General features: G+C 30.8%; 4 protein-coding genes across 24 annotated transcripts; 2 read left to right on the top strand and 2 right to left on the bottom strand.

Annotated features, from left to right (window-relative positions):
* Window positions 1-23,284: 23,284 nt before the first annotated feature.
* LOC112744282 (uncharacterized) lies at window positions 23,285-27,420 on the bottom strand. Of its 21 annotated transcripts, none has more exons than XR_011871409.1 (5): window positions 27,126-27,420; window positions 26,882-26,994; window positions 26,707-26,800; window positions 24,220-24,316; window positions 23,285-23,639 (listed from the first exon to the last, which is right to left on the bottom strand). XR_011871409.1 is itself a non-coding variant. In XM_025793855.3 (5 exons), the coding sequence occupies exons 1-5, from the start codon at window positions 27,180-27,182 to the stop codon at window positions 23,630-23,632; spliced, it is 297 nt and encodes a 98-aa protein (XP_025649640.1). In that variant the 5' UTR covers window positions 27,183-27,400; the 3' UTR covers window positions 23,285-23,629. The 21 variants fall into 21 exon arrangements, 1 of the variants encoding a protein (XP_025649640.1); XR_011871415.1 differs by having other exon boundaries at window positions 24,215-24,312; window positions 26,707-26,787; window positions 27,126-27,412; XR_003172738.3 differs by having other exon boundaries at window positions 24,215-24,316; window positions 26,882-26,937; window positions 27,126-27,412.
* Window positions 27,421-33,959: 6,539 nt separating this feature from the next.
* LOC112743247 (F-box protein SKIP23-like) lies at window positions 33,960-35,201 on the top strand. Its single transcript, XM_025792466.1, has one exon. The coding sequence runs from the start codon at window positions 33,960-33,962 to the stop codon at window positions 35,199-35,201; it is 1,242 nt and encodes a 413-aa protein (XP_025648251.1).
* A 2,942-nt stretch (window positions 35,202-38,143) lies between these two features.
* On the top strand, window positions 38,144-47,820 carry LOC112743246 (F-box protein SKIP23-like). Its single transcript, XM_025792465.1, has 3 exons — window positions 38,144-39,340; window positions 47,522-47,704; window positions 47,812-47,820. Exons 1-3 carry the CDS (start codon window positions 38,144-38,146, stop codon window positions 47,818-47,820), a joined length of 1,389 nt encoding a protein of 462 aa, XP_025648250.1.
* A 3,581-nt stretch (window positions 47,821-51,401) lies between these two features.
* LOC112740659 (transcription initiation factor TFIID subunit 2-like) lies at window positions 51,402-52,419 on the bottom strand. Its single transcript, XM_025789258.3, is given in 2 exon segments — window positions 51,402-51,902; window positions 52,088-52,419. Coding segments are annotated over 2 exon segments (531 nt in total). The 5' UTR covers window positions 52,204-52,419; the 3' UTR covers window positions 51,402-51,487.
* Between the last annotated feature and the right edge of the window lie 348 nt (window positions 52,420-52,767).

Genomic DNA, 52,767 nt, shown 5'->3' with positions numbered 1-52,767 from the left:
AAGTGATAAACCCGTTATTCTATTACCAACCTGCCTTATAACCTTTCTGCATCTAGTTTATCTTGTACCTTTTGTTTTGCGTAGACTTTCAAGCCATAAGAATATTCTGGATTTACAAACAAAGCATGTCAAATTTTTCTGTTTTTCTTTGACATGTTTAAGAAGGGAAGTTACGTTAGTATGAATCTTTTCCATCTTATATCAATTTTCGAGGGCAAAAATTTTTGTAAGGTGGGTAGAATGTAGCGACCTCAGTTTTAAAAATATAAATATAAATAAATTATAATTTATTTCATAAATTGAAGCTTTTTACTTTTAGAAATTATTTTTATTATCAGTAATGAACTAATTTTATAATAATTTAAATTTAATCAAATTATTATTATTATTATTATTATTATTATTATTATTATTAACATTGTATATAATTACAGTAAGTATTAAATTGCATTATAAGTTTATATATATTATATTCATTACATTACTATTATTATTACTATTATTATGTTTATTATTATTATTATTACATGATTATCATTACTATTTCTAGTATGATCGTTACTATTATTAATTATGAAGCATGGAGATCAAAGGCGGTTTATATTTCTCATTAAGTTAGATATATATTATCATTATCATTGTGAATATATATATATATATATATATATATAAAATAATAAAAAAGAAAGCCAAAGGCGGCTTAACAGCTTACTAATTAAGCATGCATATATATGTACATGATGAGCATATGCGAGAGAAAAAAAAAAAAGAAAAAGAAAACGAGAGAGAGAAGAACGTAACAAACCGTAAATTCCACTAAACTTCTAGTTTCAATTTCTTGCAATTCGTAACTCCAACAAAAAATCTAATCCGATAAAAGTATTCGTATCCTCTTCCTCTACACGTTGGCACCACTTTTGATCGGTAGAAGTTGACGGTGACGTAACTCCTATACTCTTTGAGTTTGGCTAACGAAAGATTTAGGAGGCACAGACGATTCTGGACGTTTTCTTCTTCGATAGCTCGGTCAGAAAGTTTCTCCAGAGCTTTGAATATTTTGATTCCGTACGAAGGTATGGTTTTGGTTTCTCGTAGTTAATGTTTAATGTCTCGTGAAAACATAGGCTAGAAGACCTTAAGATAGGAGTGAAATGAATGAATAATTGATGGATTGTGTATATGGTATAAAATGTGAGGTTTAGCTGTTGTCAATAATTTGCTGTTGAAGTTGGTCGGTTTGGAAAAAGATTTAATATTGGTATTTGTTTGATTATGAAATAATTTGTTACTGAAAATGATTTGAGTGACTGAGAGGTGTTTGGTTTGATAGTTGGGACCCTTGAAGGGTGGCATAAATTTGAGTCGTAGAGGAGATATCGCCAAAGTTTCTTTAAGAATTGGAGTTTTGATTGGAGGTAATATTTTAAAAGGGAAAGAGATTATTATGTGGCTTGTGTATTTGAGACTATTTGTTGACCCTCTGTCGCAAGATGTGACCGGGCACTTTAACTCTCCGGATTCCCCCATGGGCATGCATATAAATATGAATATTGAATATTATTTGAGCTTGGAGTTTAACTCCATGGAATATTATATTTGAGCTTGGAGTTTGACTCCATGGAATATTATTGAGCTTGGGGATGCGCGCACAGAGGGACTATCCAATGGTTAACTACCAGGACTTGTTGAGTTGGCTGTATAACCGACAGATGAGACTCATCAGCCATAGGACAGGCATACATCATATGCATTTGTTTGTTTGCTTGAGTGTGCATTGTTTTGGTTTGCTTAACTGTTTAATTCTGCTTATCCGCTACTTGTTCTACTTGCTGTAAATGCTTCTCTATTTGTGTTTTTCTTGTTTGAACTGTATGTGTATGTTTTCTTAGAAATTCCTCTTGACGAAGGTGTGAGGAGAGAGGGTTGTTCCACCAATGTCTCGGAGGATTGGAGGAGTCAGAAAGTGAAGTATTAAGTTAAAGTTAGATTCAGAACTGGAATACCTTAGATAGCTTACCTAACTTTTCGTTTAGTTTATTTTCCTTAAGAATGATTCTGAGTGTCAGAGTTCTAGGAATGCCTCTGGCTCTCCCGGGGCCTTTTATATTAACCATGCGGGCACCTTTACCATACTTAGAACCTCCGGTTCTCATTCCATACTATGTTGTTGTTTTTCAGATGCAGGTCGAAAGGTATCTCATTAGGCGTCTGGACACCTGAAGCGAAGTGGTTACTGGGTTATTTTGGTGTGTAGTGATGTATATACACGTACTTAGCTTTCTCTTCGCATAACTTATTCTTTTTGATCCTCCTAGAGATTTATGGAGAGGCAGGGTTTTGTTTATGTACATTTTGGGTTTTGGATATATATATATATATATATTATTCTCCAGCCAGCCTTGACTTCGCGGACTGAGTGAGGAGCTTGTTATTTTGTACCTTTGGCTTTCTATTCATACTTTTATTATCTTACGTTTGATAGTTATAGTTTGACTCACACGCAAGTTATTCCGCTTCCGGAGCGTGGCGCTTTTCATTTTGCGGTTTTGTTTTACCCATTTTTCAAGGCTCTTAGTCTATTATCTTAAGCGTAATACCTCGCCACCTCTGCTTTACAACTTAAGCGTAAGGCTCTGTGTGGTAGGGTGTTACACATTTATTTAAAAGGCAATGAGAAATGATGCTAGGATAGTTAATTTTGTTTATATTTCTATTATTTAAAAATTTTAATTTTGATGCTCTGTTAATATAAAGTAGTTTTATATATGCATCTAATCACGTAATATTATATCACTAAAAATAACTATTATTTTTATTAGCGGTGTGAATGGTCATTCAAAAAAATTTGATGTGATTGTATGATTGTGTAAAATATTTTATACTATTACAATATCAAAAATTAAACTCTTAAAAAATAAAATAATGCTATATTTTGTAAAAGAATAAAAAGTTAATTAATTTGTTAAGAGTTTTAAATCTTCGGAAAAGGGAGAATAACGCAAGTTACTAGAATTTATAACAAGTACTTTATTTAAAATAAGTGTAATATGGATAAATATAATCACTGAATCCAAAATCAAACTTTTTTTTAACCTTTTATGTTTATGAGTCACATTTTTTCTATTTGGCTTATGTTAAAAGTAGTATTAAATTGATATTTAGTTAAATATAGTTTTATTCAAGAGTATGTTGTTGGTTAATAAATTATTACATATATAAGATAAAATATTTTGATTAAGTTTTAATAAAAAAAAAATTGGAAAAACAGTTTTTAACAACAATAATTATAACAACAACAATAAATTAGTTTTTAATCTTTTAGAATACTATATAAATTAGAATTTTTTGTTTAAATAAAAAAAACTAATTTTTAATTTGTGTTGGAAACAACTAATTATTTACTTTTAGGTGTATTATTTATTATTTTACAGGTAGTGTTATTTTTGCAAATAGCTTTATTTTGTAGGTGTATACTGTAAAATTAAAAAAAAATATATTTTACAAATACTGATTTTAAAATAAAAAAAATTAAATTATTTTTCACAAGCTATACATATAAAATAGGATAAAAGAGATTTTTACTGACATTGATATTTTTTATGTTTAAATTAATTATTTATTTTACTTTTCATAAATTTTAAAATATAAATGTTAATAAAAAGTATTTCTATTTAAATTTAAATAAAATATAAAAAATAAATTAATAAGAATTTAAATTTTGTGCTTTAATTCAAATTTAGTAAAGTTGTATTTTACCACATTTATGAATATAAAACAAAATGATTAACATCTTATACAATTTATTAAAATTTATCATTTAATTTATTATCAGCTAAGAAACTATTATCAAGACTTTTGATTTAAAAAGAAAAATACACTTAAGATATAACCTTCCATATGACATAGGACAAAACAACTCAAACTTAGAATTTTTTAGAGTTTGAATTTGAATTACCAGATAGTCATATCAAAATATTTGTTATATTATATTTATTTTAAAAATTAAATAATAGTAATAATTTGACTAATGTTATTTTTTAACATTTTATAATCATATATGGTATAAATCTAGTTGATCTTTTTAAGTTGTTTTATTATGATTATTTGTTATTTCAAATTTTAAAATATCTAAAGTTTAAGTTCATGTACTACTATAGATGGTTATATATTAGGTCTATTTTTTTTTAAATCAAAATTCATAATTTAAATTTATAGATTTTTAAGAACGTAATTTTTTTATTTTGAATTTAAATTTTTATTAGTTTTTAAATTTTTATTAATTTTTAAATTTTTTGATATTTTATTTGAATACAAACTAAAATATTTTTTATTGATATTTATGATTAAAATTAAATATTTGTTACCATAATTCTACCTAATAGCCTGTGAAAATAAGAGTGATTTTTTTGTTTTATTATTTCGTATTTTTGTGCCTGTAAATATTCATTTCTTTCTTAATTTTATAACTTATGTTGTTAAATTAACAAATAATATGTATAAATATAAATATTTTTTAATACAAATTGAAAATAAATATTTTTTATTTAAATAAAAAATAACAAATTAATATCTTATAAATAAAGTAAAAATTAATTCTCATTTTTTTAAAAAATTATTGAGGTATTAAATAATTTAAAATTTTAAAAATAAAAACAATTTTTTATTTATTAGAAATAATTTGTTATTTTTATGATATAGAAAAATTTATAATTATTTTAATAAAGTATTATTTTTGATTTAGCTATTTTAACACACAAAAATTTGTAAAAATTGACTATTTTAACCATATTAAAAGTTCATGAACATATAAAATTTAACAATCTTAAGTTCTTAACTATGATTATCTTAACATTTAAAGAAAAAAAAAACCATGATATTTAAAATTATTTCACATACAAAACTATTTATGTGTTAATCTTTTTTTTTTCTTTTATAAAAGTATTATATTATATAATTTGTTGCATAAGTTACTAATACCCCTATGTAATTATTTTTATAATTTAATCAAAGTCCATCATTTCAAAGAAGGAATAAGAACATCACAAGCCAATGAGTTATAATTTAAATGGTATAGTCTCTCCATACTCAATTAAGAGATTACGTGTTCGAATCTCTTATTTTGGTAAAAAAAAATAAAATAAATAACATCACAATCATGCCGTGCCACATAACACTAAGGTTGCGTTTGTTTTTAGAGACAGGACAGAACATGACACTGAAATGGAGAAAATAGGACGGAGACACTAAAAATTATCTTTTGTGTATTGTGTTTGGATACGATGGACAAGACACTAATGTAATGTCTAGTATTATGTTTGGATACACATGGACAAGACTAAAATATTATATGAAATGACTAAAATAGCTCTGTGATTCCAAATTTTCTACATCAATACAAATTAATTTAATAAAAAATGAGAGTACGTAGGAGTACTTGAAAAAAATATTTGAAGAGGCAAAAAATTTTAATAAAAAAATATATTAGTATTTATATTAAAATAAAATTTATAAATATAATTATTTTATTTTAAAATTTATTATTAATATGTAGGAATACATATAGTTAAGATTAACAAAAAAAATAAATTTGAGTTTGATTAATAAAAAATTTTGTTTAAGTTAATAAGCCAAATTAATTTTAAATAAAAAATTAATTTTAAAAAAAATCCATTTTTACATGAAAAACAATTAGTTTTTGCATATAAAAATCTATTTTTATTAAAAAAAAACTAATTTTTTTTATCTAAAAACTGATTTTTCTTTATAAAAAATTGATTTTTCTTTAAATTATATAAAATCAATTACAATTTATAAATTATTTTTTAGCATTTTAAAAGATCAATTTACTTTTACTAATATTTATCTTTCAAAAGTTTTAAGATTAATTATTTTTGTTATTATTTTTATTACAAATCAAATAATATAATATAAGGTTAAAATGGTATTGAAGTAAAACGATAAAAAGAAAAGAATTATCTACCCCCAATAAAAAAATTCTACATAAAAGAGAGAGTACCTGAAAAAGAAAGAGATAGAGGAAGAATAGGAAGAAAAATGTATCTCTGAACAACGTAATAGAAAAAATAAGAAGAGGTAATAGTGGAAAAAAAGAAAAACAAAATTTATAAAATTGTCGGTGTCCACTCTTCCAAATCCCGTGTCCATCATTGTCTTTCGTGAAAGAGTGGACACAAAAGTATAAAAAACTGTCTTGGAGACAATATGTCCACTGTCCATGTCTCTGCTTCCAAACTCTTTTTAAACAATATGTCTCTGTGTCCTGTCCCCGAAAACAAACGCTACCTAAATGTCCGATTTTGTCTTTTTCTCTCTCATAATAAGGTTAGTCTTGTACATTACAACAAAGTTACAAGATAAATAAATTACAAATAATCGGACCCCACTTGAAATTTAATCTTCCAAAATAGTAGCTGGTATACATACTGAACAGTCTATATATACTTCATAACATTGTATACATATCTTCTTCTATCTAATTTTCTACCAAAAGAAAAATATCTGCCCAATTACTGAATTTTTTTTTGTTGGAGGCTCCTCTAAAGGAGGACAAGGAGAAAAGAAAGGAAGAAAACAAGGAGGATGTACCTGCAGCAGTGCCTGTATGTAAAAAATATATCCATGCAAAGCTAACAAAACAAACTGCCATGATGGTTGCATGTGCAAGAGTAGTATTTGTCAAAATCGTCTAAAGGCTCGGTAGCCGAGCCGGAAACATCTTGCTACTGTTTCCATGCTCCCTGCAATGACGGCGTTTGCCAATATTTTGTTGCCCGCGTTGTTTGCAATCCAACTTGTCTCTATGATGAGAATATGTGCGCTAACAAGCATGTCTTTGTATTAGAATATCATAATTAGAGAACAAAATCAGGAAAATATCAAAGAAAATTAGAAAAAAAAATCAATGTAATTTATTAGGATATTATTCCATAACGAGTGTACTCTTAGCGTACTCTTGATCTATATATTTGTAAGAACCTTGTAATCACATATGAAAAATATGAATAATAAAAATAATACCTTGTAACCGGATCCCACTTGGAATTTGATCCTCCAAAATAGTAGCTGGTATACATACTGAACCGTCTATATATACTTCATAACATCAAATATTTGGTTGTATACATATCTTCTTCTATCTAATTTTCTACCAAAAGAAAAATGTCTGTCCAATTACTGGATATTTTTTTGTTAGAGGCTCCTCTGAAGAAGGACAAAGAAAAAGGTAAGGAAGAAAATAAGGAGGATGTACCTGCAGCGGTGCCTGTATGGAGAAAACATGTCCATGCAAAGCTAACAAAACAAGCTGCCATGATGGTTGTATGTGCAAGAGTAGTATTTGTCGAAATCGTTTAAAGGCTCCGGTAGCCGAGCCGGAGACATCTTGCTACTGTCTCCACGCTCCCTGCAATGACGGCGTTTGCAAATGTTTTGTTGCCCGCCTTGTTTACAATCCAACTTGTTTCTGTGATGATGAGAATATGTGCGCTAACAAGCATGCCTTTGTATTAGAATATCATAATTAGGAAACAATATCAGGAAAATATCAAAGAGTATTAGAATAAAATCAATGTAATTTATTAGGATATTATTTCATAATGAGTGTACTCTTAGCGTACTCTTGGTTTATATATTGGTAAGAACCTTGGAATCACAGATAAGAAATATGAATAATAAAAATAATACTTTTCTAAATAATTCTTCAATTCTTCCTAAACTCTTTGTACCATTATAACATGGTATCAGAGTCTAGTTCTGATATACGGACCTGTGGGTTATGGGCCCACCACGCTATGACGTAAAACTTACCAGATTACTTATGGCAAAAGTTGAGTTCAACTTTTTCTCATTTGCGGATGCATACTTTCTTTTTGTAGGTTTTCTATTTTTTTTTCCTTTGTGGTCAAATTCATAATTAATTGTATTCATCTATTTTATAGCTGACATTGCTGTGTAGAAAAATTTTGAATATTATTCTTAGAAGAGGTAATATTGGTTATTGGGAGTTTTTGGTTAAAAAAAAAAATCATGTTACTATGGTACAAAGAGTTTAGGAAGAAACGAAGAATTATTTAAAAAAATATTATTTTTATTATTCATATTTCTCATATGTGATTACAAGGTTCTTACTAATACATAGACTAAGAGTACACTCGTTATGAAATAATATCCTAATAAATTATATTGATTTTTTTTAATTCTCTTTGACATTTTCCAGATTTTGTTTCCTGATTTTGATATTTTAATACTTTGATCTCCTACCCAAATGAGATTTTTGAGATGGTATAATTTTATTGTTTATTATTTTATCTTTAAAAGTAGATTTTCATATTTACCTGAGATATTTATCGAATCATTTTTTTTCTTTTGTTTTGTTCAGACGAATGATGCATTGAAAAAGGAAGTAGTTGAAGTTCTAGAAAAATTTAACTAGTATGTGTTTTGAGTTCTGATCCTGTAGTATAATGTTACTCTATTGAGAGATTCGGAAGTTCTATTTTTAGGTAATAGTGGAAATTTATGTTTCGATCTATCTTTAATTTTGAGTACTTCAGTAGTTGAAAATTGTTTCGATTTATCTTTTCTAATTTTAATAGAAAAACTTATGTTTCGATCTATCTTTAGCAGTAGTTGAAAATTGTGTTTGGATCTATTGTTAATTTACAATGTTTGGTTCTGCTTTAATAATTATTTTGGCTACGACTTTCAGATATTGTCAAGACAGTTGAAATGTGACAATAAAATCGCAATAAGCATTTTAGAGAACCCCGTACAACATGAATCGACACTTTATCAAAGAAAAAATTGAGAATAGCGTTATTGAGCTTTCACTTTTGAGATCAGAAGATTAGTTGACTGATATTCTTACTAAAGCAGTTTTAAGATAAGTCATTGCTAAAGTTCTAACCAAGCTGAGTATTGGTGATCCTACTACTCACCTTGAGGAGGAGTATTAGAATATCATAATTAGAAAACAAAATAAGGAAAATATCAAAGAGAATTAAAAAAAATCAATGTAATTATTAGGATATTATTCCATAACGAGGATACTCTTAACGTACTTTTAGTCTATATATTGGTAAGAATCTTGTAATCATAGATGAAATATATGAATAATAAAAATAATATTTTTTTAAATAATACTTTTCATCCGAATCGTCAATTTGGTTTGTCTATGTATTGTTTATATGACTTTGTCTTAGGTGGAGAAAGGTATATATCTTAGTGGTCCAAATAAAAAAAACTAAAAAATAACATAGTAAATTATTTAAGTACCATCATCTTCTTCCTCTTGTTTTTCTTCATAATAATAATCACCATCATGCACTTGCTGTATCTTTGTTTTTCTTTCTAACAATAGCAATCACCACAGTACTTACAAGTTACAACCAACATTATTAACTATATTATTACTAATTATTGTTTTTTCTGTTTTATATTGTTAGGACAAGGTTTCTTAGCTCAATTCCAATGCTCCACAATCATAGATTTCATAAATTGGTTTGAGATAAAAACAGTGGTAAAAAGTAATAATTAATTTCTATACAATTTTTAACACTAAACTGAACTTATCTTTGATGACTGGGTTGTGCCTTGTTAAATGGTAACTGTTCATACCCTGACCCAACGATTAAGGCCCAGGATCCAAGTAAAAAGGCCCAACCCAAAGGGTTGACCTCACCTTTCACCAGATCAACCACTACGAAGTCGGTACTCGTCACAACTTGCTCTAAAGAAGTCGGTAACAAGGGTTAGCTGGCAGATAAGCACTCATTTGAATGAGTAACTGCCCCTAGAATCTCTCTAACCACTTCCACGAGCCATATCTTAACACCCTAGAAAAGTGGCACTACTCCAACGGTGGTTATTGGTTCACCACTATAAATACACTGACACCCCTCAGGTATCTTTAAGTTCCAATACTCTCTAAACCTGCTCACACCCTTGCTAACTTAGGCATCGGAGTGTCTTTGCAGGTACCACCCCCCATTCTTCCACACACACAAGTCGGACGGAGGGCACCGAGTTGCAGATCCACTCGAAAGCTTCCTCCTTCATACGTTTGGGCCAACCAACGCCATCCAGCCCATTAATCTCCGGTTACCCATCGTAACATTGGCGCCGTTGCCGGAGACCCGAGAGATCAACCAGAGATGGTGGATAGATCCCCTGAAGAGGGTCATGTAGAGACAGATTCTGAACAAGAGAATCTGAACACCGGAAACAATGAGGCAGACCTGACCCTTCACCAGGAAGCCAATGACCAACACAGGGAAGGCACCTCCGGAATAAAAAATCCGAAGGTGAATTCTTCAGAAGGGCGCGAATCAGAGAAAGAGGGACCATCCCATGTAACTGAGCTCATGGGATTAGTCCACAGTCGCCTCGAGCAGTTAGAACAGGAACGGGAGCGACAAAAAGAAACTGAAAAGAACCTAAAAGAGGAGATGGAGCGACGAAAAGAGTTAGAAAGAAAACTCTTAAAGTTAGAATCCTCCCTCAAAGGTCAGAACTCCCGTGACGGTAGAGAAGAGTCGCCCCTAGGGGGGAAGATCCTTTTAGTGAGGACATAATGAGGGCAAAAGTTCTGAGGAACTTTAGAAGCCCCGATATGGACCTCTACGACGGAACCACTGATCCGAAGCATCATCTGAGCAGTTTTAAAAGTCGGATGTATCTGGCTGATGCTTCTGATGCTACGCGATGCAAAGCTTTCCCGACAACCTTGTCGAAAGCGGCGATGAAGTGGTTCGATCGCCTCCCCCCGAGGTCGGTTACCAGTTTTGAAGACCTCTCAAAGAAGTTCTTGATGAGGTTCTCTATCCAGAAAGACAAAGTAAAACATGCACCAAGCCTCCTGGGAATAAAGCAGGAGGTCGGAGAATCCTTACGAGCCTACATGGAAAGGTTCAACAAAGCATGCTTAGAGATCCAAGACCTGCCCACAGAGGCAGTCATAATGGGGTTAGTCAATGGGTTTAGAGAAGGCCCCTTCTTACAGTCCATGTCCAAAAGACACCCCATCTCTTTAAGCGATGTGCAGGAAAGAGCTGAAAAGTACATCAACATGGAGGAAAATGCTAAGTTGAGAGACCTGAGCTGGCGACCTGGGCACCCTCCCTCAACAAAAGAGAGGGAGAGGGAAACCAAGAAGAAGGAAGAACTCGGTCTCGATAGACCAAGAAAATATCACTCTTATACTCCTCTAAAAGTCTCTATAGTGGATGTATACAGAGAGATTTGTAATACGGAAAGGGTGCCACCCCCCAGACCCATTAAAAATAAAAAAGGGGGGAGCCGCAACGACTACTGTGAGTACCATAAGATATATGGTCACTCCACAAACGACTGCTACGACCTTAAAAATGTGATAAAAAAGCTGGCTAGGGAAGGTCGGCTCGACAGATATCTCATAGAAAGGTCGGATAGTCATGGGAAGAGAAAGCGAGATGATACGGATAGAAGAGACCCACCACTGCAGACTCCGGAGAGACATATCCACATGATCTCAGGAGGGTTCGCGGGAGGGGGACTCACCAAATCCTCTCGCAAAAGGCATCTCAAGAGAGTCTACCAGGTCGGAGGAGAGTCGTCCGACCTCCCCACCATTTCCTTCACAAAAGAAGATGGGCAAGGAATAATCCCTGGACATGATGATCCAGCGGTAATAACTATGATCCTAGCAAATGCTCATCTCCACAGAACCCTAGTAGACCAAGGAAGCTCAGCGGACATCCTTTTTAAGCCCGCTTTCGACAAACTAGGGTTGGATGAGAAAGAATTAAGAGCCTACCCCGACACCTTTTACGGACTAGGCGACACGCCAATAAAGCCACTAGGATTTTTGCCCCTCCACACCACTTTTGGAAAAGGGAAAAAATCAAAAACTCTAAGCATAGACTTCATAGTCATCGATGTAGGGTCAGCATATAATGCTTTAATTGGCAGAGCTACCCTTAATCGACTCGGAGCGGTGGTATCCACTCCTCACCTTTGTATGAAATTTCCGACCTCAGCGGGGATAGCAACGGTAAGGGGAGATCAGAAATTGGCAAGGAAATGATACAATGAAAGCCTAAACCTGAGAGGAAAAGGCAGAGAAGTTCACACAGTAGAGCTCGGAGGCGCAAGGGCTAAAGAGGAGCTGCGTCCACAACCGGGAGGAAAAACCGAGGAGATACAGGTCGGCGAAGAGGAGGGAAAAAATACTCACATAGGGGCCAACCTAGGAGAAACCCTAAAACAAGGGTTAACTAAGCTCCTAAGAGATAATTCCGATCTCTTCGCCTGGAAGGCCTCCGACATGCCTGGGATAGACCCCGAGCTCATGTCCCATAAGCTCTCGGTTTACCCGGGGTCTCGCCCTGTACAACAAAGAAGACGCAAGCTCGGTCCAGAACGAGCCCTAATAGTAGAAGAGCAAGTACAAGCGCTCCTAGAAGCCGGCTTCATTAGAGAAGTCAAGTACCCAACATGGCTAGCCAATGTAGTGCTAGTCAAAAAACAAAATGGTAAATGGAGAATGTGTGTCGACTATACCGAATTAAATAAGGCCTGTCCCAAGAACCCTTATCCACTGCCAAGTATTGACACCCTGGTAGACTCCAGCTCAGGGTATCAATACTTGTCATTCATGGACGCCTACTCGGGGTATAACCAAATCCCGATGTACGAGCCAGACCAGGAGAAAACATCATTCATCACGCCCAGAGCTAATTTTTGCTACGTGGTCATGCCGTTTGGATTGAAAAACGCAGGAGCCACATACCAGAGGCTGATGAATAGGGTGTTTGCCTCTCACCTTGGGAGCCTAATGGAAGTATACGTCGACGACATGCTGGTAAAGACCAAGAAAGAAGTCAACCTCTTGGCAGACCTCTCACAAGTCTTCGACACCATAAGGTTACACGGGATGAGACTAAATCCCGCAAAGTGTGCCTTCGCGGTAGAGGCAGAAAAATTCCTAGGGTTTATGCTAACACAAAGAGGGATTGAAGCTAACCCCGACAAGTGTAGAGCTATCCTGGAGATGAAAAGCTCGACTTGCTTAAGAGAGGTCCAGCAGCTGAATGGCCGACTTGCAGCCCTCTCCAGATTCTTGGCAGGATCAGCACTAAAATCCCTTCCACTGTTCTCCTTATTGAGAAAGGGATGTCAATTCGAATGAACTCCTGAAAGCGAGGAGGCGTTCCAGGAGTTCAAAAGATTCTTGAGCCAACCTCCTATTCTGACCCGACCTACAGCTGGGGAAGACCTCGTCCTATACTTATCTGTAGCAGACAAGGCCGTCTCGTCGGCCCTGATAAGAGAGGACGAGGTCGGACAGCACCCAGTATATTTCATCAGTAAAGTTCTACAAGGCCCTGAGCTAAGGTACCACAAACTAGAGAAGTTCGCCTACTCCTTAGTGGTAGCCTCACGAAGGCTACGACCTTACTTTCAAGCTCACACAATAAGAGTCCGCACGAACCAACCCATGAAGCAAATCCTCCAAAAGACGGATGTTGCAGGGAGAATGGTTCAATGGGCAATAGAGCTCTCCGAGTTCGACTTGAAGTATGAAACTCGGACGGCGATTAAAGCCCAGTGCCTCACCGACTTCATCGCAGAATACGCAGGAGACCAAGAGGAGAAACCAACTACATGAGAACTCTATGTAGATGGATCCTCAAATAAAACAGGAAGCGGTGCAGGCATAATACTGGTGGATGAAAGAGTAACCCAGATAGAGGTCTCCCTCAAATTTGAATTCCCAGCTTCAAATAATCAGGCAGAGTATGAAGCCTTGATTGCTGGATTGAAGCTGGCGGAAGAAGTCGGTGCTACAAAAGTGATGATATACAACGACTCGCAAGTGGTGACCTCCCAGATAAGTGGAGAGTATCAGGCAAAGGACCCAAATATGAAAAGGTACTTGGAAAAAACTCTGGAACATCTTGGGCGCTTTGCAGAAACCGAGGTCAAACACATAACTCGGGATCTAAATAGCAGAGCAGACGCCCTATCCAAGTTGGCAAGTACCAAGCCAGGAGGGAATAACAGAAGCTTGATCCAGGAAACTCTCCAGAAACCCTCCGTAGTAAAAGAAAAAGACAAACAAGAGGTCCTTGAGGTAGTCGGATTAAACCTCGGTTGGATGAACCCCTTGGTCGAATACATGAAATTCGACATCCTCCCCAAGGAGGAGAAAGTGGCTAAGAAGATCCGAAGGGAAGCACAACATTACACTTTGGTGAGAAATATCCTCTACAGAAGGGGGATATCAACACCATTATTAAAGTGTGTACCGACCTCAAGAACCACCGAAGTGTTGGAAGAAGTCCACAGTGGGATCTGCGAAAATCATCTCGGAACAAGGTCACTAGCCAGGAAAGTGATCCGAGCCGAATTCTACTGGCCGACCTTGCAGAAAGATGCCACGAAATTTGTGAAAAAGTGCCAACCATGCCAGATGCATGCAAATTTCCATGTGGCTCCCCCGGAGGAGCTCATCAGTATCACTTCTCCATGGCCTTTTGCAAAATGGGGAATGGATTTGTTAGGACCTTTTCCCTAGGCGCCAGGACAAGTCAGATACCTGATCGTGGGAATAGATTATTTCACAAAATGGATAGAAGCAGAACCATTGGCCACCATCACCGCACAAAGAAGTCGGAGGTTCCTCTACAAAAATATCATCACAAGGTATGGGATACCTCATTCCATTACTACAGATAATGGAACCCAATTCACCGACTCTACCTTTAGAAGCCTAGTAGCCAGTATGAAAATCAAACACCAGTTCACCTCGGTGGAGCACCCGCAAGCCAATGGGCAAGCCGAGGCAGCCAACAAAGTCATACTGGCAGGGCTGAAGAAAAGATTACAAGAGGCAAAAGGAGCCTGGGCTGAAGAGCTCCCACAAGTGCTATGGGCCTATAGGACAACCCCCCAATCCGCCACTGGAGAAACACCCTTTCGACTGGTCTATGGCATAGAAGCCATGATACCAATAGAAATCAATGAGCAAAGCCCAAGGGTGACTCTCCACGACAAGATCGGGAACATACAGGGGCACAAAGAAGAGCTCGACCTGCTCCCCGAAGTACGAGAACAAGCCCAGATAAGAGAAGCAGCGTTGAAACAAAGGATGGCTACAAGATACAACAAAAAAGTCATTCGAAGAGCATTCACCCCGAACGACTTGGTATTGATCAGATACGACATTGGAGTCAACAAATCAGGGGAAGGAAAACTCTCTGCAAATTGGAAGGGACCATATAAGGTCAATGAAGTCTTAGGAAAAGGTTATTATAAAGTAACCGACCTGAACGGAACCGAGTTACCGAGGTCATGGCATGCTTGTAATATGAAAAGGTACTACAGTTAAAAGCGAACTCTACTCCCTGATTTTCCCCCAAAATCAAAGGGTTTTTTCTGGAGAAGGATTTTTAACGAGGCATCATAGTAGGGGCTAAGGGAAATAGATTGTCAAAAACCCTTAGTAGCAATGAAGTACCTCCCCAATTAATAAAGATCATTTTTCATCTTACAAATATCTCTTATAAATTCCTTTTGTTGTGGTTTTCTCTTTCTTTCTACGAAACGCGCCAACTTAAGCTCGACAAAGCGTGAAAATCCCATGAACCGACCTAGATGGTCGTCAGGATAAAACGACGAGGTACAAGTCGGTGTAAAGAGGTTATAAAAGTCGATCGTAATAAACTCGGCAATTATCTGACTTACAAGTCAGATAAACCGAGAAACAAGGAAACGCATCGCAAAAATAACCTAAGTCATAAAAGCTCAATGAAATGAAATTGAGCACTAGGAATAACAATAGAGAGATAGGAAAAAACCCAAGAAAAGATTAAAGGGCTGTCCTAAAGATCCTTAAAACAAAAAAGGCTCAGAAAGGCAGACAAGCAAAGGAAAAAGGTTTTTTCAGAAAAGATCAAGGGGAATTCGAAAAAATCGCAATCAGAAAAGCATGCACGCATAAGGTAACTTAAAACCCTTATCCAAAAAGGGTACTTATTTTTTAACTTAAACCCTTATTAAAAAGGGTATTATAAAGTGTTTTGTTTACGGCCTTAAAAGGCCAAAAAATTGTTCAAACACTACCAAAAAACAAATAAAGAGTTTAAAAAAGAGGGGACCCACAGGCCGGGCCCCCAAATAGCCAACAAATTACTTTTTTGCAAGAGGAGTAGACAGATCACCACCACCAGAGGCAGGAGGAGTGCCACTAGGACCAGGAAGAGAGGCATCCATAGGAGATGAAGAGGAGGTCGGAGGAACTGTAGAAGAACTCGGGGCGTCCTTAGGGCGAGGAGGGGACTCTATAATTCTCTGCCCCCGAGTCTTCAATTCTGACTCGAAAATAACCTCGGAGACAGGGGGATCCACAATGGCACCATCGATGACAACTTTATCAGGATCTAAAGGAGAAAGGTCCAAGTCAGGAGCAATAACTCCGACCTGCTCCTTAAAGATCCTCCAAGCCTCCTCAGCGCCATCAGCAATAGAGTCCTCCAACTCAGCATATGCCTTCCGAGAATTCAGCAGATCATTTTTCACAGACACAAGATCGTTAAATAAACTTTGATAGCTGTCCTGTGCTGTCTTCCTCAAGACCACCTCCATGTTACATTGGGCTTGCAATTTCCTCTCCTTCTCCCGGAGGTTATCTCTCTCCTCCTTCAGCTTGGCGACTTCCTCCTTCAACTTCCCCTCATTCTCTTGATATATAAGAAGCCTTCCTTCCAGCTCCTCGACCCTCGACGTCATCCCTAAAGAGCTGAGAGGAGCCTTCTCAAAAATATCTAAGAGTTTGCCACAAACCCCCGCCGCCTTGAGGCTCTCCTCAACCAGAGTAGTAAGGTGGCGCCGAACAGAAGCGTCATCCATGCTTATACGAGCATGGGGATAGATGTTCTTTCGGACGAATGCAAGAGCATCCGCCTTAACCTCACCAGAGGAGCCAGACTCTAAAGTCTTGCGCTTCTTCTTCTCTGGCTCAGGAGAAGATCGGGCGGAGGGGGGCGGCTGAGAGAAAGCTGAAGAAGAAATCACAATGGGCTGAGAGGGGGTTCCAACGTTCCGAGGAGGAGGAGGAGGAGAGATAACCGCCCTAGCACCGCCAGTTCTGGCGCGAGACCTTGCTTTAGCCTCCTGGACCCTCTGGTAAGACTCCTGCGCGTTTGTCTTCGCCATCTCTGAAAAAACAAAAGATAATAGGTTAAGACAAGTCGGAAAGGTCAAGCAAGTCGGTAACCTAACAAACAAATAAAAGCTACCTAGCTGTGCCTGGACAAAGGTCGGAGACCCCTGGAGAAACTTTTTAGTGTCTAAGTATGGGGCCCTCCCCCATACTTCTCGGAGGAACCCCACAATGGCCGCTTCTACCTCATCCAGGTCATCGAGACCATATTTCTCGCAAGGGGAGGCCTCCAGCCAGTACAAAGGGAAGCGGGGAGAAGAATTATCATCCAGAAAAAAGGGGTGGTGACCCTCTACAGCTTGAACTTTGAAAAATAATTTTTAAAGTCATGGAAGGATTCGTCAAAAAGGGTAAAACCTCTCCGACCCTGTATGGCTCGGAAAGACACCCACTGTTACTTATTGTTTAGCCCACTGAAGGGTTTCGTCATATGAAAGAGATAGAAAAAAAATCTTCAAAGAAGTCGGGAACTCCAAAGCCTGGCTAATAAATTGATAAATTTTCAAAAAACCCCAAGAGTTGGGGTGAAGCTGGGTAGGGGCAACTCGGCGGTGATGCAAAACAGATATCTCAAAGTCTGAAAAAGAAAGGAAAACACCCAAACGGGTGATCATACACTCATACATAAAGAAAAAATGAGGGGCCGCCTCACTGACCCTCCCAAAGCAAACCCGGTCTTCAGGACCCGGGACTACCAACTCATACTTCGGCTTGTCCTCCTCAGAAGTACAAATTCTGTGGTGAGTACGAAGGTTGGTGATAAACTCAGTATCGACCAAGGGTTCCTCCCCTAGGACCGTGACATCAACCCACTGGGAAAGGACATCTACGGAAGCCATTTCTTTTTCTTAAAAAGGGTAACAAAAACCTACAAGGGAAAAAGAAAAGGAAAATCAAAAACACGGTCTCTAAAGGGAGGGAATGCGGAACTAAAGTTTACAAACCAACCTATCTACAAAATAAAGGCATGCAAATAGAAAAGCATGATACAAAAAGAACTAACCTTTATCCAAAAATGAAGGTTGGAGGAAACGAAAGCCTTCGAAGATGCAAGAATGCAGCACGAACGAATGAAAGGAAAATTTGAAAAATCGCAGAAACGAAACAATGAAAGAGAGGAAAAGTATTTATAAGTACGTTAGGGGCACAATGGTAAAAACGGGGCAGTCATTAATAAAGACGCATCGTTTCCAAGGCCATCAATCCCCACGCACATCCCTAACGGACGCGACGCTTGATTAGACGTAACTGTCAGAACAAAAAGGTCACGAAAAGTCACGTCGGTTTTAGACCATCACGTCGGTCCTCCAACAAGTCGGTTACAACCTCGAGTAGGGGCACTGTTCATACCCTGGCCCAACGATTAAGGCCCAGGATCCAAGTAAAAAGGCCCAACCCAAAGGGTTGACCTCACCTTTCACCAGATCAGCCACTACGAAGTCGGTACTCGTCACGACTTGCTCTAAAGAAGTCGGTAACAAGGGTTAGCTGGCAGATAAGCACTCATTTGAATGAGTAACTGCCCCTAGAATCTCTCTAACCACTTCCACGAGCCATATCTTAACTTCCCTAAGATAAAGGGACGGTTAACACCTTAGAAAAGTGGCACTACTCCAACGGTGGTTATTGGTTCACCACTATAAATACACTGACACCCCTCAGGTATCTTTAAGTTCCAATACTCTCTAAACCTGCTCACACCCTTGCTAACTTAGGCATCGGAGTGTCTTTGCAGGTACCACCCCCCATTCTTCCACACACACAAGTCGGACAGAGGGCACCGAGTTGCAGATTCACTCGAAAGCTTCCTCCTTCATACGTTTGGGCCAACCAACGCCATCCAGCCCATTAATCTCCGATTACCCATCGTAACAGTAACTAATATACAATTTCAATGCCTTGCTAGTTGCCACTTCACAGATCCAATATATTGTATTTTAGACTAGACCTTAATAAAGGACGAATTCACTTGGTCAAAAGCGCTATGAATGCTTCATACCCATGATAAGTAAGTGATGCGTGTTGTTTTTTAGAGGAGCTTCTATTTTTGCTTCAAATTTTACATTAATTAGAGAAAAATATTCATAATTATATCTAATTTACTATAAGAAGAGAAAGATAGTAAGATGGATGATAGGATAAAGAGGGAACAAATTGAGAAAAAGAAATAAAAAAGTAAAATAAAAATTTTACAAATGTTGAATAATTTATTTATATTATTATAATTTTTAATATATAATAATCATTTAATCTAAATCATTCATCACTATTTTTTAATGGTTAAGATAAAAGATTCTATTTGGACCACTAAAATTCAAATATACTTTTACTACTATAGAACCAATCTTGTTACGTTGCCTATTTTGATATTTGTGACTCTAAGTGTGTGTTTGAATTAAGATTTGTAAATGAGAATTTGCATAAAATAATTTTGATTAAAAATAAATTGGTGTTAACGTTATTTATGTTTGATAATTTTATATTAAAATAAATTATAATAAAATAAATATTATTTAAATTATATTATTTAAAATTATTTTTAAATAAGAATTTACAAAAAAATATTAATTTTATGAATTAATAATAAAAATTAATATTTAATTATTAAATTAAAAATAACATATATTTTTATATGTTAGACGTACTTTTCTTCTTTTCACCGCTAAACCAAATACAACCAATTGTTAATTTGATCAAAAGTAGCTTACTTTCTCAAAAAATTGACTGTTTATTGTCATTTTTTTTATCGTAACAGTTGTTAATTATTTTTGTTGTGGTAGATTTAATTTTGGTTTTCCGCGAGCTTACCTTATTTCTTAAATTTATACTATAATTGATATGTTTTGAAGGGAAAAAAACGTGATTGTTAGTACAATATAATTTAAAATACTAATGTCTTTTTTTTTTTACCAAAGATATGAGACTCAAACCTGCAACCTCTTAATTGAGTATGGGGAGACTATGCCATTTGAACTATTACTCATTGGCTTAAAATACTAATGTCTTCTTCTAATAGTGTTTAATTTTTTAATTATATATGCAACAATTTATATATAACAGCCGATAATAATCATTTAAGAAAAAAAATAATTTTGATGACCTCCTTAATAATCCAAAGTCACTTAATACTTGGCTTTTTATGTCAATAAAAATAGATAAACTGTAAAAAAAAATCTATATCATGGAAAAAATTAATTATTCAATTTAAAAAACAGTTAAGATTAAGAATAATAATTTTTTTATAATATTAAAATATTTTGTTTACACAGTATTATGATGTTGATTAATGATACTTAAAACTTTTTATTTAGCTGAGTTTAAAAAAATTGTATAACAATTTTATCTAAGTTACGAAGGAAATTTTTTTTCTTTTGTTAACAAGAGAGAAGCTTTAGAAGTGTATGGTCTACGCATAAGTCGTAACAAGACGGAATATATGAAATGCAAATTCAGTTCGAGAAGGGAAAATCCTAATATAGAGGTGAAGATTGGAGAAAACATCCTATGAAAAGTTCAAAGTTTTAAGTATCTTGGGTGCATCATACAGGATAACGGAGAGATTGAACAGGATGTGAATCATAGGATCCAAGCAAGATGGTCAAAATGACGGAGTGCATCTGGTTTTATATGCGACAAAAAAGTACCTTTAAAACTTAAAGGTAAATTCTATCGCACCGTTATAAGACCGGCTATACTTTATGGTACGGAGTGTCGGGCGGTTAAAGGGGAGCACGAACATAAGCTAAGTGTGGCAGAGATGAAGATGTTGAGATGTATGAGTGGTCATACGCGATTGGATAAAATAAGGAACGAAGATACAAGAGAGAGAGTTGGAGTAACACCCATTGTGAAAAAGATGGTTGAATCGCATCTTAGGTGGTTTGGACATGTGAGAAGAAGACCGATGCATCCAGTCAGAAAGATGGATGAGATGGAAGATGGATAAGGGGCGAAAGGCAGAGGAAGACCTAAGAAAACCATCTATGAGGTGGTCAAACGAGATCTACATGTAAATAGTCTCTCTGTAGACATGATACATGACAGAGCACAATGTCGTCATTTGATTCATGTAGCCGACCCCACTTAGTGAGACAAGACTTTGTTATTGTTGTTGTTGTTAACATGAGAGAATATAAGAAGATCTATTTTTTTATTGGTTGCTTTTCATTTGTTTGTTGGTTTTATTAATCAGGTTATTTTTACATCCCTAATGTATGAAATAAATTAAAAGTTAATTCTATCTTTGAAACGTTGTAATAGTCATATGTACATTGTTATAAATATTATTTTTATCTGCTTTTTATTTTTATTTATTTATTTTTTGTGGATTCACACGCTTTTGTCTCTAGTTTAATGCATGTAAAATTTAAAATTGAGTTCGTCAGGAAATATCTGTTTTTATTTTTGCTAAAAAAAAATTGGTTAGCAAAAGAAATAATTATCCATCATCATAATCCTAATATACTAGCCCAATTATGAAGGATACAAAAGTTAAAGGGACATTTCGGAAAGCCAGCATTTATTTAAAAAAATTATAAAAGATTAACAAATTGTTACTCGTTATAATGAGTTTATTTGTATGCCATTAAGTAATTAGAAAAATTTTCTATGTTATCTTTTAGTGTGTTTAACAAAATTTTAATAGTAAAAATAAAAATACTAAAAAATTTAAAAATATCTCTTTTAAAAGTTATAATTTATTTTTTTTATTTTACTTAAAAAAATATTTTTAATATAATAAATAAATAAATAAATAAATATTTTATATTATTGTATCAAAATATAATTGTTAAATTAAAAAATATTTTTACATAAAATATCAAAAATTCATAAAATTATTTTTATTTTTTTTAAAAAATAAGATCACTTAAAGAATTTTCATAAAAATTTACCAAAAGAAGCCTAAAGATTAGTTTTCCTCTTTGCCTATTTATTATTTAATCATTGATATGATTTAAAATTGACTATGCTTTTTATCATTAAAAAATCATCTCCAGCAACTTTTGTAAATAGATAGATTGTTGAGGTACTAAATTACTTATATAAAATTTCCTCCACATAATTATAACACAATAACTTTATAATAACAATGCTACCAATGGACCATTTTTCATGACCAAAGAAGCTTTTTTCCAAACATAACTTCATAAGTTAAAACCAGTCTTAATCCTAATCAGTCTTAATCCTTCCACTTCCTAACGTAACTATAGCTTAATCATCCGTTCTTAAAACAAACTTCTCACCAACTCAGCAAGTAACACGGCCGTTTTTTTGGAGGGTTGAATCATGCACTTAAATATCAACATTAAAACATATAAATAAATTAACAGAAAGCTTTAGTTTAACAAATTACTTAACCTATAAATAAATATCAATGATATTAAAATTTTAATTATATCTCTTACCATACCACTAAGGTTCATGGCAGTCGAATGGTGTCAGTAGGAAGTGAAATTTTTACTGTGACTAAAAATAATTATTCATTCTTTTATTTTTTGTATTAAGTACTAAACTTGATATATTAATTAAACAAATAATAGACACCAAAAAAAAATTAAACAGATAATTATTCATTCTTTCATTTTATTGTTCAACAACATTATAAAAAACTTTTTTACTATTAAAAATTTAAATACATTTAAGTATATATATTAAAGAAAGAAACAAAAAATTAAAAGATTCGAATCAGTCAGTCACCCATATTGCAAAACATAAATATTCTAAGTGCATAATAATCAAGTCCAAAATCGAACAAAGGAATTTATCGTCTGTCAACAATAATACTTATCTTACAGCAATAGCAAGAACAATACCACACTCAGAATATATATTTTAAAAAAAAAAAAAAAAAAAAAAAAAAAAAACCTTTCAGTAAAGAATGAATAAATCAAGAACAAAGAACTCAACCAATACTAATTATATACATAGTTTATTCCAAAAAATAAGAGGAAGAACAGTTCCACAATAATTAAAAAAAATTGTTAAGAGATATCATTAAATCTCCGATACCCCAACTATCTTCTCAGTGGTTACTTATACATACTATACTATTAAAACTCATAATTAAACATAATAATCATATTTAATTTCCATTATTTACACGGTAGCTTAAAGGTATTGATCTATTGTAATATTATTAGCCTATTTAAAAAAAGGAGAAAAACCAAGAACATCCCAAAAAAAAAAAAATTTTGATAAATAGTGAAATAACTCACCAACAATGTCCCACAAACGAAAACTCATGTGATCACATAATATGCAATCTTACTTGTGATATGCAACATTATATCATATGAGGACTTATCACAACAGCTGCAACATACATATCAAGCTTCCTAATGGCAATGCCAGTTCCATGAACTCCAAGACCTCCAAGTCCCGGAAATCTGCTCCCATTAGTAACAACAATCATAAAAACCTGAAAAGAACATAAAAAGAGATGTCTGATTTTCATAATCAAATGGTTCTGTTTGTTATCCCGGGACATTGATGCGGGACATTGATCAATATTTAAGAAAATTGAAATGTTCCAATGAAAGAAGAAAATTGAGCACGACGTATTCAGCGTAACATGATAAGCAAGGGACAGAAATTTTATGGTACAATTTAAAAAATCCTAAACAGGTGTACCATCATTAATCGGTTATCATTAATCTATCTCACTTCTTAACGTATCACAGCACATAGCAGAAACCAAAGAAAACAGACCAAATAATTTCAACCAACAATGCCCTGATTTCTATGAAACATGCTAACATTTGGTTCTTTCATGAAGATTTTCCAAAGTTTAAAATTGATTATAATGAAAACAAAATTCGAGTTGCTTAATTGAAAGAACAAAGTATCAGCTGTTAAAGTATTTTTTTCGTCCAGACGCTGGGCCTGCTTCTACGAAAAAGTTATGTCTTGCAGAAAAGCCACTGTTAATTACAAACTGCACAAAGAATTTAATTTGTAGCAAATACTGCTGTTTTTTAAGCAATGGTCGAGTACCTTACTGGATTTGATAGATCATTATGTGCCTTCTATAATCACCAAGCATTTGTTTTGGGTAGCATATGTAGAATATCCAGCAATTTCTGCATATGAATCTTTCTAAAACGCAAAATGGAGAAAACCCCATCATAAGAAAGGGAAAAGAATATCACAACCACATGCACAAATACAGGTACAAATCGATACACAAAATATCGGAAAAGCACGAACGTTTCACGGCAAATAGATTTAAATCCAATTTAACATGAGTTTCCAGAAAAAATAAAACCCAAAACTATAAAATCATAAACCTATACCCCTAAAACCTAAACCATAGACATAAACCCTACATTTTAAATACCTAATTACTAAAGTCATAAGTTTACATAAAATTAAAAAGACGAATGTTAATTCCAATAATATAATTAAAAGAAAAAAACTAAAAGAATATTTCAATGAATTAATTCCCAACTTATAAATTATACAAATTTAACTTGTCATATTTATTAGATGAATCACATAAAAAAACATCCGAACTATTTTAACTTATTTCAATTTAAGATACCGAATTTTATTTGATTAAGATTAAAAATTTTGATATTTGATTATGGTTTTTATTCTGAATTTAAATATAGATGACATAAAACTTTAAAACCGATTAACATAAAAAATCATGTTGCTAAATTTGCTTAGTAAATAAAAATTAAGATAGAAGCAGTGATTAAGGATTATAAGCATACAAGTGTTTAAATTAAATACAATATAATTTACATGGCACAAATTTAAACTTCATTGAACCTGTTTCTTTTGCACACGACGTGATGACATTGACAATTAATTGAAGCAAATTAATTTGTATAGATCAGTGAAGAACCAAAGCAATGCTAGTTAATAAAACTAATTGAAAAAAAAAAACAGATGTATTTCTATATTAAAATATAATTTAACTATGGATCATACCAAAAATGAAGAATTCAACCAATACTAATTCTATACATAGTTTATTGGAAAAAAAAAAGGCGGAAGAACAGTTCCATCACAATGAAAAAATTTGTTAGGAGAAATGATTATATTTACGATGGTCCAACTCTTTTCTCAGTCAAACATTTCTATCTACTATACTATTACAGCATGAATTCTTCCTAAAATCTCTCACCCACTAAAGGGAACACAAAGAGAACAAAAAGAAGAGAAAGTAGCACAATGAATTGAAAAACAAAGAAACTAAGTTTATAACGTTGGCTATAACCTAGTAACTGTCGATGACTATTTTTGGTATACAATAGAGTAGTTATTTGCTGGAATATTAGGATTCAACAATATAGTCAAGAGATATGATTATTTTAGAAATGTATATCACCCACTCCCATAGACTCGCCTACTCTCCTTAACTCACCTACTCACTTTGCCTAAAGCTTATTTATACTTTCTCAATTTTGTGAAGGGGAAAAAGATCCAAATCAAGTAAATTGCAATAAAGTTATAGCACAATAACATAGCGATAGACAACTAACAGGAGCAAACAATAAACTAATTAAGATCATTTATAACTAAACTACTTTATGAAATTGTACTTCATAGCTTTTAGGGATTAGCTTTTAGTTAACAGCTCTGGCAGAACCTAAGATGCAATTTTAATCAATTGTTATTGATTAGATCAAATGTTATCCTCATCAATTATCAAGTAAAAGAACACTTGCCCACAGCAAAGACGATCAATTAAGAGAATTCATAACACAATAAAAATTGAAACTCTACAGGGAAAAACCCTAAGACCTAAATTTACGAAGTCACTTTTATTGTTTTCTTCAATCATCCAAATTTAAAATAAATGGATACATTCTCTAAACCAAAGAAAATATTTAAAAGGCATAATTTCAACATAATAATCACATTTAATTTTCATTAGCTCCACGATAGCTTAAAGGACTTAATCTATTATAATCTTATTGGCCTATTTCAAAAAAAGAGAAAAAAACCAAGACCTCCTAAAACAAAACTTAATAAATAATGAACTAACTCACCATCAATGTCCAACAAACCTAAATTCATGGTGCTCTCATCCACAATAAGCATTTACCAAGGTCTTACAATAGATAATCCTACTTGTAATTCTGATTATAATTTATAAATATAAAAGGCTCCTATAACATTATAGCCTCTGTTAGAATTGAAATTCAATGCATAGTTATTTCCAATTCCCTTACACAAAATGTTATTATTATAAAGAAAGTAGCTAAATTTTCCTTTCAAAAAAACCTCACTTTCATGAACTAAGTTTTGAATTCCAAAATATTCTTCATCTTCTTTTTTTTTTAAATCAAGAACCAAAAGTAGAAACAGTAACCATTATGTAGAAGATTACATACCGCAAGAACACCAAATAGTTTTATAAGAAACGAACCAGCTCCGGCAATTTCCCATTTCAAGCTAACTCTCTATGAGACTACCATGGCACAAAACCTCACAATAAACTTCCAGAAGAAAAAGAATGAAATGGGAATCCATACCTTCTCAGCAAGAAGCCTAATATCATAAACAATGGCATACAAAGCATCCATAGGCCAGGCAGATTCCCAATTTCAAAACTCCTATATCAACGCACTACAACACATATCAATAAATTAATTCAATGAGATAAAAATTTGAATAAAGAAACGAAGGAATTAGGTAAGGAAGGGTTACTTCGCGACTTTTCGAAGGCGGGTGTAGGCTTCGAGCACATTGGATTGACAGTAGCTCTGGAGGCAGCAGAAGAGTCGAGGATTATAGAGTGCCTGACTCACAGGATTTTGGATCTCTCTCAAACAAAAAATAGAGAAAACCCATCATAAAAAAGGGAAGGAATATCACAACCACTTGCAACAATTTTATATATATAATGAGAGAATTCCCCTTAGTGGAAACGAAATTGAAGGTAGTATGTTACCTTTCTTGGCTTTGCCACCGGCTTGGGGGAGCCATGGAAATGACATTGAAGCGTCATCTATGTGGGGGAAAAAGAGTTGAAAGAGGGCTTTGATTTTAGTGAACGGGAGAGAGATGTTAGTTTGGGGGATTAGGGAAAATTCGACGGGAACAGAAAAGAAGAAGAAGAAGAAGAAGAAGAGCGTGAAGGGGAGGTGAAGACGGTTGAAGCCATTGGCAGAGTCGAAGATGGTAGAGAGTCACAATCACCTGTCACCCAACAGATGCCACCAGCAACACCCATACTACGGTTTTGTATTTGAGATTGAAAGGCTAGGAATTATATTTTATTTTTCTCTTGTTTTAAAATAATTAAAAATGATTATTTTAATATCTTTGAAAATTTTAATTTTAATTTTTTTTCTTATTTATAAATCATACTAGAAAAAATATAATTTTTAAATTAATTTTTATACTCCTCAAATTTAATATGTTAAATGTCAAAAAACACAAAAAAATCTGGTAATATATTACTGGTTATTCCATCAGATAAATACATAGTAAACATTTTACTATTGGATTTCCAATGATAATTTTGATGCTACTCAACATTTTTTATAGTGCTAGTTAGTTATACCACTAGTTAGTTTTTTAGGCTTTTTCTATAAAAAATAGAAACCACAGTTAGAGTAGAGATGAATCTGGATAGGACATGACTAAAATCTTAATTCGATCAATACTAAAATTAAGATCCAATATCAACATTTTTTATTTTGAATCCAAAATGATCTGCACATTTTTAGATTGGATATCAGATATATTTGTAAAATATAAAAATATTTTAAAATTTTTATTTTTATTAAATTATTTTTTATTCTTTTAAATATATTTATTTCTAAAATATTATTAAATATACTTATCTTAAATAATATAACATATATGATAATTATTAGTTGAAAAATATAAAAATTTATTTATTTATTTATTTTTTACGGATCCATAAATATGTGATACTTACTTAAAATTCATAATCTGATTCTATTAATGTATGAATCGAATCAAATTATATCAACTAGCGGCTCAACAGGCATTAGCCGCTTTTCTATTACTTTTAAGAAATTAATTTTTATATTTTTATTGTTAAAATTTTAAATTTAATAAAATTATTTAGATATTAAAAATAAAAAATTTAAAAACAAAAATATTTTTTGAAATTATTTAACTTTTAGAATATATAAGATTTATAAATTTAAATTAAATAAAAAATTAAAAAATTTATTATGTTATTAGTATGTGTAAAAAAAATCAAAATAAAGATTAAAAAATATTATTTACAAATAAATTATTTATAAATGTTATTAGATTTATTTATTTATTTTTAATAGTATTTAATTTGAATCAGAGATAAAAAATGATATTTAAAGTATTTTTTTATTTTTATGCATAATTCTAATTGATAAAATTTTTTTAAGTTTATTATTCAATTTTTAAAATTATCTTTAATCTTATTATTTTTTAAAATTATTAATTTATATTTTTATTATTGTCTCAACACCACTGTGATATTGTATGGTTCTCTTTTTTTGTCTTTTTTTTCTTCCAAAATTTCTTCACCCGATGGTTATTAATTATCACCAAATATTATTATCACAATTTTTAATTTTGTCTATCACTTTGTTTTATAACAAACTATTCTGTTAACTTTTTTGAGTTGTTGAAGTTTTGTTAAAAGAATTATTTTTGTGTCTTTTAAATATCTATATGTATAAAAATTATAATTTTTTTCTTGATGTGCGTATTAGTTGTCTTATTTTATTTGATTAAGAAGAAATTTAAGATAAAAAACAACTTTTTTACGTAAATGCGCATTCAAATAACTTTAATTCCCAAAATGCGCATGGCTGAAAATGTTTCTGAAAATGCGCACTGCCAACTCGCAAGAATCACACACAAAATGGAAATAGGATACATATCAAGGGGGTGTCCACGAAATAGGTTCTGGCCACTGACACAAACCATTTCATTTGTTTCAACAACGAAATGGATCACCTCACACATGGCACACACAAAATACATCATATCACCTATAGCACACACGAAATTAACCATGTCACTCATGACACACACGAAATGCATCATCTCTCTTATAGCACACACGAAATGACCCAACTCACATATGACATCCACGAGTTGGGCACTTCATGGGAGGCACACACGAAATGGCCATCCTCACATGTGGCAGGCACGAAATGGGGAGGGGGTCAGTCAAAGCAGCAAATCTCAGTGTTTAGGATTCCCGTACGAGCATGCATTGGGTGATTGGGAGGCAATTTATTGTTGTCTTGTGAGTGTAAAGCAATATAAAAGGAGGTGAAGAGAGGGGAGGGGACCAATTCGAAGGTAAAAAAGAGAAGAGAAGTAGTGGGTTGTATGAGATAATTTTATTTGTTGGTGGGATGAAAAAAAAATTTTGTGCTGGAGAAATAATTTTTATTATTAAAAAAAATGAGTGAAAGTGGAATTAATGTGGAAGAAAACTTTAATAGGTTAGATGAATTTCACATTTTTGCTCATTTACATGTTAAGGTGAGTTTTTTTTAATAAATAAATAAAAATTTGTTAATGATAAAAAAAATTGTTGTAAACTAAATAATTGTGTTTTGATCTATTTCAATTTCAGCCGGCACGTGTATTGACTTCGCATGGCACGCTGGTCGATGTTTTCTCTGTAGACGAAGCAGATCCGAGTATGGAGATTAGGAGACAGATGCTTGAGCCGTATCTAAGAAGAGCTATGGAGTGTCAACTCAGCAGTACACCCATTTCGTGCCTGCCCGCCCATAGTTGTTCCTTCCATTTCGCTGCTGCCACCATGGAAATGGGATAGCCATTTCGCGGGTGCTGGCCCTGACATGAATTGCCCATTTCGTGGGCACCTGGAGTGAAATGGTATTGAAATCCATTTCATGGGCACAGGGCAAGAAATGGAAATGTGCATTTTCAGAAAGAGTTCCAGCCATACGCATTTTGGGAATTAATATTTTTTAAATGCGTATTTAGGTAAAAAAACCGATAAAAAACATTCAAAATTTTTGCTATATTATCAAAATTTGATGTCAATAATTCTAAAAAAAATATCAAAATATATTATTTTTAACTAAATAATAAAAAAATAAAAATACATCATCGTAAGTTTTTTAATTAATAATTATAAATTGAAGTCGCACTTTAATATAGTACCTTGGACAAAAAACAATTATTGTTATCTGCATTTGAATATTATCGCTATAAAATAGTTACTTAAAGCGAAACAATACATAAAGATAAATAGAAAAATTTCATCTTTCTCTCAATTAAAAAAAATAAGCCATATTTAACACTGGCAAGTATTGTTATCGTCTCTAAAAATACATAGATACACCGGAATAAGCCATATTTAACAAGAATTCTTTTAATTATAAATTAAAAAAATAACTATTTTTCAAAAATAATCCACTTCAAATATATCAAATTGGAAAGTTCCTTGTTATTTTTGGGAAATAATTATTTTTTTAATTTATAATTAAAAAAATCCTTGTTAAATATGGCTTATTCCGGTGTACCTATGTATTTTTAGAGACGATAACAATACTTGTCATTGTTAAATATGGCTTTTTTTTTAATTTATAATTAAAAAAAATTCTTAACGAAGCCATGCTTGTTGTCTGTGTTTTTTTCTGTACTCCTATATACTGTTTGTAGATCTATATACTATTTGGAGATGATGATAATGGATTAAAAACGCGAAATTCAAACTTGCCAATTTTTATAGAGTTTGTCGGGGTCCGGCAAACTTACTTAAATGCAAAAAAAAAAAAAAAAATCGTATTTTAGAAAAATATGAATTTTTTTTATTTTATTATTGAAAAAATCCCAAAGGTAAAAATATTTTTAACTTTCTATATAATAAGTATTATTTAAATTATCTAATGATTTATCCTAAAAATTAAAATTAATTTTTGTTATTATTTTACTTTTTTTTTGTTTTCTAAATTAGCCTATATATTATCAACTTATTTCTGTTATTTATGCAATAATTTTTTTCTTCTAATAGTTATTCATTAATAAATGTTAAATTATTCAATTTAAATTTATTCTCTTAAACCACTTTTTAATCATATAGTTTGAATCGTTTGAACAAGAGTTCTTTAGACTCTAAAATTTTTAAAGTAAAAGAAAAAAACAATAAAATAAATTAAAATACCTAATAAAATAAAATAATTCAAAAAATAAAAGACATATAAAAAACTAATAAATTAAAACTTACATGCCCATGAGATAGAAAAAAAATAAAATAATAATGAAGATTAAACTAATAAAAAATATATATTTAGATATTTATTGGATTGTCAAAATATTTAAAAAATCAAAATTATTAATAAAATTTTTATCTTGTCACATTTTAAAGTTATATGGAGTTTGTTCACTCTATCATTAGTATGTGCATGTTTTTTATGTCCTTTGTATGATAAATAAAGTGCTTTGAGTATAAAGAAGTCTTTGCGCAACTGGAGTATTCAGGAATAATATTTTGAGTATAAAGAAGTTTTTGCGCAACCGGAGTATAGAGAGCAAAATATGTTCGACAAGTGTAACACATAGATAAGAATAGCTAATGTAAATAATGAATCATAATACGTTTGGATTTAAAATGACAATGATATGAAGGGAGAGGTTTTATCAACACTCTCATAACAATAGATAAGAAAAATATAGAGATGAGGCTGCTGTGTAGTAGATGATCCTAATAGCTGAAAACAAAATTATAAGCGACTATATAGTAGATTTTGTACTCTTTCCGCTTTTGGTCAAGAATAAAAAAGATAGAATATGGCAAGTAATTAAAAAGTATGAAATTAAAATTTTTTTTGTAGGTGACATAGATTTATTTAAATTTTCAGGAGTTTAAAGTGCATATTTTTAGGTTTCGAATTATTTGATAAAAAGTATAACAAATTAAATATCAGTGTCAATAGTCATTTCATTATTCTAAATGAATTGTTTGTAAAATCCTCAATGAATATTATTTGGCCTTATTAAACTGAGCTTTGAATAGAGGTTGACAAATAAAAAAAAAAATAGAACACATAAATTGCTAAAATATATAAATATTATTTGAAAATTGATTCAAGTATTTGAATATAATTCAAATTCTTTGAATCTATTCGGTGGAGCATGAAATTAGTTTACCAGCCCACGGTGGACTCTAATTATTCTTGTAGAGGTTGGCCGGTGTATAGCTTATCCATCGGTGAATACTTGTAAGCTCTCTGTCAATATGAGTTATACGTCGGCGAGGAGAGAACAAGGAGGTGGGTACCTGCAAAAGACACTTCGACACTCAAGTCAATAAGTGTTTAAGAGGTATATAATAATTCTATGAATATAGAATATGTTAGACATGAAATAGAACTTATCACATGTGTGTCCTTATAATAATTCTATGAATATAAAATGTAAGACATGAAAATTGAACTTATCATGTGTTGTGTTTATAATAATTCTATGAATATAGAATGTAAGATATGAAATAGAAGTTATCATGGGTCGTCTCTATAGAGATATAGAAATTAATGTCTTTTATAGGTATAAAATTGATAAATGATATTCATGTTATGACTGTTTGGTCATTAAGATGGAAATGATGGTTATTAAATCGGTAATAAAGGTGTCGGTTACAAGTAAAGAATGAATGATAGTTAACGCTGAGTTAAAACTCATAATGTATAATAAAGACCGAGTTATAAGGTGACGGATCAATATTAAAAATAATAAAATTTTGTTTTTTATTTATATTTTTTTTTCCAAATGAAAACACAAATCTGTGCGAAAATAAATCAGAATGGTTTAAATAGTTTTCACTATCTCTAAGATATGAAAATAAAGGAAATCGGTATAACTATTTTTGTGTCTTGTAAGTAGCTTTGTTTACAAAAATAGGACATCAAACTATAAACATAAAGATATAAAATTGTGTTTGACAGCATAGACATTAATATCGTATTTTGTGATATCAAATTTGTGTATTTTATATTTTTTCTGTCAATAAAAATACAAAAATACGAAATCATATTTTATTTTTTTTATTATCATTATTTATAATTATATTTTTTATTATTTATTCTGTTTTATAATTAATTTATCACTAAATAAAATAAAAAAACACTAATTTTTATGTTCTGTTTTCGTTCTTTTTTTTGTTCAGGAGTCTTAGTTCTCAAACCACCGAAATATTCCAAAATTTGAAAGGGATTTCGTGCTTCTAGCCCACAAAAATGAGGTGGTAAATTTCTTTTTTCCAGTATACAAAAAGCTTAAGCCCAATAATGGAGGTGAAAAAAAACATTAAACAGTAACTAAATCATATATTCTATACTCTCTAAATAGTGTGATTCTTAATTATATATAAAAACTGAAATCGGCTTTTATTTTCTAGTGAATATTATTGAGTTATACATTGTTATACTATTGACAAAATGATATCAATTAAAAAGGTCTTTATATCTTCATGAAAACTGAAAAATTAGTTTAAATTTTGAAATACAAAATAACTAAGTAATCATAATTAATCTTAAAAAATCACTCAAATAAAAATATTTAAAATATATTTTTTAAAAATATTTTTTAATAATTAAAATTCAACTTATATAATGGATTAAATTGTATTATCTTTTTCCATCAAAGTTAGGCCAGAAATTAATTTTAAACGTGTCAAATATTATCTTATCTCATCTTTAAATATAATAACCTTCCAAGTCTTTTGAGTAGCCTTTTTCTTTATTCTGTAAGTCAGTTTGCGTCTCATCTGAAATTTGCAATGGTTGAGTTTGATCGATGGTCACACATCCATCAAGATTTGTTTAACGAAATTACTAAGCGGATCTATTCATATGACAATTACATTCAACTTCGATTAGTTTGTAAGCAATGGAACTTGAAACTTCCAAAGATTCCTGATGGCAACAAAGTTCCGTGGCTGGTACTATCCACTGGCAGTGCAGCTAAAGAATCTTTCGAAGAAGAAGCTCATGCTCTTGAAGAAGAAGTTCGTGCTCCCGAGGATGAAGGAATTCTTGACGCTCGTAGTCTCGAAAAGAAGGCGATTTACCACCTCATTTTACCAGATATGCAAGACAACATCATGTGTGGTTCTTATCATGGATGGTTGATCATTGTAATGGTAGATGAAGGTACTGTAAGAATCCTAAATCCATTTACAAAGGTTCACTTGGATCTTCCTCCAGTTTCAACTCTTCCAAATGTAATTAATATTAATGGAGATGAATGTACTCTGGGTTATAAGGGCGACATGATCACTAGAAATACCATTTTCATGCATCAAACCCAAATTTGGAAGGCTATTATAAATTCAGCTCCTAACAATGACAATGATAGTGATTTTATAGCAGTGGTCATATATGGATTATTCCTAGAATTGGCCTTTTACATGCCCAAGAAGAAGAGATGGATTAGATTTCCAACAAGAGATCTATACGACGTTCATGATGTCATATTTTTTGAAGAGAAAATATTTGTAGTAGACGGTGAAGGCCAACTATATGAATTTGATACAAGAACAAAGTCAGGACCAGTGGGAGGAAAACATGAAGCCACACCACCTCCATCCAATGTAGGAATACTTAATTGTTATTACTATTTAATTGGAGGTGATAATGGAAGTTTATTGATGCTGGTAAAAGGGGTAAGATATAGGTATTACATGAAGAATCAAAAACGGTTCTGCGAGTGCAAAACTGTCAAATTTGATATCTATGAATTGAGAAAAAATGAGAAAACATGGTCAAGAATACACAGTTTGGGGAATTACATACTAGTAATTGGATTCAATTCTTCTGTTAAATTACTGCCAAGCAATTTTTTAAATTGCAAAGGAAATCAAATCTACTTTACAGATGACATGCATGACATGCGTGAAGTGTACTTTGAAATCATTACTCCCCCTTTTCAGATTGGCATCTTCGATTTGGAAGATGGGAGTTACCAAACATTTTTAACAGATGTGGACTTTTTTTGTCGTCCTATTTGGATATTACCCTAGTTTAGGTTTTTGTCGTCCTAATATGTAATCAAATATTTGGATATTACCCAAATTTAGCTTTCATGTTTTTTTTTTTTTTAGATTTTTTGAAGAAGAAGAAACAAAACAATGAAACAATACAATTTTAGAATGCGTTTCATTTAAGTTTTATTTTTTGTTTTTTTTAATTAATTTTTATTCTCAGAATTTTATAAAAAATAATAAATTTTGTTTTTTATTTTTTTTTACAAAATTTTAAAAATAAAAATATTAAAATTGAAAACACAAATCCTTCTATGCCAAAATAAATCAAAATGGTTTAACTAGTTTTTACTCTCTAAAATATGAAAATAAAACAAATCGGTGTAACTATTTTTGTATCTTATAGGTAGGGCTGGTAATTTATATCCTTCTATGCCAAAATAAATCAAAATGGTTTAACTAGTTTTTACTCTCTAAAATATGAAAATAAAGTAAATCGGTGTAACTATTTTTATGTCTTATAGGTAGGGCTGGCAATTCATACCCTACCCGCAGGTATCCAACCTGGTCCAACCCGTTCGGGTAGGGTAGGCTACCCTACCCGCACCTTATATATAACACATATTTTATAAAAATTAGTATATAATAAAAGAAGTGAAAGTTGAACCCACAACCTCTCTTGTGTAATGACTTACAATAAGTGAACAACCACTAAACTAGTTAGTTAATTTAGTAATTTAGAGCATTAGTTTTTTATTTTTTATGTTATTAATATGTATAAAATTTGAAATGATTGAATTTTATATTTACTTTGAAAAAATTTGATATTTCTGCGAGTAGGGCAGGGTAGGATAGGGTTTAGAACTTTAGGATGCGGGTAGGGTTAGGGTTGAGAGATTCTCAACTCACGAGTAGGGTAGGGTAGGATTTTAATAAAATTTTCAACTCGCGAATAGAATTAGGGTAGAGTCCAAATCCTATCTTACTCTACTCATTGCCAGTCTTACTTATAGGACATTGAGAATTTGAGATATAAAATTGTGTTTCTTGCCCCTCTTCCTTTCTTGTCCCTTTCTTAAATGCTAATAGCAGAAAAGTGACTTTCTCTAGGATTTGGATTAGCTTGCATCTTTGTGACAAATTAGTATATGTTGTATTTTTTCTGTCAATAAAAATACAAAAATACGGAAACACATTTTATTTTTTTATTTTTTCTTTTATTATCACTATTTATAATTATATTTTTTATTATTTTATTTTTATTTTAAATTTGTGCGAAAAATAAAGTAAAACAAGATTAAAAAAAAAAAACCATTAATTTTTGTGTCTGTCTTGTTCTCCATTCTCAAATCACCGAAATATTCCAAAATTTGAAAAGGGCTTCATGCTTCTAGCCCACAAAAACGAGGTGGTGAATTTTTTTTCCGGTATACAAAAGGCTTAAGCCCAAGAAGCAAGAATAGAGGGAAAAAAAATTAAACAGTAAACCAACTTGGGTTGGTCGAGTGGTTCGCGACGGATTAGTCCTTAGCCTGTCGGGTTAGGGGATACCGTGGGCAACCAAAAAAAAAAAAAATTAAACAGTAACTGAGTCTAGATTGTTTCATGGTTATTTATTTTTTTTAATCAGCTACCAACTAAATTATAAACCCAACCAAGGCAATCAATTTTAGATTGATCCAATAAAATTTTAAAATTTTAAATAACAAATTCTAAATTCTTACCCATTTAAATAGATAAATTTTTATCTCTAAAATTAAATTCGTTTAAATTTTAAGTTAAATAAAATTAAATTGAGCCAGCATAAACCTTGTAAAAGTCATTTTAGTCGTTTCATCGAAAAATTGCACTTAAATGCAAAACTTTATCATTCTTTTTATTTATTTTATAATGGGAAAATAACATAATTATTTTTTTAAATAAAAAAAGTCCATCAAATATAGTTTTTATTAAATAGAATAATGTCCGTGTTAATTGGAGATGGGAAGAAAAATTTTTCCACAATGAAAAACGGACAAGAGGACAGGGAGAAATGTATGTTAGGGTATATTTGTATAGAGCGAATCACCAAAAAAAAAAAATATTTGTATAGAGCGGAAAGTTCAGGATTAGCTCCTATTTCAATTCATATTTTTTATAGGAGGCTTTGTTGGAATTTAAATTCTTTTTTTTTTGAAATTTTAAATTTTGATTTTGATTTGATTTGAAGAAAGATTTGAAAAGATTTATATGGAAAAAAAGTTTATCTTTTTAGTAAAATAAATTCTATATTTTTTATAAATGTAATTAATCGATTCTATAATTTTATTATTTTACTAATTTGTAATTAAGTATCTATATTTTTTTAATTAAATTTTAATATTGTTTTTAATTTGTAATTAAATTATTTTTATATCAACCATATTAAAATTAACATAATATTTCTTCTATAAAATATATAGTCAAATATTTAATTAGGTTTTTAATTATAGATACTTTTAATTTATAAAAAAATACTCTATTAACTCTAATATTTTTTCATGGGTCAAATTATAAATTTGAAGATAAAATTTTGAAAGGTTGATTTATGAGTTTGTTAAAATTTGATTTTTAGATTTATTATGTTCTCATAAGAGTTAAGACATTTAGTTGGAATTTAAATTTTTTTATTTTGAAATTTTAAAATTTAATTTTGATTTAATTTGAAAAGAGATTTAACTAGTGTGATTCTTAATTATATATAAAACTGAGTTTGGTTTTTACTTTTTAGTGAATATTATTGAATTATATATTGTTATATTATTAATAAAATGATATCAATTAAAAAGGTCTATACGTAGGAGATCTTTTCAAAAAATAAGAAATCAGTTTAAATTTTAAAAAACACAATAACTTACTTACTATGGTTAATTTTAAATATAATAACCATCCATGTCTTTTAATTTGAGTAGTCTTCTCCTTTGTATTCTATAAATCAGTTTGGGTCTCATCTGAAATTTGCAATGGGTGAGTTTGATCGATGGTCAAACATTCATCAAGATTTGTTAAACGAAATTACAAAGAGGTTCTATTCATATGATAATTACATGCAACTTCGATTGGTTTGTAAGCAATGGAACTTAAAACTTCCAAAAATTCCTGATGGCAACAAAGTTCCGTGGCTGGTACTATCTATGGGCAGTGCTGCTACAGAATCTTTTGAAGAAGAAGCTCATGTTCTTGAAGAAGAAGTTCGTGCTCCCGAAGATGAAGGAATTCTTGACACTCGTAGTCTCGAAGAGAAGGGGATTTACCACCTCATCTTACCAGATATGCAAGACAACATTATGTGTGGTTCTTGTCATGGATGGTTGATGATCATAATGGTATATGAAGGTACGATAAGAATCCTAAATCCATTTACAAAGGTTCACTTGGATCTTCCTCCAGTTTCAACTCTTCCAAATATAATTAATATTAATGGGGATGAATGTACTATGTATTGTGGGGACAGAATTATCACTAGAAATACCATTTTCATGCATCAAACCCAAATTTGGAAGGCTATTATAAATTCGGCTCCTAACAATGACAATGACAGTGATTTTATAGCAGTGGTTATATATGGATCATTACTAGAATTGGCCTTTTACATGCCCAAGGAGAAGAGATGGAGTAGATTTCCAACAAGAGATCTAGACGACGACGTTCATGATGTCATATTTTTTGAAGAGAAAATATTTGCAGTAGACGGTAATGGCCAACTATATGAATTTGATACAAGAACAAAGTCAGGACCAGTGGGAGGAAAACATGAAGCCACACCACCTCCATCCATTGTAGGAATGCCTAATTGTTCTTACTATCTAATTGGAGGTGATAATGGAAGTTTATTGATGCTGGTAAAAGGGGCAAAATATAGGTATTACATGAAGAATCAAAAGCGGTTCTGCGAGTGCGAAACTGTCAAATTTGATATCTATGAATTGAGGAAAAATGAGAAAACATGGTCAAGAATACACAGTTTGGGGAATTACATACTAGTAATTGGACTCAATTCTTCTGTTCAAATACTGCCAAGCAATATTTTGAATTGCAAAGGAAATCAAATCTACTTTACAGATAACAAGCGTGAAATGTACTTTGAAAACACTACTCCCTCTTCTGATATTGGCATCTTCGATTTGGAAGATGGGAGTTACCAAATATTTTTAACAGAGGTAAACTTTTTTTGTCATCCTATTTGGATATTACCCTAGCTTAAGGTCTTTTATTTTGTAATTTTTACTTTTTTATCTTGGACTTTCAAGTCTCTTATATTATATCTTTATTTTATTCTTCCTTTGATCAAGCTAAGGTACCTTATCACCTTTTCTGTTAGCATACTTATATATTTAATTATTTTAGTCAAATATTACTTATTTTCTTCACCTTGCGTTTTTTTGGAGGTTTGTATTATAAATCACAATACATTGTATATAAGTAGAAATTGTATAGTAAGTAGAAATTGTTTAGTAAAAACATGTGTTAAACTCATCCATTAAAAACTTTCACTTTATTTTTACCCAACCATATATATGTACGTTAGTAGCATTAAACCGTGCTGCGAATTTGAAGAATTACAAAGGAAGTGGAGATTGACAAATGGGCATGACTTTAATAAGAAAAAGTATAGAAAATTAATTTTTAGTTAGTTAATACTAATTAATTTTAGTGTTTAAATTTATAATTTAGAATTTAAAAATTGAAATTTAAAATAAACAAAATAATTTTTAAAAGGTTGATTGATGTTAGTAAAAAAAAAAGTTGGTTAATAATTTCTTAGTATTACTCTATTAATTAATAATAGTCTTTCCTCTAACTTTTTAAAAACTTTTAGATAGTGCAGCTTTAAATGTAAACTGAGGACAATTAGATTAAAGAATAATTTTAATTAATATTAATATTATCAACTAATGCATGGTAGCTGGCACTCAAGAGCCAACACGGTGGGTGACACATGACATTAACGAAGATGAACATGTGGTAAAATATGAACAATTTTGGATGTAATGTTGAGGTATATTTTTCTTGGCCTAAGAAGATGTTTGATGTTGTCATGGCAAGGTGGCTTTAGAAATCATTGGTTAGGTTGATTGCTTGGAGGGGTGTCCATGGATTCGATGAAGGTCAGAATAATTTAGAAATTAATTTGGTGTGATTTTATGGGGTTTAAAGTTAGGTAAAAGTCTTAAAAATAGACTTAATAATTATTTTGGGTCGGATTCGGAACAAAACGAATTCATCTTTACCCGACCTATGTACAATTCAAGGGAACTAAAAAAATATATGTTTTAACTTTTAAATTAATTTAAAATAAGCATCAAATTAAAATTTATGGACAAATTGTCAAATTTAAGTTCAAATATAGATATCAACTTTTCAGTAATAAATTTCTTTTTTATAAATAAGTGCATTATAAATAAGTTTTTTTTATAAATTATTGTTAAAATTTTAAAGACTCGGTTTTCATCCGATTTAAACTCGATATAGTTGTGACAAAAAAAATATTTAAGTTTCATTAGATCTATGATCGGGTTAAGATCTAAAAAAAATATACTCAGTATACATTTAGAGAACCAGATCTAAATTAAGACAAATCCGATTTTATCCACCTTATAAACACCCCTAATTGCTTGAAATACGATAATTCAATGTATTAATAATTATTATTAAAGATATCCAGACCTTGGTCATTATCAACTGGTAGTGTTCCATTCAACATGTAAATCTTCATGCTCCATAGAGAAGAGCAAGTTGCAAACTATTTGGGACAAAAGCTTATTAAACTTATTATTTTTACTGATGTTAGCTTCTCAGATGACTTATTTAAAATTAATTTCTTGTTATTTCTTTATTTTTGTTGAGCTCATGTATAATTTAATATCTATTTAACATTTAAATAAAGACTAAATTTAATATGTAATTAGATTTCTTCAAGCTATTTTTATTAAAAGATACAAATATTTTAAAAATTTTATTTTTTTATTCGGTGTAATCTATTATGAAATATTCTAAAGAGTAAATTTTTTAGTATTTTGTTTTTTGCTAAAAAAATAACTAGTAAAAATTTAATTACAAAATACTGACATATGCATTCATATTAGATCGAAACTAAATTTGTACCCACATAAAATACCCTCTGTACTCTACATGGCACTTTAATCCTCTAAAAACAGAATACTTTTGTCACACGGAAGGTGAATACAAGTTTTCGATTTAATATAGATGTATATGTCAGCATTTTTATCTTTTATAGGTACAAATGGTTATTTATTTTCATAAAAATTCAATCATAAATTTTTAAACTAGTAAAAGTGCTAGGATAATTAATTTTGTCTCTTCACTAATTATTTAAAATATGACCCTTTTTAATGTCAAAATTAAACAATAAATATGATCCTTTTTATTTTTCTCACGTCTTTCAATAAACCAAGAATAAATTTTTTTTTTCAACTAAGTTACAGAATCTAACAACAAACCGGGCTGCATGTTGAAAAGGTCATTAAGTCAACTTTTTGGATCCAATAAGCAATCACATACTTACTTGAATGGCTCAGCTCATGGCATTCTTCCTTGTACTCTTTTGACATTATACATAGAGAATAAGACAATTTATTTTCGTCCATGACCCGTACATGGTACCAATAAAATGGATGATATCCTTAAAAAATTTTCTATCTTATTTCCTATTAAAATATGTCAACATATCATTTAAGGCAAACATATATAAAGACAAACTTACTCATCAGTCATCACCCTAATATGACAAGAAAAATTAAATAGATATCTTACTTATTATAAATTGTTCAGTGTCCTTTCATATACACTCGTTTTCAAGGCTTATTAAAAAAGGATACCTTGTTGCAGTAAGTAAACTCTTTTTTTTTACTTATATTATATACAGTATATATATAAAATTAAGATAGTGGGACATGTATATGGATAAGATCAAAGATAAATTTTTATACGCACACATGACAGGAAAATTAAATACATAATTAGTACTAGTAAATTAAGGTTCATAACTTTAATTTACAAGGATTCAAGAAACAAAGGTTTGTAACTGCTTACAAATTACTAACTATGATAACGTTTCATAAAATATTTGATATATATGTGCCTTATTAAAAGGTTAAACTTTCACATGTACCAATCACTTTTTTGGTACAGCAATATAGCAAGTACGATCTAATTAGCAGTCAAATTTTTGTCATATAGTGATGAATAAAAAGTCTAAAATGTCTTTAGTTATATAATAAAATTATGGAAATGACAGACTGGCTTTGTGCTTCATGGTTGAAGCTAATAGAAAATTGAGGTCAGAATGTATGGCTCTAATGGCTGGAAGCTGATGGACCATTTATTTACCAACCCAAAAAATATATTAGATGAACTTGGATTACTAAATAATAAAGAACCTAGACCCGATAGTGATATTTATTTTGTTTGTAAAAATTTTAAACGTTGTGGTTTTCATGTAAAACAATCCCCCAAAAGTATTGTTTTTGTCCCCAATATTTGGAGTAAGTCCCAAAGTTGTCCCTAACATTTCAATCGTCCTATTTAAGTCCCTAACGTTTCAAAATTGACTTAATGTTGTCCTGCCGTTAGGGATCCATTAACAGAATTGACGGCGGAACAAAATTGAGACGATTTTGAAACGTTGGGGACTTAAATAGGACGAAAACGTTAGGGACAAAAACGATATACAAAAATAAATTTTAATTTAATTTTATCTTTCAATAATATTAATTTTTTACTGTATATAGTATTCAATTATTTTATAATTACATCTAAATAAATTACATTTAATCACATTACTTTCATTTTAAATCATTTTTTTTATAATTTTAAAGAATTTTGATACATTAAAGACAAAAGGTATAATTTATATTTTATTATATATATATATATATATATATATTATTTTTTTTTCTGCAAGTTTATATACTAGTCATTCTACAAATATTTCATGATAACTAAAAATCTTTAAGAGTAAAATTATAAAAAAATTAATTTATTTAAAATAAAAGTAATATGATTAAGTATAATTTACTTAGATGTGATTAAAAAATAATTGAATACTATGTATAGTAAAAAATTGATATTATTAAAGGATAAAATTAAAATTTATTTCTATGTATTATTTTTGTCCCCAACGTTTTCGTCATATTTAAGTCCCTATCGTTTCAAAAATGTCTCAATTTTATCCCGCTGTCAATTCTGTTAACGGATCCCTAACGGCAGGACAACATTGAGTCAGTTTTAAAACGTTAGGAACTTAAATAGGACGATTGAAACGTTAGGGACAAAAACGATACTTTACTCTTAAAAATTTATTTTATATTACTTGACAAATAATTAGATTGTTATATTCAAAATTTATTAACTAATTACTTTTGTTAAAAATATTATTATATAATTGTTCATACCCTAGACCAATGTCCAGGCCCAGACCCAAACACCTTAAGAAGGCCCCATCAGTAAGGTTGGCCTTCCCCCGCAACTGACATCCGCATAGGAGGTCGGTTCCAACGCTAGGAAGTCGGTAAAGAGTGTTAACGGGCAGATAACACTCATTCAAATAAGTAACTGCCTCTAAAATCTTTCAACCCACTCCCCAAGTCAAATCTCAACCTCCCTAAGATAAAGGGACGGTTATCCTCCTTAAAAGGTAGAACTATCCCAACGGTAGCTATGGGTTTACCATTATAAGTACACTGACAATCCTCAGGTAATTAGAAGTCTCATACTCTTAAACTTGCTTAGACTCTTGCTGACTTAGGCATCGAAGTGTCTTTCCAGGTACCACCCCCCTTCCCTTGCACATACATAAGTCGGACGAGGACTCTTGACCGCGAGTCGGATCAAAAGCCTCCTCATTCACCCGATTGGGCCAACCTTGTGAGTCTAGCTCATCAATCTTCGGTTACCCAACGTAACAATAATATATTTTTTTATCAAAATATTTTAAAAAATAATTTATCTAAAATATTATATATAAGTATATAACACATAGAGATATTAACTTTTTTATTTTTTTTAAATTAAAAAAAGCATAATAAGTATTAAAATTATATACAAGTCAGACTATTGCAGAAATATAATCACATAAATGCAACGTGAATCACCCTAATCACATCTCTATGTAAATTAAATGAGTCAGACTAGATTTAGCTTTCTATATAAATCAAAACAGTCTGGTTCGATTTATACATATTTGCATGTTATCCTAGTAAATCTAATCAGGTTGTTTCGATTTATGCATGCGTGCATGCTATCCTAGTAAATCTAAACATAGTGATTAGATTTACACATGCATAAATCAAAACAGGGTGATTAGATTTATATAGAGAGCTAAATCTAGTCTAGGTCATTCGATTTATTTAGAGAAGTGATTGGGGAGATTCATATAACATTTTTTAATAACCATATTTTTTTATTCATTTGATAATTTAAATAATTATCAATAACTTTATACTATTCACGTACGGTTTCTACCTTCTTCGATTCTCTATATTTATAGTTGCACTAAATTTTCGTATCTTTTTTTTGTTTTAGTTAAGTTTAAAATTTTAAACATTATTTTAGATTAGTAACATACACGAACAAAAAATTATTAATTTCTAAAAAAATCGATGTAATTTAAAATTGTTCATTTGAAATTAACACATTATTTTTATAAAAACCAACACATTTAAATTAGTATTCAAGCAAAAAAAAAATAGTATTAAAAAAGAATAAAAAATTAAAAATTTTAATAAATTTTATTTGAACATATATAATTAAAAATTTAAATGTGTTGGTTTATATAAATATAATGAGTTGGTGGTTTTAAATGGACAATTTTAATTCACTAATTTTACGTAAATTCATATATTTTTCTAAAAATTAGTAATTTTTTATGTGTACACTAATAATTTAAAATTGATGTTTATCTCTATTGTAATTTGAAACCATTTATTTTGAATTGTTCACTACAAATAAACATGAAAAAGTTATTAATGGGATCAAATATTATTTTCTCCAAGAGAACCTTATTTAGTTTATTTAATGGGATAAAATATTATTTTGGTTCTCAATGTTTTGGCCAAATCCTAATTTGGTCCTTAACGTTTCAAACGTCATACTTCAATAAAAAAAAAATTTAAATCTCCTATTTCAATCCCAAAAAATATTTAAGCAGGTTTAATGTTGTCCTACCATTAAATTTGACACAAACAATTCGCATATTGAATAGCCAATAACATTCGATTTCAGTATATAAGTAATATCGATCCACCAACGGTCATTAATATAAAAAATTTTTCTTTTGATTTTGAAGCGTTCATAATTGATTATTAAGATTTAAAATTTTGTACCAAAAAAATGAGAAAAATGTTATAAAAAGATTTTGACTATATATTTTTTTTAATATATAGAAAAAGATATGACTTAATTAGTAATATTATTAACGTTAATAGTAAGACTATATTAAATCTGTTTAAAATTTTTTGAAATGAAAATAGTATTTAAAATGTTAAAGACTAAATGAAAATTTGTTCCAAATATAAAAAATAAAAAATACTACTTTATAAAGAAAAGAGAGTGTGGCACGTTTTTTTACTATACTATATTAATACTAATAGATGTATAAGACTTAGTTCCATTTGTTATCTGTGGGTCGGATTTCTCAGCCTAAATAATAAACCAAAAAAAATAAAAAAGACTGTAAATTTAACAATTATGGTTTCAGAGTTTGTAATCTCATAAAATAATGCTAGCCAAAAATCATACAAAAATAATGCACTTAAAAATTATTCATTATCCTTAAATTAATATAAGAAAAATCATGTACCAAAAAGGTCTATTAACCGTTCAATAAAGAAATTAGCAATCAAAACAAAAGGTCATGACAAAAAAAAAAAATCGAAAACATAAGGTAAGCCATCCAAAAAACCAACGACTAAGCCACCAAGCCACGCCACCAACAAGAGAAGCTTGTGTCAAGAGGCAGCATGATGTAATTTCCATAAATCACACCTCACAATACTTTCCATTATAAACACATGTTACATAGAAAATCACAACCCTTTGTTTAATTAATTATTAAATTCAATGGACACTTTACATGGATCATGAGAGTTCCAAAAAAGTGCTCTGGACCATTTGAAAACTTTCCAAAAGGTTAATACTTTTACTTTGTTAGTAGTATAACAAAATAATATTCTGTAATGTATAGATAGAATTAATGAAAAATAAAATTTAATTTTTTAATATTTTTATTCTCTTCATTTTTTAACATATTTAGAATAAAAATTAAATTTTATTTTTTATTATAAAAATTATAATATTATAATAAAATTATTTATTAAAAAATTAAATTAAAATACGTATATAAGAAATTATATGTCTAAAAATAACTAGTAAGTAATTTCGTTAAGAATTTGATAAAGATAATTTTGCCAGCTAAATAGTCCTATTAGTACTCAATAATTTTAGTAGAATAATGACTTAAATATAAATATAAGTATATATACTTTTGTTTCTTATTTTTTTTCATAACTATATTATATTATTTCTATTGTTTATAGACTATAACATTATTTTTTAAAAGCTAAGGAGCTGTAGTGACATAGTCTTTTCACCCTTACCTAAAAGTTTCAGATTCGAGTTTCATTCCTAATTTAAAAAAAAAAATTATCTTTTAAATATATATATATTAAATTAAAATAAAAAAATTGATTAGCAAAATAAATAAAAAAGTGTGAGTGTGTGACACTGATGATAATAAAATTTGTGTGGCAAAGACATTTTGGCACGTGCTGGTACCCCAGAGACATAACTGAGTTATGTACCTTTCCATGAAACATCACCTCTTTGTGTTTTTTTTTTTTCATTTTCGGTATTTTCCTCTTAATAACAAACCATTTAATTAATAAACTTAAACATCACGAGTAATTAGGGGTGCCAAAAATTTTTAGAAGGTGGGATCCCCGCAGGAATTGCCCTGAATGGGACCCAATGGTAGAGAATTTTCTTTGTGGGGATGGAGATGGGGAGCGAAATTCTCTCGAGATAGGCGCGAGGACCCGAGCGGGGATTCCCGCCCCATCCCCGATAATTCTCCGAATCTTTTAACTTACTTAATAACCCTTATTTTATTTCTAATATAGGGGTTTTTTTAGTAATTTCACTCATTGAAAACCCTAATTCTATTATTCAAGATTTTATTTTATGGACTATGATTTGCTATGTTATATTTTTGGACTTATAATCTTGGATAAGATATGTTTGTGTGTTTGTAATAATATTTTGTAATTTATTTTTTTATTTTTTTATATTTTTTATTATAATTTTCATATAAATGTTAAACATAGGAAGATGGAGAATGGGGTCCCACAGAGAATGCGAGGAACGCGAAGAACGGAGATGGTGACAATTATTCTCCCATGGCAGAAAATGAGACGGGGACAGGGATTAATTCTGGGGGCGGAGACGGGGAGCAGGGAGGCATCCCCCTCCACGCCCCGCCCCGTCCCGCCCCATTGACATGCCTACGAGTAATCCATTTTTGGGTTACACCTAAAAAAAAGTTGATCATACAAAATTATTCATAATATACATCTCTTCTTTTCTAATTCGCTCTCACTTCCTATTAATTCACTAGTTTCATTAGTCACCAAAAAAAAAAATTCACTAATTTCATTTAAATCATATTGTATGACCAACAATTTTGTAACCAACATTAAAAAATGGATGGAAAAGGAAAACAGAAAACCAACTACGTTACCTTTAATTTCCTCTTTTTATGAAAGAAAGAGAATTAAAATGAGGATGTTAATTATCCAGATATTGACTAAAATATTATAGGCCACCTAAAATAATATTTTCTAAGGATTAATATTTAAAATCATCTCTGAAAAATTAATCATGTGTTGATTTAGTCATTAAAAAATCAAATGCACCTCAAATTAATTTCTAAAAAGTATAATTGTAAATCAAATTAATCTTCCATCAAAATAATCAATTATTTGATTCACTGTTTTATATATATATATATATTTCAATAAATTTATTACTTAATACCGAATGAAATTTTAAAAGTGATATTTATTGTGACCGAATGAAATAAATTGATACAGTATGAATTCTACAATTTATTTTCGTAAAACACTTGATAGATTCACTTGCGATGACCCATGCAAGGTCCCTACAAGTACGAAAAATAAGTACGAAAAATTTGAATTGTGGGCCAAACACGCTAACAAATGACAACCATTGTATCAATATGTCCAACGTATGGATCGCTAACTTAGTAGCAATATGCTTGCAAAAATATGACGATGATATCACTAGATTTATAAAAATCCTATTGCACATGGATGCGAATATTATTATCATTTCTATTATTCACAATTAATATATAACTAAAATTATTAATTATTTAAAAGTATTAAAATACACTTATTTACTTGCTATATTAAATTAACAAAAAGTAAATTGTATAAGTTGAATTTTTTCTATATTAATTCTATTTCGTATTGAAATAGTACCAATATATAATTCATAATATTACACTAATTTAGTGTTCTCATTTTCTTCTAACTAATTTCTTACGAAAAAAATTTTCTACCCAAATTGAACTATAATTTTTTTCGTTAGAGACAATTCTAGAAGAAGCCAAAGAGGAGGTTAAGAAAGAGGCTAAAGAGAAGACGACCATTTTATCTCATCTCTGTATGGGTGTAGGAGGAAAACTTGCTCCTGGGTAAATGGCAACAGACAATGCCAAGATGGTTGCAAGTGTAAGCTCAATGACTATCAGAATCACCGGAAGGTACCGGAGCCCCAGAAACTCTTTACTTCTATCTAAATTTTGAGTGTACTCAACACCATTTACTAATACTTTGTTGCCGACAAGGTCTGCACATAATTTTGGGCTTTTAAGTGAGGAGGGTCACAATAATAACTAAGGTAAAAACAAAGATCATTCTCCGTTACGGGTACATCTATTTTTCACACAAAAACTTTTGTGTGGAAAAGGAACGTGCAACTTCCAAGAAAATGATCTTTAGCATCGACAAACGATGTCAATGCACTCAAAATTTAGACAAAAATAAGAGCCTTCGGAATATCGGCGCTTTCGGGTGATTCTGGCAGCCATCACGCTTGCACTTGCAAGCATTTTGACATTGTGTGCCGTCATTTTTGTAGGAATAAGTTTTCGTTTTACAAAATAGTTAGTCTCTTTTTTAACCTCTTTTTTGGCCTCTTCTTTGGCTTTTTTCAGAAGGAAATCGCTTAGATAAAGATGTTTAAAATGTCTTTTTTTAATGTTTTTAAGTAATTAAAATTTAATACATATAATTAATTAAACTATGTTATTTTTATCAAAATTAGATCAAATAAATTGATTTGGCCAAAAAATTAATAAATTATATTTTGAATTAGTCTAAATTAATATTTTTTTATAAAAAATCATTACAATATTTTTATTATAAAAAATGACTAAATATTCTTTTATATATATATATATATATATATATATATATTTTAAAAACCCTAAATTCTAACCATTTTTTTGTCATTATAGAGTTAGAATTTAAGATTTTTAAAATTAAAAAATATATGTAATAAAAATATTTTAGTTATTTTTTATAATAAAGTTATTGTAGTTATTTTCTATAAAAAAATATTAATTTAAATTGGTTCAAAATTTGGTTTATCAATTTTTTTATTAAATCAATTTCTTTAATTTAATTTTGACAAAAATAATATACTTTAATCAATTATATATATTAAATTTTAGTTAATAACAAACATCTTTAAAAAAAAAGACGTTTTAAACATCTTTATCAAAATATCTTCCTTTTCAGAATTGCCTCCAACTGAAAAAAAAAGTTGTTCTTCAACTTAATAAAAATTATATGGTGAATGCTACACAACTCCCTCTAAAATAACATGTAAGTTACCCTTCATTATGTGTCACATTGTAATTGGTTCTTATCTTAACCATAGTTAGGGCGCCAACGTCATCGCCATCTACTGCCCTCCCACACAACCTCTCTTCCCAGTATAGCCAGCGCCTCTTTTTGCCATGAATCACTTCTTACCCACATAATTAATGGTTAATTTGGTTATTAAGTTTTTTTATTAAAAAAACATATCTTTATTTAATTACGTGATGGAACATATATTTATATGTAAAATATAATATAATAAAATAAATCTATTCAAAGTATTTAAAAGTATAATTAAAATCATGAACATACAAATATAATAATAAAATTTGTACTCCAAACAAATAAACATATTTTTTATCATACATATATTATTTAAAAAATAAATATATTATTAAAATTAATAACAGAAATTTAAAATGATAAAATTCAACTTTTTTACCGTATTTTTATAGTATTTTTATTTTTTTAATTTTTAATTTATTAGTACTTTATTATTTAATTAATAATTAAACAAATTATTTTTATGAAAATTTACTTTTTGTATTATATTAGAGAAGAGACCAATATAACAGTTTAAAAAATAAATTATATAAATATTTAAAAGATAAATATTTTTTTGATACTTAAAAAACATTTTGATACTTATTTAAAAGATAAATATGAAATACATACCTAAGTAATATTTAGTTTGGTTATTAAATTTTTTTATTAAAATAAATCTTTATTTAATTACACGATAGAACATATATTCATATGTAAAATATAATATAATAACTCTATTTAGAGTACTTAAAAGTATAACTAAAATCAGAAAAAAATATATTTTTTATCGTACATAAATTATTTAAAAAAAAAAATAAATTGTTAAAATTAATAACACAAGTTTAAAATGATAAAATCTAACTTTCTTACAAGTATTTTTTATAGTATTTTTATTCTTTTAATTTTTAATTTATTCGTACTTTATTATTTAATTATATTTTACATATAAATATATGTTCCATCACGTAGTTAAATAAAGATATATTTTTTAATAAAAAATTTAATAACCAAATTAACCATTAATTATGTGGGTAAGAAGTGATCCATGGCAAAAAGAGGCGCTGGCTATACTGGGAAGAGAGGTTGTGTGGGAGGACAGTAGATGGCGATGACGTTGGCGCCCCACCTATGGTTAAGATAAGGACCAATTACAATGTGACACGTAATGAAGGGTAACTTACATATTATTTTAGAGGGGTTAGGTAGCATTCACCAAATTATATATAGACAATGTTTCGATGCAGACTGAAAATTCAGTTTCTACAATTCACTCTTTATTTTTAATTTGATATAATAAGTAAATAAATGCATCTTAATACTTTTAAATGACTAATAATTTTAGTTATATTTTAGACTTTTAATAGTGAATAATAGAGACGATAATAATATACGCACCCATGTGCAATGAGACTTAGACTCAACAAAGGAATGAAACCCATTTTCAGAGACCGGCTGCTGCTCGAGCCGTTCACTCTCAGCCTTGGCCGGCTTGCAACGGTTAATGAGCAAATTCGGCACCAGCTCCTTCTCCAGAGCAGACAAGTACACTGAGCCGGCAGCTTCAGCAGCCGAGGCAGGCGAATAGACGGAGCTCCACCTCCTGTCATCGTCCTCCGCCTGCTGCTGGTGCTGCTGAGGATAATACTCGAACTCAGTGGGCTCACCGTCGACGGAAACACTCTCAATCCCCAAATTCTCAGCGTGCAGGCGAACGATCCCGATCTCCGGCACGGCAATCTCCAATTCAGCATACCTGCAGCTCAAAAAGCCACAACAAAATCAAAAGCTAAAAAAGAAAGAAAGAGAACCCCTCGCTCGAATCTAATCAAATCTAAGTTGGAGGGAACCACGAGAACAAGAAAACCTAATCAAGAACCGCAAGCAGAGAACATTTGTAGTTTAGAGGAGAAACGGCAGGAGAAAGGGAAGTGAACTGACCTGTAGAGGAGGCGTTTGTGGAGGTTGATGGAGAGTCAGAGCTTCTAGTGGTGAACTAGGGCGCCAGAATTCTCGGGTTTAGGGTCCTCGTTCTTTGGCTTACGAGGCTTCGCCATGACACAGAGACAGAGAAAGTAGAAGAGAATCGATCTTCTTCCTTTGTGTATTCTTAACACTGTGCTGTGGTGTGTGGTTCGAGTTTTGTAAACAGCCAGTGCTATCAACTTAGCATTCTGCACATATTGATATGGTTGATGTGATTTGCTGATGTGTTTGTCCCACACTTTAAATGATCCTGTACATATTGATATGGTTGTTGTGATTTGCTGGTGTGTTTGGCCCACAATTTAAATTCTCCGTAGTTATAGGGACCTTGCATGATGGGTCAAGGCAAGTGAAGCTATCGAGTGTTTCACGAAAATAAATTGTAGAATACAACATACTATATCAACAAAAAATGCTATTTCTCCTCTAAATTTCAGTCTTTCATCAGTTTTTAAATTTAACAATATATTATTTTAATTTTTTATACCCACTCTTATACGGTTAATAACTTAATATAGAATAAAAATTACTTATTTTTTATTTTTTTCTCTCTTCTAAAAATTGAATAAAGGACATCTCTTAAAAAATACCTAATTGCTGATAGATAAAATATAGAACATTATTAATCAAGTAGT

The sequence above is a fragment of the Arachis hypogaea genome, chromosome 14 (genome assembly GCF_003086295.3).
Source record: "Arachis hypogaea cultivar Tifrunner chromosome 14, arahy.Tifrunner.gnm2.J5K5, whole genome shotgun sequence".
Taxonomy (NCBI): domain Eukaryota; kingdom Viridiplantae; phylum Streptophyta; class Magnoliopsida; order Fabales; family Fabaceae; genus Arachis; species Arachis hypogaea.
This window is presented reverse-complemented; position numbering and strand designations above follow the sequence as displayed.

What these genes read in the sequence shown, in the direction of transcription:
- LOC112743247 (XM_025792466.1), top strand. Translation starts at nt 33,960, where the DNA reads ATGGTTGAGTTTGATCGATGGTCACACATCCATCAAGATTTGTTTAAC.
- LOC112743246 (XM_025792465.1), top strand. Translation starts at nt 38,144, where the DNA reads ATGGGTGAGTTTGATCGATGGTCAAACATTCATCAAGATTTGTTAAAC. An exon ending in ACCAAATATTTTTAACAGAG is followed by an intron (nt 39,341 to 47,521) that starts GTAAACTTTTTT and finishes TGTTAAACATAG; the next exon opens with GAAGATGGAGAATGGGGTCC.
- LOC112744282 (XM_025793855.3), bottom strand. Translation starts at nt 27,182, where the DNA reads ATGACGCTTCAATGTCATTTCCATGGCTCCCCCAAGCCGGTGGCAAAG. An exon ending in CGGTGGCAAAGCCAAGAAAG is followed by an intron (nt 26,938 to 27,125) that starts GTAACATACTAC and finishes TGCTGCCTCCAG; the next exon opens with AGCTACTGTCAATCCAATGT. An exon ending in CGCCTTCGAAAAGTCGCGAA is followed by an intron (nt 26,788 to 26,881) that starts GTAACCCTTCCT and finishes GCGTTGATATAG; the next exon opens with GAGTTTTGAAATTGGGAATC.